Source organism: Haliotis rufescens, unplaced genomic scaffold, assembly GCF_023055435.1.
Source record: "Haliotis rufescens isolate VD_foot unplaced genomic scaffold, xgHalRufe1.0.p SCAF_9, whole genome shotgun sequence".
Classification (NCBI taxonomy): domain Eukaryota; kingdom Metazoa; phylum Mollusca; class Gastropoda; order Lepetellida; family Haliotidae; genus Haliotis; species Haliotis rufescens.
This window is the reverse complement of record NW_025964383.1, coordinates 45,436,008-45,504,011: the sequence shown is the minus strand read 5'-3', so window position 1 is coordinate 45,504,011 and position 68,004 is coordinate 45,436,008. Positions and strand designations below refer to the sequence as shown.

Here is a 68,004-nt window from a genome sequence, read left to right as displayed (position 1 = left end):
TAAAAAAAGATCCAGTTTCAAATGGGCTTTCAAGTTTCACTGACTTAACCTTAAGGGGCTAATATGGAAATTTCACATCAGTGATTATAGTGCTTAATAATATGTTAAATTTTGACCCTTTTCACAAAGTAGTAAGATCCTTTTGCTGAAAAGTGTCGCAACCGAGAGTCGGCAGAACTTGAATTAATACCTCGGTCATATGTGGACATTCTCCATATAGTGATTTGTGCACGGACATTGTCACGCTTAACATTACAGTTCACAGTCGTCAGTTTATATCGCCAGTGATACCTGTCGTTTATATCTTTATATCTTTACTGTTGCGTATAACCTAAATGGTAGATATATTTATTGCGTAATGCATATCATGTAGTTACTCGCCCTACCAGGACACACACGACTAATACAAACTGCTCTCCGTTAAGGAAATCTGTATTCATGACATTACTTATAGGAATTTTGGGTGATCACAAGTCTTTACTGTTATGTTATGATCTTTTCAACACATCTTTAAAGGTTGATGACGACACAGTTGTAAAGCTATTCAGAAACAAACAAACGGATTCAAACATAAAAGTGATAGGCAGAACTGCATGCTGTATCATACATATCTGAAACTGTGTACAGCTGAAAGAGTAGTGTTCAACACTTCAATATCAACCTCACCACATAAGTTTCACTGATTTTGATTTGTTATTCCTTTTCATTTCCCTGAAATAGAAATACACGTAAGATATTCGAAAATACATGTACATTGACTTTCAATTATAAATTGAAATGACAAATTACAGTTAAGTACTTGTACTATTTTCCATTGAATTAATCTCTGTGGGGAAGGGTGGAGCTGCCAGCAACTATTAACGTATCACAGAAAAACGTCCGCAATTTAGATTAGATGCTACCTTCCTTTGGTTACGTTACTGCACCAAAACTTCATGAAAGATTAGTTTTCATCGCTTCAATATCAGTATCACCCACATATCCTTCCTTCAGTTCAAAGAAATATAGACTATAAGCAAATTATGCAAGAAATATATCGATAGCTGTCTTCTCACCATCATTTCCTGCGCCTCGAGTTGAGGATGTTGTGCCTCACTTTTTTTGCAGTAAAATCATCTTTATTTCAACATACAGTCCAGGCAACATACATCTTTGAGTTACACACGAACACTATTGTTTTCTTATTGCATTGTATGAAAAACAAACATTACCAAATGTGGGATGTACAGAGATTTCTTGTAAAGACACATTTCACGCATACTCACTTTCTACATATCCCAAGTCGCATAGATTGTATTAATATATATTTATCATATCGACCTGTCTCTGTTTCTATGTTTCTATGTTAGATTGGTGGGAACTACATCGTAACAGGGCTGGCGCTCAAGGGTACTTATTAACTGTAATATACGCTGAATACGTATATGTACGCTCCAAATAGGGAGTAAATTTAAACATTGAATAGGACAATATCTAAACGATGGTGGATCAGATTAACTTTGAGTAGATATCTCATGTATTAATGTTGATGAGCCAAGCATCTAGATGAAGGAAGAACATAGATGCATTTGTGAACTCACTCTTTATGCAATATCCATATTTATCTTCTTTTTTCCTGAAATAACGTCGACGCATTTTTCGCATTCGAGAATAAATTGATTATAAATTAAGGCTTTGATTTAAGAAAATGTCCAATTTCATATAACTAATCTCAGCGAAGGTTAAAATGTTGATTTTGCAGCCATGAGTAGCATGGGTACATATGTTGAACATTTTTAGGATTTTTTACTCCATTCACAACATGGTGCTGAAATATGATACCACTGTGGTTTGGGATAGTCTCCATATGTGATGTGCACTGACATCGTCAATTTAATAGAGTGTACAGTCGTCAGCTCACATCTCCATGTCTTAACTGTTCGACGCCTGTGCTTGGCCTGAATACTTGGCATATTTGTTGTGCTCCACATATCACGTAGTTACTCGTCCTACCAGGACAAACATGACTAATACAAGCAGCATAATCCTTTGAGGAAGTCTGTAAGCATTGATGATAGGAATTTAATGATGATTTACTGGTCGTGTAAAAGACTGGCGTTTGGTGAAGAGAAGGGTTTGCTTTTGTGATGTGATTTTTTTACCACAGTATTTAAGTGTTGATGACGGCGCAGTTGTTAAGGCATAAAAGAAGAACAGTCTGAAAGATCTCATTGACCTGTTTGTCCCTTGTCGTAAATGCAGGATGTGTGTATTATGAAGAAATTGTTTTGCATACATGATTTTTTCTATACATTTGGTACACAAAAGTCACTGTCGATCTGCTGTGATTTTTGTTAACACCAATAATAGAAATGAATCGTATCTGTTTGTCTCGAATGCTGTGGCAAACGGGAGAATACTACTAACCATGGATATACAAACTGAACAGTCCTTTGTGTAAGAAATGTTATTCACTTTCATAATTAAAGTCATTTGCTTAAGAACTTGTGTTAAGAACACATTAGCACAAAGAGGTCCCGAGAAACACCCCCTTGTGCCGCCCGTCTGGAGTATTTTATGTCAGGGTCTGACTCAAACTCACCCATGTCACACAAATATACATCACTCGTCCTTCACTGTTGTCAGCTTGGTATTCTGTGCTGTGTTCAGGATACATTAGTGTGCAATGGAATTGCCACCTGAACCTTTAAAGATCGGCTCGACTGGTGACGCGTGTAGTTGTTAAGATAGCAAGAATCTTCTTTAACATCCTATACCCTTCAAACATAAATGTTAAACTATTATGTTGGCTTGGTTATCCTATAGTTTTACGCAAAAGAACTTTGTTTTGTAATAGAATTAGAGTTTTGTTTGGATATTGAAAATACCACATTTCAGAATTTCAGCATGTGTTGCTTACAATTAAGTCTATAATAACAGTTATAGCTCACACTGCAAGATCACATGAATTTATAACTACGTGTTGTAGAGGCCTGAGATGTACCTGACTTGCCTGACCGAACGAGATATGACAATGTCGCATTTCATCCCCGTGTGGACAATGCATTTGTTTCATGAAGCTAGCCACGTTATTGATGCTCGTAAACACAATGGACTTACATATGATATATGTTGTTTTAAAAAAGAGATTCAAAGGAATGATGTTTTATTCTACATTTGCTTCCTTTTAAAGACGGAGATTGGCAAAATACACTTAGTGAAATCAGAAGAGTTATGCTGTGAATGTACATGGAATGGTTTAGTCGGAATTTGGTCGGAATAGTCGGAATTGTACAATCGACCCTGCTTTATGCAGGTATTTCTATTGGATTTGGAAAGGGTTTTGTCGCTTTATCTATTTAGTAGAATATAATAAAACAAATGTTAAAAAATCAAGCTATTAACTATTATGTGTTGCATTTTGCATTCCAAAGGAATTGGTGTAGAAGTGAGAAAAAACCCAACTACATTATTGTTATTGATCTGTTTTAAAATGTTGTATTTATTTACATCATATTATATGTAGCATTTATGTTAATGCATGCATCAATAAATTTACTAACGACATATGGGTATATGTTTCAATGTGTCAGATAGTTTATTATTTATTTGACTTCACACATATCTCTATGCAAGGTGCAGTGGTGTAAGCCCTCTTGCCATCAAATGGTATGTGCAGATCACAATAGTTAACTCCCTTTCTGAAGTGAGTTGATACTTTTCTGAGATCATGATATCCCTCGTCTGATTGAATATTTCATTCGTTTCAAAGTCGGCTAGTGAAACATATGACATACTACTACATTGATCTATCAAAAAGAAAGATGTTGCGGGGATTGTGACAAGGAGATGACAAAGGTGAAACGCATGAATGTAATTAAGTGCAAACACATTAACGCGTTGTTCCACTTCTACCATTTATATATACCTATTCAGCCTTTAAAGGAATAAAGTACTGATTGCGATGACCGCACCTTAGTGTATTGTTATTACAATCAGCAAGCAGGTGCGGGAGATAATTTATAGATGTCAATTTCTTTGTTATGATCATGAGGACCACAACGTTTCGAGTATATGTTACTCCTTCATCAGGTCAATAAATATTACTATTAATGAACGTAAGTATGTATATTTATACATACATACATACATACATACATACATACATACATTACATACATACATACATACATACATACATACATACATACATACATACATACATACATTAATTACATACATACATACATACATACATACATACATACATACATACATACATACATTACATACATACATACATACATACATACATTACATACATACATACATACATACATACATACATTACATACATTACATACATACATACATTACATATATACATACATACATACATACATACATTACATACATACATACATACATACATACATACATACATTACATACATACATACATACATACATACATACATACATTACATACATACATACATACATACATACATACATACATACATACATACATACATTACATACATACATACATACATACATACATACATACATACATACATACATACATACGTACATGTATATACCTGTACGAAACAACAAAAGTAATACGATAACAAAGGTGGAAACATAACAAGGGACGCCAACAGATAACTGATGGGTGATTAGTGTATCACTTCAGAATGCTTTTCAAAGACATGAGCAAGCAGATGATCAGAGCTGTCCAGTGTAAAAGATTAACGGAGTCTGCTTCAAACGCATTTTCGTTGTCAAAACGAAGACATTTCGTAAACATTTTTCTTTAGTTATAATATCTTAACTCTCTAACACGGTAGACGTGATGATATGACTGATGTCTTTGAATTATAGAATTTACCGTTTACTGCCTACTCTGCTTGCAGTTGTATCAGTCCTTTACATGTGTTCATAGAGATCATATGGTCTTCAATATTTACTTCTCGGACTTATTTGAATAAAACTTGACTGTTTTCAAATATGATGTTAAAGAGAATTAACTCATTCAACGTCAAGTTTATAATGACACATAAAAAGCAAGTCAATCGCTCACGCGAAAATAGAATTTCTGCTCATATTGGCAAACAGAAACAGTGGCATTGGCCATGATGTGTAACTGCAAGTATATCTGCAGGTATATCAGCTTCATAACTAGATATTTACATACATATTCAGAGTGACAGACGCTATTTACAAGACTGCATGACAGTAAGGATGACGTCAATTTTCTAACAGTAAACTTTCCAGTTGAGGTACATTCCAGTATAGTCTTTCTAAGAGGTGGGGTGAAATGGGGTTTAACGTCGCGTCAAGGATTATTGCACTTATATAGCGACGTGCTTGTTGTAGTCCGGACTGATGCCGATTTATAGTGCTAGCCCACTGAGATACCGTACCTCAGTTTAACATGAATACCCCACTCAGACACAGTATACTGACTCGGAGCCGAACAGTCCTTGTTTTTCCCTCTTAATGCCGAGCGCTACACAGGGTAACAACAAGTACCGTCTTTTAACGTCTTTTGGTATGACGCGGCCGGGGATCGAACACCGGGCCTTCCTCTATCCAGGCTATCACTAGACCGCGGAGGCGTGTTTTTTCTACGAAGATTTCAAGAGAGTTATATAATTCTTGTTCAAAAGCTCTTTGAACGAGGTTACAACATTTAAAAGGGCACGGGTTGTTTAGTCGTCTAAGGCGCCACAATTTGCTGTGCAGAGTTAGGCCCACCCGAAGACCGTGGGTTTGAATCCAACTTCTCACCGATTATGTTTCAATGTTTGTCAGCACCATACCCGTGCTCGTTAGTTCCACCGATGTGTTTAACGTCTGAGACCTGCTTTAAGTAGGGCTTTCCTTCCACATTAAGCTGACACGCCGTGATATGACTCGAACACTGTTCAAACTTACTCACTCACGATAACTTTCAAAGCGTCAGTAAATCATTCAAGGAATTTAATGGTAGACACGTGAGGGCATTTCCAAATTGATACCCGATACTGTTCCCTATTTTCACTTGTTCCCGTATTATTTTCGGGTGAACGATTAAATTGCCTTTGCATGTGTTTGTGACGGGTGTCACCGGGTGTATAAACTACCGTTTACCATGAACGGTGTAAGGGAGACTACTCCGTCAGGCTCAGGTATACTTCACTGAACGTTAATAGTACATTGACAACACACATGCGGGATGCCGTACACGCCAGTCACTGTTAGTTCAGTCAGTCAACACTGTCACAATGTGGGAGGTGTAATGGTGCTCACTGTGGACGGTGCAAGGGAGACTACTGCTATATGCACACAACACCTCCCCTGGTCCCAAATGCAGCCTCACGTTTCAGTGACTCGAGGACAGTGTGGTCAGTGATAGTCAATACACAGATCATGTGCCGAGACTACACACGAGGAAAGTGTGGTCAGTGACACTCAGTTACAGTCAATACATAGATCATGTGCCGAAACTACACACGAGGAAAGTGTGGTCAGTGACACTCAGTGACAGTCAATACATAGATCATGTGCCGACACTAGACTCGAGGAGAGTGTGGTCAGTGACACTCAGTGACGGTCAATACACAGATCATGTGCCGACACTAGACTCGAGGACAGTGTGGTGAGTGACACTCAGTGACAGTCAATACACAGATCATGTGGCGACTCCAGATCCTAGGAGAGTGTGGTCAGTGACACTCAGTGACAGTCAATACATAGATCATGTGCCGACACTAGACTCGAGGACAGTGTGGTCAGTGACACTCAGTGACAGTCAATACATAGATCATGTGCCGACACTAGACTCGAGGAGAGTGTGGTCAGTGACATTCAGGGACAGTCAATACATAGATCATGTGCCGACACTACACACGAGGCGATGTGGTCAGTGACACTCAGTGACAGTCAATACACAGATCATGTGCTGACTCCAGACTCGAGGACAGTGTGGTCATTGACACACAATGACACACAGTGACAGTCAATACATAGATCATGTGCCGACTCCAGACTCGCGGAGGTTGTGGTCAGTGACACTCAGTGACGGTCAATACATAGATCATGAGCCGACAGTAGACTTGAGGACAGTGTGGTCAGTGATAGTGACATTCAATAATCCATAAATGATGAACAGCTACACCCAAACGTGACACCTAAAATGCAAACGTGATGTATTCACACTGTTCACATGTACAGGAAACTAATCGTTTTTAAAGGATTGATATCAGGAGGTGAGCGGTCTCCATTGTGCGCCACAATCTTTCTCTGTAACACGCTTTCAGCAGTCAAGTAATTTCAGTGTGCATTACAGTGGCATCGTGATTCAACGCTTTAGTAATCCCTGCGACCCGTGAAGATCCGGGATAGAATGTGTCTTCAGAAACCCATACTTGTCGTAAGAGGCTCGGTGACTTGGTTGAAGCATGTCATCGTATCCCAATTTCGTGGATCGATGCTTATGTTTTAAATCACTGTATTGTCTGGTCAAGATCGATTATTATCAGACCGCCGTCATATACTGGAATAACAGTGAGGTGATAAACAACAAACAAACAAACAAAAAATGTTATCCCTGCGACTCACACCATTCTTTTTGTTGCGTGGTAAACAAACATTCAGTGCATTTGTTGACAACCGAAAGCTTCTATCGGGGATAATGTGTTGAACTGTAATTGTTAGTTTATTGCACATTCACTGTTCATGAGTTAGAGCTCATCAAAATCTAAATACGTATTTATACAAAGACTTTCACTACGTTATAAACTGGAATGCCCTTTCAAGGCTGCGGACTGAATTGAGGACATTAATAAGTCATGAATCATGGAGCATACACTTCAAGTTAGGCGAAGTGTAATGATGCCACAGGGCCAGTTGTGATACGTTTAGTCCTATGTATTGATGTCGAAGTGCTTTTAACATGTATTATATATATTTCGGATCAAACTGTGCATACTATATATATTTAGTAGTCATTCGAAGCATTAGTGCTAATAATCAAAACGTATAAACTTTGGACTCATATTTTTTCGTCATATATGGTGATATATGTTTTTGACATAGCCGTCATTTGTATATCGCCACAATTTATTGTGTTGATAATCAAATTCGAAATGTGGGCCCACCTTTTCGATGGCTTAGTGATTACAACTGGAGGGCCCACATTTATGCATCACGAAGCTTCATTTGATTACTGATAACCATTTTCTAAAATATTGGTCAATTTTCTTTCGTCGAAAGAGGTCGGCCCTCACATGCAATCGCTAAGCGACAATAGTATGACGTAGTGGAGCCCACATGTGTGGTATTTTGGCATGGATCTACAGCAACATATATTATTCTAATTGTACTATATTGATAGTACAATGTGTAAACATTACTTAATATGACGTAAATGGGCACACATAACGCCTACGAAGTTTTAATAGCGTGACCATTGATTACTCAATAACAGAAATTGGTACAAAGTGAGTAACTTTATTCAAGTTCAATTTAGAAAGGCCCACACACAACTGTTTTTCTCAATATAAAACACAATTATCACTATAAAGTCGTGGGCCAAATAAGTGAGTGAGTGAGTGAGTCTACTTTTATGCAGGTTATATTATTATTAAATCAATATCGGGGGATACCAGAAATGGTCTTTACACATGTTATTCATGTGGGGAATCGATCACGGGTTTTCAGCGTGACTGGCGAACGCTTTAACCACTAGCTACCCCACCGCCCCTTGGCCATATGAACTGGAAATTTAATTATGTGTTAACGTAAAACAAACTCGAACATGTGACAGACAAGCGTATAACCTTATTCCTTTCCAGGAAATGATTAACTCATGAATATTCATTAGACCACGACGTAATTTTGCCATGACGTTTGTTCGTTGAAGTATGTTCTGCTTTAGCTTATACACATTTGTACATTCCAATCGACATTCCAAGTTCTTTTCTCCACAACAAATACGTTTAGTTTCAAATGTTGGCCCCCTTGCAAGCAGCTTTGACCTAGCAATAATCCGGTTTCACCATACATATTCTTACACGGAAATTATTTAATTATTTCAAAAGATACCATAGTCAACCCACATTGACATATACTTCCGTAAAGTTAATCAATATCCATAACATTTCCACAACATGTACATGGGCAGGTGCGGTTGGGTCGCCAACTGCTTAATGCGTTCGTCATGCCAAAGACTCATGCCAATTTATTTCTACATGTGAGTAGAATGTGTGCTGGAATATTGCCAAAGGTATAATTAATTCACGATCATGAATAACAATATCCTCATCTGGCTAAGACACATTTCAGTGCAACATGGCCTTGTTATCAATAGTATTTCATTATGAATCATTGAGGGGGGTTGTTTTTTATGTTTATAAGTGTTTTCATAACAAAACACATTGATTGGTTTTTAGCCTAATATCACCAATCTTACCAATATGAAGCTCCCTCACTTTATCGTTCTGAAGTAATGAAATAATATCTCGTCGCAATAACCAAAATTAATTCATCAACATTTACGGCTAAGATAAGGGTATTTGTTCCCGAGAAGGACATGTGCAGGTTAAATAGCCTAAGTAAAGACCACAGCACAGCGCTAAAATTAATAGCTACATGTATGCTGACAGTATGCTCGCGTGTGTGTGTGTCACATGGATCTTTGTTGAATGGAAATTTAACACGATGTCATGTTCACACTACATTTAGCTTCTAGATGAATGCGTATACGCTATAAATAAACATCACTCGTCCTTCACTGTTATACTTGAACAAAACACTTTAGTTGCGGACTAAATGTTAGCTGTCTTACGTCAATAACTGTACAGCAGGGAAATGTAAACCTTTCTGACTAGTCTGATAAATTTCTTTTATAAAAATTGGCTGTCTGATGTTTTAATGGTTACGTGTATGTGGCATGGGTGCAAAATACAAAATCGCCCCCATTCACATTAAATTCAACATGGAAGGAAAAGGTCGAGAAGCGCGGTGACCACTTTACTAATCTCATCATATTTCGCAATCCGTAGCACTGTATAAAATATGAGTTAAACGATGCTAAATCTGAGATGATTAAGGTGATGTTGGTAATAATTTTGATTTTACACACACATTGTTTGACATCTCAATTCACAGTTTAAAGGGGACATTTTCAAGGGACCATATATGGTCCCGTGGCACCGAAAGGTTTTAAGTGTCACCAAATGACACTGACCCCACTGTTTTCGAGTCTGAGGTCAGCACATGATCTATGCATTGACTGTCACTGTGTGTCACTGACCACACTCTCCTCGAGTCTAGTGACTCGTGACTACAGTGACTACAAACGTACACTAATTTCTGAACCCCATTTTATTCGAAATGCAACCTTCGTTTCACCACACTGCCTATTCAATCGAGCACGCCCTAACACTGCGGCATCAAGTGTCTGATGCATTATCTAGTTATTACGCCGCATACACAGCCAGCCCAAACAGTTTCACACTGGTGACTTACAACCCCCTTATATCAGACACACGCTGCATCTCATCACTAAACACACCTGTCACATACACCTGTAATTTTTCAAGTTGCATGCCGATACTTGTATTAATATTCGGTATTATCACAAACTTTAGTACGACATAATAATATGCCCTCCTCCACCCCCACCCCCATCCCTCACCCCTCCGTCCCCAATATAAAATGCTAGTTATAATATAGGCTTCCACTCATATACACAAAACTATAAGTAAGCGTCACATCATTCACCATACCCAACACAATTCACACCGCAGCTAAACAGCATTTGAATGTCCATTGTAATACTTATCAAGTACCATCGTCCATCTGTATATAAAGTGATTCTGACCTTTGAATGTTCAAGGAGTACTATAATTACCTGTGTGACTTCCTATGATATGTCTCCTGTCTACAGGGTTTAAATCATATCTTATGTTAGTAGTGTGTTGAATAAATACCAAGCGTCGTACATGTTGGCTGCTTTCATTAATAATGTTCTAAGCATATCTGTGGATGTTCGTGTTACAAATCTTCTTATTTTGGCAAGTGGAATTTGCCAGTTTGCGTCTATGAAAGAAGCATAAAACATAGCGTTCCATCAATAACGTCCTCGCTTGATCAGCAGTAAGATGTATTTACCACACAGTTGTAATGGGACGTTGTTATATACTAGTCTGTCAGGCACGTCAACAGAGACAACCAGACAAATCGATTCATCACAACAGCTCGACTGTGACTTGAAGATGTTTGTGTGTTTCAAAGCCACATAATAATGCAAAGAACATTCTCTATATCCTGACATATACTCTCCTTACCAACCACACCACATTGATATGTTCAGGGGGACCGTAGCTGAGTACCCAACACCTGCCCTTATGACAAGGAATAAACAGATCCAAAGACATGAGATATTTATACATTAGATCTTTCAGTTTGTTGTATCACCATAACTGACAGATCAATGTTAAGTATTAGTAACAAATTCTGTATTGTGACAGTTTCAATAGTGAGGGACAGACCCAGTGGTGGGACGTGGTCCTGTGCACATTGCGCAGGTCACAAAACAGTCGAAGTTAAAGAACGAGATCACAGCAAGTAGTTACATGGGTGATAGGCTTTTTTGGTAGCTTGACTACTGAGGGCTTCTAGGGCTTCGGTCCTGCTCCACACTGAAGCACATGTAGCAAATATGGTGTCTCCATCGAAATGTACCTCAACAGTGAGTGGGTACCTTTGAGGATGAGAAGTTTGTGTTAAACTTCTATCGCCCCACAGCTTAGGTTTTATACTTCCTTGGGAGCTGAGAAAGATAATCGAGAGAAAAACTAATTCTTTGACTGGGATAATAACGGTGTTAGTGCTTTGATCATACGTTAACGTATGGCCTATAGCGCATTACAAATATCCAATCATCTATTATATTTGTAAGAGTATATTTTACATTACATGTTGGTGTAAACAGAACAGCCTTAAAGAATGTGGTGATAAGATCATATCATAAAAGTAAAGACTTGTGATCACCCAACGCCAGTCCATCTTCTGCTCAACCAGTAAATCATCATTAAGTTACCATCAGCAATGTCATGAATACAGACTTTCTCAAAGGATTATGTCTCATTCCTATATGCCGTGGTAGGACGAATAACTAGATGATGGGCACAGCACAATACATATGCTTAGCATTTCAGCCACACACAGCTGTCGAGCAGTTAAGATACAAAACAGGGACATTTTCCTGGCGAAATGAGCTGACGGCCGTGCGCTACATTAAGATGCTGCTTTACACTTGACAATATCAGTGACTTTCCACATCGTATCATGGCTTTAAATCAAGTTCTTCATATGCAATTGTTGTTACTGTACATCCTCCACCTACCATACATATGCTGTACCACGTTCATTTTCAGTCTTGCTTGACGACAATATAGGGTTCTATACCGATACGTCGCTCTTTAAGTAAAATAAATAAGTTGTTAACGTTATCTATAAATTGTGTCTGCTTTGTCATCCATCAGCTTCTAGATCTAAGAAATATCTAACAAATAATTGATTAACTGTCGTCCATATTGTGTTTATGGCAAAATAAGCGAGTGATACTGATACAGAGCCGTTGAAAACTACTGTTTCCATTATACAAAGTCCAACTTTTGATTTAGTCAAAAAGTAGGAAGTATCTAATGTAAATTACAGACATTTTTCTCCTTTTGAACACACAGCACGGACACTATACACTGTTCATGCGTTTCCTTATTCAGACATAATGCTGCAGATCAACATGACATCACCCTATGTCAATCACCTACATACATGCTGAACATTAAGACAAAAGTCGAAGTGACTTGTGCTAAAACATACAGAACAAAACGAAATAGAAGCCAATTAACATTCAAATGGACATACACATTAAAGACAAGAAGCAAACCTAGCGAGTTACATATGCATTGAACTATTTGTTAGGTAGTAAAACCTCACGCAAGTGTCCTTCATATCATATAAAACTGAGTGGCAAAAGAAGATATGTCGAGTTTGTTTAAATGCAATTGAAAACTTAAAAATATATTTCTAAATTTGATGATGTCTTGTTAACCATCATTCATTCCTGCAACAGGTTGAAATATGGAACATCCTCCACGGGGCAACTATAAAACCTTTTGATAGCTTTACTCAGGCCTTGAGCGTTGTAACCTTGATCAATAGCTTTTGAGAAATGGTCGTTTGATACTTTGTGAAATCTTCATAGAAAGGATTTGCTCGATTGTACCTCAAAAGTACCTCCCATAGTAGTTCAGCATTGCTAAAATGTCTTTGTAAAGTCTTTTATGTGTTACGAGTTATAGCTTTGAAATGTGTTAACGCAGCCTTGTGTGTGCCCTTTCGCTGTTAATGACAAATAAATGGTCGTGTTTTCAAATGCAGTATTGAAATGAAGTCATTGGGTTCACCAGACACGACTGCTTTCTTGGTTGCATGAATATTCGGTGTAAATAACTAACACGACAGCTTGACTGCAACTTGTAAACATTTTAGAACCATACGTGATTTACATGATTGTGTAATAAGACACTTGTACATGACTGGAATTGCGCCTGCCACCAGACCACGCTACAATGTCTTATAAACACAAAACGTCAACGCCAACGAACCAGTCTCGATCACCCGCGGAAACAATCCCCACTGGGCGTAAAACGGCGGAGGTGAAACAAACACTGAAACCCATCATAAACACGTCCCCAATTGCTGTTGAAATGTCCGACTTGATGTTCCTGCCTCTAGCGTATGCACATATCACGGTTGTTCATAAGAACGCTCCTGCCTGCAGCTGCTTCAAGGCAACTTGTCAGACTGATTTTCACAGCTATTTTGTCTTTCATGCCAGAAGGAATGTTTTCGTCGGCTAATTAAGACTGGTTCCTCTATTACCCTGCATTGACGTTTTTATTGTACCACCGCAACATTCTGGCCAGACGCCGATTGGTGTTTATAGATGATAAAAACAGGAGTCATCGCCGGTGTTGCAGATGAATTCATATTTTCACTCCGGAATTTTTTGGATAGACGTGGACGTGTATGGAGGCGTCCTAACGAACGTCATGCAAACATCAACTTTAGGCAACATGACAGATTTTGGGGTGGGTTTGTAATGATATGGGGCAGGATCACCGTGACTGCTAGAACGTCACTGCATAGTTTCCTGGAAGGGTCACTGAATAGTAATACCGAGACCACATACTGAGGCCAATAGTTGTGCTGTTTGCCGCCATGCTGGTCCTTGTTTTGCCTTTCAAGACGATAACGCTTGTGCCCATTGTGCTCGTATCGTATCTAGTTACCCCAACAACAAAACATCCCCTGAATGAGTGCTGACCTTTGCACCACAGAGCACGCTTGGAACATGATCGGCAGACGTGTACGCCGACACCAAAGACCACCCACTACATTACTAGAACTGTGACACGCGCTGCAAGAGGTATGGACAAGTCTCCATCAACTTGAAATTGGGAGATGGATTCGAACCATGCCACACCGTACGAACGAATGTTAGACCAATCGTTGGAGCAAGACCCGTTCTTGATCTGCTCTTCTCATACGTCCACTTTTTGAATATACACCCCTATAGTCTTTCTTGGTTGTTTGCGCGCTTACAGTACCTGTTGTGTTGATTGACATGTTACACCAAGTCCTTCCCGTTTCTTTTCCGCACACAACCATCACGCCATACCTCTTTGTATTTCTGTACTCACTATTATTGAATACGCCCTTCTTTTTTTGAGAGTATATGTATGGTATTTTGTCACATCTTTCTCACAGCCGGAGTATGACACGGTAACTTTAAAACAATATGTCTGTAGTGATGGAAGTGGTAAGCGTCTAAGACATGTACATCTGACCATATTGCCATCAAATATGTGTGACGAGAGAACAGCGACAATATACAAGGGAACACTTGTCCATGTCCATGTCACTTTCCTATAATTGGAGTAAATGATAACAGTCATGACGCAAGAAGACTTAATCCTCGATACGGTCCATTGACCGTTGAAGAAATGCGAGGTATAGCGAGGCTGGCAACTATCAATCCATTGTATAGATGTCACTAATGCGCCATTATTTAGTCTATATACGGTATGTTTGTTTGTTGTTTAATTCCGCACTCAGCAATATTCTATAACAAATGCATGATAATAAGTAATTAAAACAGACAGACAGACATTTTATTTACGTCTCACCTCAAATATTACATAAAATATATATATATATATATATATATATATATATGTTGTATATATATATTGTCAGTTACACTGAAGAGCTGTCATGAGACAGCAAAAGTACTATGTATGAAACTGATATAAAGAAGATGATGGACTAACGTGGACTTTATTATTTTATTATATATATATAGAGAGGTTATCACGCGAGTGTGTTTGGGGATGGTAAATATCCTTCATTAGGAATAAACATTGTATTTAGCGAGCCTTGGTGAGCTAAATACATAGTGTTTATTCCTAATACAGGATATTTACCATCCCCAAACACACAAGCGTGATAACCTCTTTATCATATAATGTCATGCTTTAATTCTGTGCTTTAAAATCGCTATCCCTCTCTCACAAACATTACCGAAACATTGCGAGTTTTCCTGGAATGCGCGCATTAATATTTATTACGTCACAGGGTAAGTGATGTGTCAGTCGGACAGTGACAGTAGCCAATATAGTTCCAACTGAAATCTCTTTCTTATACAGTGGCGAAGCAACATATACGCAAAACAACAGTTGTTTTTAATTGCCTTTCGCGGCAATCCATCGGTCTGTCCGCTAGAGTAACTGCCCTTTGTCAAAGGGAAGCTACTCTAACCCTAGTCTATGAGACGTCACGGGCACGGTCAGACGTTGTTGACAGTCGGTCTGTCCTGTCATAAGGTTAAGAAGTGTAGTCAAATGTACACACAGCGACAAAACCAAACAAGGTAACAATTCAAACATATTTCGGCCAAATCCAACTTTTTTAATTTGTGGAGAAGGTTTCAAGTCGCAGAGGTCTACAAGCACAGATATTGCTACTGATCCCGCTTGGCTAGGCCTCGCGCCCTCGCAAAACTGTTTCGAAATTTATACCTCCAAAGTAGCCAAAACTTATAAAATGCCTTAGCTACGTCACAGTTAGAGACTGATTTTCAGTATATTAGACTGTTCTTTTGATAATGGTAGCAATTATCCCTGTTGTTTATCCAGATTCCCGATGGTTAATTTTGACTCGATCGCCGAATGACGAGGACGACGCCATGTTTGTTTATAAACAGTGAAAGTAGTCCTACTTGACCTTTGATATTTGCATCTCTATCCGCATATGACCCCAACGGATATCGTTTTTATCCGTTGGCTTTATCCTGCCGAGAAACCTGCCCATTATATGATAAATATATATATAATATTTAAATAAGCCACTCCTATTGGAGTTATGAGAGACGAAAACGTTAACATATACAAATAAAGATTACTAAAATACAAATAAATAAAAGGTTAATGTACACACAAAAGTTAAACACACTATACGGTATATCAAATATCAAATATCAGTTAGGTGATAGATTGATGTCAACAGGAACCCAAATAACCAAATCAAATAAACAATATAAATGGAGCAAACGTGTCAAACATAGACGTTGAAATGTCACATTATGATAATGTCCCAAACACGTTCACATGTCAGCTATAATAATACTACACATATGTAATGAAATAAAAACAATACAAAACATCAGAACAGTCACGAATCAATTCTGAATAGTGTCATTACTTGTAATGAGAGCGTAGCCAGAAGATGGGCATATGGTACCACAGTAAACAGTAACCATAAAAACCATTTACAGGTAGACATCTCATGTAGACACAGTCCACGTTGAAATGTCAATGACACAAGTACAAGCTAGTAAGTCAAAACTCAGGTGACGCGTGACAAACAAGCACGCTTGAGGACTGGCTCAAAGACACGATGACGCTAATGCGGGTTCATAGTATGTTCAGCTACTCTGACGTAGATTTCGTGAGCGGTGAAGGACAGTATTGCACATACGGATCACATTCAGCTCATTCTTGATCATGAACATGATTTAAACCATACAAAACATTTACCTGAATGTCGCCTCTCCGTTTGAGGAAGAAAGAATATTTACATTTGAAAAGGATTTTAATGTGATGTTAATACAACAAATATATCGTTAGATATCATTTGCTCGAAACATGAGAACAGTCAATGTAGCTCACCTGGGACGATTTAAAGTGTGCACATAACTTAGAAATGGTAGTCATAAACATTACGTTCAATGCAAAACTGTCAGTTCTGGCAAATTAAGTTGTACTTGCAAAACCCGTCTCCCGGGCCAAGTGCTAGAGTTATGTGTATTATTATGATAGTTGAGTTCATGCGAATATTTTATAATCATTAAAAGACAGAAGATACAACTTAAAACTGGTAATGTTTTACAAAATATTTTTTTTTATTTGAAGTTTACACGATATACGGCTTTTCCATTGGACGAGAGGTCGGTCACATGACGCAATTTGACGTTCATACGTTTTTCACGAGACCGTGTTCTTGAAATGACGTAAAGTTATGCATCCATACGCCCATGTCACCTCTCTTTTTTTTAGGAACTATTTGACCCCGCAATACAGCTGGTTGTTGTATGGCTGTCAGTGTAAACATGAAGTCACACATACTAAATAAAATTGTGTTTAGATCTTGGCCTACATCCTTTGAGGTAAGAAATTGTAATAAACAAATCATAATAATTGACTTCCACTTTGTGTGAATTCATTGGAGTATGAACCTTCATAGAGTGAGGGCCAAACATTGTATGAACGTCGGAGCAAGCTTACACAATTTAAGAATTTGCTTCACGTAAAGGGAGATAATGGTATACACTGGGATTTAAATTATGGAAGCATATTATGCCAAATTATTCACAGTCGCCTCAGGCTTGGCTGCAGCGATCTTAACGCAGATCAGTATAATAGACATATCTTTGATACAAAAACTTGTTCCTGTGGATATCATACCGAAGATGCTCTACACTTCTTTTTTTGTGTACAAATTACTATGCTCTTACTATTTTTACAAACACGGTTATTCTTTACAAACAGTGCTATGCGGAAATTCGGATTTGAGTAAGGAAGAGCAAATGCTAACATTAGATTCTATTCAACACTTTATATTAAAAACTGGCAGATTTTCAGTTAAATGATTGTTTAAAATAAACTGCAAATAGATTTATTATATGTACATATGTACACAGCTTGGCATGTACAATTTATTTGTTACATCTAACCTTCATTTATGTATTTATTGTCATATGTCCTATGTGCAATGGAGCGGTACTAACATAAGTGCTTCGCTTGTTTACCTATCCATTTTCACACTTTTGTGAAAATAAATATGTTTAAACCATCCCTTAGCGTCATATCACCTCCTTTTCTTTGGATATATTCAAAGACATCGTAGCGTCCGTTCTGTGCTGCCAACATCAGCGGTGTCAATCCATACAAACCATCATTCACGATCTCTTTCGCGTGGTCCAGATTCCCGTCAGCATTGGCCTAAATTAGAGTTGGGTGTCAGTTAGCGGCCGTTTGAGTGACCCTGTGTTGAAATAAGGATAGGATAAGGTATAATATTGTTCATGCGTACAGAGTGTTGTTGATAAAGTCTTTCAAACAGCTCATGGGATATCAAAATGAGTCAGAAAGAGTCATAAAGTAATTCGATTGTGCAAGTGATTATGAGTGGATTCTCCTTTGGCAAGAATTTCAAGGTCATCCATTCAAATGAGGTGAGTATGGGATGTTAGTTTTCTGTGCTGAGGAGGTCCAGGGTGATAACCTTCTTCTTTGCCAAGAAAATAGCATATTTATTGACAAACGCAAAGGACTGAAAGAATCATCCTGAAATATCCTTCTTCTGATAGAAATGGGTTCAGAAATCACCATCTTACCCTCGGAATACATGTTAAGTTGATTTGAGCACAAATTCACCATGACTTCAGTTAAACGAGTAGCTGCTACAGTGACTTCCAAACCCATCTACGCATTCTCACAGAGCATGTATTTGCCTGTATATGTTAACCTAACATTAAACTATGTATAATGGCAGAGGCACAAGCAGTGTCAGTCCCAACCCCCGAAGATGTATATACCAGACCCCCTGCAACTGGCAACAAAGAAAACTGCAAAAAACATTGACATCAGGAGACACCAGCCAGCCATGAACCGTGACCAGGGAACATATGTGCCTAGTGCTTGGGACTTATTGCTTGGATCTTTGTCAGTGCCTATTATCTAGCTGGCTTCCATTTGCGTATTGCTTTTACTATTTCCTTTACCTGTCAGTGCTAATTACCCCCGGCCTCCCGTTACTATTGTCCATTGCTCTTTACCTATCAGTGTTAATTTAGTCCTTGCTTCCAGCTGTCCATTACTATCAGCGCAAATTACTGTTGTTACTTATATTTATATGCTCTCTGCCTCATTGCATCCGTTCACCTGATGCAGGAGTAAGCATATACTACAAAACGTTGTGTTCCTCTACCCCACTGCCAACACCACAGACCCACTCCTACCAAACAAACGCCAGCCCACCCCACCCACCGACCCACACACACACTAAACATTGCTTTACCCGAACCAACCATTCCAACCCAACCCAACCCCCCCCCCCCCCCCCCCCTCCACCGCAGTACCTCCACCCAAGACCCAACCCAAGCCGAAAAAAACCCTGCTACCTAGGTACAGTGGAATTGCAACGGTCTCACCACCAATGGGCATGAACTTAAGGCTCTCATCGCCCTAAACAAAATTGTCCCTTATGTACCGGTAACTGCTGTACAAGAAACCAAAATATCTCCCCAAAAAGCCTTCAAATTGCCAGGCTATACTTTCCTTCGGCAACATAGAGCCAGACCTCCAAATAAACCAGGACCCCCCCCCCCCCCCCCATGGTGGCCTGGGCCTTTTCACTATTATAAACTATTACCACACTAAGACCAAGCCATTTACCCCTGAGGATTTAGAAATACTATCAAAATTCATAGGCCCAAACACCCTCATTCTAGGTGATTCTATGCACACCACCCACTGTGGGGCACAAAAAACTACTTAGACAAATTTGGAAAAGTCCTACTAGAATGGTTAGACACCACAAATCGTATCTGCCTTAATGACAACCGAGCTACTAGATTTCCCACCAGCCACCTCCAATCTCCCACAGCAGTAGACCTCTCCATTTCAACCCCTCATCTATTCCAAAAGCTCACCTGTGAACCCCATTGTGACACCTGGGGTAGCGATCACTACCCCTTAAAAATCTCTCTTAATATTTCACCCATCCACCCCGCCTCTGACCCTAACCCTCCAACTGACTACACCCAACAAACCAAATTTAACTTCACTAAAGCTGACTGGCAGGAATTCACCACACTTTGCAACAAAATAGACACCCATAACATACACAATACTGACACCGACATATTCAACACAAACCTCAGTAATACACTATACAACATAGCCAGGAAATGCATACCCACCACCAAAACAAACCATACACACAACACAGGACCATGGTGGAGCCCAGAAATCATAGAATCCAGAAAACTCAGAAAAAAGCATTAAATAAGGCAAAACATGATATTACTAAACTTCATTTGGCACACAAATAAAGAAATCTAACTAAGGAACTAATTAAGGCGGCCAAAATACTGGCAAACATTTACATCAACCTTGAGGCTGGGCAAACAAAATTCAAAAATATTATGGAAAAAACTTAAAGCAATTAAAGGCAATGCCAAGACTTTTAATACGCCCAAATTTCCTTCGCTAAAAACAGATTAAGAAAAGGCTAACGCCATGGCTGCCCACCTTTCGGCCGCTAGCAGCTCCACCAACCATTCAAAACACATACAAGATACCATAAAAACTCAACCTACATACCAAAACAGAACCCCACATTCACACCTACCAATAAACAAACTCATTAATATACATGAACTACAAACTGCAATAAAAAACAAAAACACATCCCCAGCCACTGGATTAGACAACATCAGCTACAAAATGCTCAATCATATCCCCATCAAAATTCAAAGATTACTTCTACAACTATACAACCAAATTTGGACTTCTGGCTACCTCCCCAAAACATGGAAAAATGCACTGGTGGTGCCAGTTCTGAAACCAGGGAAACCCCCAAATGACCCAGACTCTTATCGCCCCATCTCACTCACATCACATTTATGTAAAATTATGGAATCAATAATCAATAACAGACTAAAGCATAAAATCCAAAACAATAGCCTTATTAAGGAGGACCAGAGCGGCTTCACCGCCAATAGACAGACTTTAGACCATATTTTAAATCTGGAACATGATGTTAAGACAGCCCAAACACAAAAACAATACACTGTGGCCATTTGTATTGATTTTTCTAAAGCATTTAACAGGGTTTGGCAACAAGGCCTAATTCAAAAATTACTAGGCAAAGCCATTGATGGAAGAATTTTAAATTTAATTCACTCTTTCCTAAGTAACAGAAACATAACAGTAAAATCAAACACACTATCTGAACCCCACCAACTAGAAAATGGCACCCCCCAGGGAAGCATCCTGTCACCCACGTTATTTAACCTTATGATTGATGACATTTTCCCAAATCTCCCTAAAAACATAACTACAGCAAAATTCGCCGACGATATCTCATTCTGGACGTCATCAACATCAATAAAACAAATCGAAAAAAGAATTAAACCAATCCTTTCTGACCTAGAACACTGGGCTTCCCAATGGGGGTTCAAAATTAATACCAAAAAAACCATCGGCTTAGTATTCAAAAAACCCTTCATGCCAAATTTATCACCCAAACTCACACTTAATGAAGAAACTATCAAATTCCAAAAAGATGCAAACATTTTAGGAGTCACATTTGACCAACACCTCACATGGGCTCCCGATATTCATAACGAGGCCAATTCCTGTCAAAAAGACATCAACCTAATGAGAGCCATCAGCGGCTCTCACTGGGGAGCTGACAAACAAACACTCATAACCAGATACAAAACACTTATCCAAGCCAAAATAGACTATGCCGCTCCGGTCTTCCGCTCCTTAACAGAAAACCTGGAAAAAAAGCTTAATTCAATCCAATATAAAGCCCTCAAGATAGCCCTGGGGACCAGAAATGGCAACCCCCTTAACACACTACAAATCCTCACAGGCATCACATCAATACAACTTAAACACTCACCGCGACTCAGCCTATACCCACCCCCGCGTAAGGCCCCTGTTTATTAGCATAGGTTACCCATCCCTATCCACTTTTGATTTTTTTTTCAACTTAAATTTTTCTTTTTCTTATTATATACTAAAACATCAGCTTAACTGATCTCTATTTTATTTCCATCTCTTCCACCTCATATCTACTCCCCTAGACCTTGGTTAACGTAGGACTTTCACAATCTCATTATGGCATCTCTCTGCCTCTTCACCCCAATCCCGTCTTCTCTCCTACTTTATCCCCCTTCATTTACAGTTTTTTGGGCTAGACGTTTATTATTATTCCCACTATTTATGGTTTCATAAGACCTGTCTGCCCAGAGTGCGAAATAGCCAGAGGTTGAAGCGCTCGTAAAATCTCCTAACTATTGCATTGATAAAGAAGTTGACATCCATAAATTCTCTTCCTTAATCTTGACACGACTAGTTGAATTGCCTTCTACTCTTGTCACTGTGAAATAGTATAACAAGACTGTGATCGTCAATACATGGATTCTACGCTTACCTGCCATATAGTCTTCCCTTTCCACACCTGTAAATAAAGAATACAAAGGTTTGCGTGAAAGGTACATAGCGTCATCTAACACGTTTACATTAACTGCTATTGAATCCACACTAATTGTGCAAGAACCGCACATTTGTCTTAGTGGATTTCTGAGCTAAATAGGCCTGAGTTATCCCCCTTAGATTATGACGTTATTGGTGCTAATTTAACTGGGCCCCTTTCTTGTCACAACGCAAAAGATATCAGTCTCCATACATAACAAGGAGAGACCACACAACAATTTGAAAACAGTTTAATACTGGCAGTCTAATCAAACTTCATTTTATACACAAACAGCAACAGCAAGTATCAATCACAATAAAATCAGGCTTTCTTTATGCTTTATTGTTCCTTCATGTCCTAACAAGATCCAGTGAATGTTTCACATAAACCATCTTGCCGACGTACTTATGGGGGTGGGGGGGGGGGGTGGGGGGGTGGGGTTGGGTCGATATTCTGTTTGATTTTCTTCCCATCCGCATACAAAATAACTCCCATATTTGATTGATAAGTAACTGGGTGTTGTATTTAACATCAGCACCAGCGTCGGCACCAGCCTAACAAAACCGTCCCCATTTGAAAAAGGAAACGATAGATCACTCCATTGATGTGTTCAATGTTTGAAACCAGTTATTGCTTTAGGCCAATATCTCTTCAATAGATAATTGGTTATTGGTTTGTTTTGACAACCATTCATAGAAAATAGCATTGCAACCTAGCAGGGAAACGTTTTATCCTCCATTATGAGGCCAGATTTAAAAAAACAAACACATGTGAAAAATATGAGCCGATTTAAGGAATAAAATAAATTACATACTTGTGATATGTGTATTGTTTTGCCTCTGAAACTAATAGGGTAATGGTATTTTGTCGATATTTGCAGGCTCTCGGTTACATACGTTTCCCAACTCATACCCAGTTAAGCAAAGAAAAACAGTTATTTTAATATATACAACATAATCTGAAAATATTTCAACATCAAAATAAACTTATTTTCTGAACAAATTGTCAAAAAATCTTTGGGATCAATCAAATCTTAAAAATAGGTAACAAGAAAGTGAACTCAAATATAAACAGGACTCGATGCATCGAGGCGAGGTCAACCTTCAAGTGCGGATTTATATATGACGTCACATGAGTTTGTGAAGGGGTGCATTTTGAGTCGAACGGGAGCATGAGGATAAATGTTTACTTTACTACTGTTGAAAGTAAAGCCTATTGACAGTTATGGAAAACATCCCGACGCATGAACCCTCCCATGGCTGTAGCAATTTGGGAATATGACGGATGTATGAATATGCTGCTTGTGTTTGGATAATCGCAAACCAATTCGACAATGTTGAATGGACTTGTGGGGATTGAAGGGAGTGCTCTGAAACTTGTGTGTTTCGTGTTAGCTTTCAACGTCAGGGTGTGTTATATTTGGAGTTTGGGATGTGTCATGTGTGGCGTAATACTTTGCTTAGCTGGTGTTTCTTGTCACCTGAGATGGACCTACAGTATGGCCTCATGCCTTCCTGTTGTGCCGCCGTTTCTTGGCCTAGAATGCACGGAGAAGGTCGGCCAGCTCAGAAACCGGAATGGTAATTCGCCTACGGGTATTTTCACGTCTCCGATGACCAGTCGGTTAATTATATTATATATAAACAGGTAGGCAAGTTGTTTGTTTTGTTTACATTTTAGGTTTCTTTCCTTAACTTTTTATGTCTTATTTTTTTTAAAAGCTAGATTAAATTTATTTGGCTTACCATTGAACAATTTCAGAGCCTATTAATACAATGTTTTTTGTTGTAGATTTGCTGTGTCTTGGTTTCTCAAAATGTTGTAGGTATTTTTTTCTGATACGATTGTGAATCGAGTTTTAGTTTGGGATTGATCAGGAGCAGTCGCTTTGATCAGTGTCGGCGGCCACATCTGAACAGGGTACAACATTGTGTTCATTCGCAATTGTCTTGGTGCTAGATTCCTCTTATTTCCGAAAACAAGGCATCAAAGTTAGTATCGCTCAAAAAACAAATTTCGTTCACCTTAGTAATTGTACAGTATTCATTTCGTTATTAGTAGTGAAAGATGGCCATTCCATATCCAATTCTAAAGAAATCATCAAATTAAACTTATTTCATGAACAAACACTAATTATATTTCAGATGCAAGAAGATGCAAGCATGTTGCAGTTGTATCTCTATGTATTGTTACTACCGCATAGTTACCACGACTTCAGTTACATTGATGAATTGCAAGTGCAATCAATTACATACAATCAAAAACTAAACATGTTGCTGGGATAATTAGTTCTTGTTTATTGGATATGCTTTGGGATATATTTAGCTTGTAACAGGTTCAGCTGCGACCGACATACATAAGCCCACTGAAAGCATTTATATACATTGAGAGATGCCAATGCTTACCGTAAGATACCGATTAGAACCATGAAGACTAGCAACAGAAAAATGAAGCCAATAACCGGAACGAGTATCTCCCACAGAGGTGTTGTGCTGTCATTCCCCTTGGTTTCATGTTCTCCCCCTGAAACTATACACATATAATCAGTTTATAATTCTATAAGATCTCACTGCTTTTGGTGGTTATTACAAGATCGAATTTCTCAACTGCATTTCCTTGTGCCCCTGGTTAATTCAAGAGTAACCATGGATACTGATGCAATCATACTGTATAAAAACTTAAGTCCGATGTGTTTTAAATAGAAATCTGCAAAATGTATTGTATATGGGGAGACTATACTTGGATCGTTACACAACCAGCTGACAATTTTTATAGTAATGCTCGTTCGCACATAGACGGAGCCAAGTCGCAAAAATGGCCACAAGACGGGCTGAGTCGGTATTCGGCTTTTCCCGGAATAACACGAGTTGGTCTTGCATGACAACATTCATACAGATGCACATCTAGGAACATGAATACTGTATTTTATACAGTCCCATATGACGAGCGTCTGTCATTGCCCCGCGTACATCACTATTTCTTAACGCAAATCCCTGTCAACGCATGGAAAGAAACCTTGACATGTATATGGTTTTCTACAACGTCAACATTTGTACGTAAGGGGATATACTAAAAACATTAAGAAAAATATGTTAACTGGATGTTTTATCAACAGACATCTGTTGATAATATACTATAGAAATATACGGCTTCTGCTGATTTGACCTCATTTTGGATCCTGGCCCTGTGTAAAATTATTCATTCGAGTTTTAACACAAGGGCCAATAGCTTTTTTAGCCACATATGCCACTGTAAACTTTATTCACTTACTCAATTTTGATTTAGTGTAGAAGTGTCTTTGCAAAACATTTTTTTTTAAATAAGGGGATTCGTCATCTGTCAACTTATAATTTAGTACTTTTACCTGCGCATTGCCATGTAATTAACCTATGGCCAGCGCGGAATTAACTACACTCCTAACGATCAGGGAAGATAACTCTTAAAATATCTAACAAATTCTTGCAAATAATGGCTGTAAAATTACGGCTAGTTACTGGGGACTCTTCTTCAATACCCTGAGAAACAAATTCATATTATTCAATGATATTCTTTTGTAACTTGAATTCAAAATGGCGGATTTGGAGGACACGTACACATATTTTGTGTGATCAGTTTAGTTATATTTGCTAATTCATACTTTCACAAAAGTTCCCCTTTTCGCCATCTTTACAGCCTCTTGTACACGCTCCATCTCCGTGATTGCAGGTGTTGTTGATACATTTCGTGTTGCATTCTTTATTGCATGTATCATCATACCAGCCTGGAATACATCCTTCCGAACAACGTCCACTGCCCCTGTCACAGTGTATAATGTCCAGGCTAGGTGATATACTACAGTGTTTAGAACAGTTTTTGTCACATGTATCTCCATATCTGCCACGTGGACATATTGGGTCACCTCTGACATCCAGCACTGCAACATAGCATAAACAAATATTGTGCAAATAATGTAAATGTGTTCTTATCGACTACATTTCTAAGTCTATAGTTCGAATGATTAAATATACGCAACAACTAAAGTTCCCTTGACACCAATATTTGAGTGTATTTTTCAAACATGTAAAGTTTGGTTTTCAGTATTGTACGTCGCCGCCTCAGATGTGCAGGGATTGTCGCCAGAAGACCCGCCAGACGTCCCATTTTGACAGGAAACCACCGTCAAGCACGTCTACAGGGGTGCAGACAGCGTCTACGCTGGACAGCCATGCAGTGGGGACAAGTTCTATTCACTGACGTGTCTCGTTTTCACCTCAGCCACAGCGTTGGACGGATTCGAGTGTACCGACGACGAGGTTAACGTTACGTCAATTGTTGTGTCATGGAAGAAGATCGGTTCGGGGGCGGCAGCGTTATGGTATGGGATGGGATTATAGCAACACAGAGGACCCGTTTGATAGTGGTAGAGGGAAATCGCAATGGACAGCGCTACCGCGACGAGATCATCGACCCTGTTTTTCTACCGTTTTGGCGTCCTCATGGCCCAGGCATTACCTTTCAACATGGCAACGCCCGACCTCATATTGCTCGACTTGTTCAGGATTCTCTTCAACAAAACAACGTGAATGTCATCCCCTGGCCGGCTCGCTCCCCTGATCTCTCACCAATCGAGCACATGTGGGATGCGATGGATCGGCGCCTTCGACGTCAACCACGTGTTCCACAGACACTTCGAAACATGCTCCAGCAGATATGGACAGATATCCCACAGGACATTGTGCACGCCTGGTCCATTCAATGAGATGAAGATGTGTTGCTTGCATCGCAACCAGAGGTGGACACACACGCTATTGATTTGTAAATTGATATTTTGGCATGATCATGCTTTTTATGAAATCACGTATTTTCTGAAGTCAGTATGGCAAATTAAACCATTTGAACACTTACAGGAGTCTTTTATCTGTTGCAAACCGAAATTGTTTCAGAAATGGTAAAAAACATAACTTTACATCAAATCTTATTCAACTTTTGTTGTTCAGTATATATTATAATTTCCATTCATTGGATCCAAGAATACGTGTAGCTTACTTTCAAAACAAGAACATAAAAAAATAAATATTTTATGCAAATATTAAGTCATGTTATGTCACATTTTGAAATGAAGCTATTTGTAAATAGACACACTCACCGAGTATGATATATAGTAAGATAAACATCAGTACATCTGCTCTTTTCGCTGTAGCCTGCAATGACACATTGGACATCCAACAGAGGACTACACACTTCATAGGCATTACTTGTACGTAAAAAGTGATTTGTAAACAAACATTGATAAACATGGGAAATGATTAGGAATTTGAAGTGTTACGACCGATTATGGAAGATTGACACAATGTCAGGGCATTGTTTTCAATGTTTAACATTAACATTTTCTGTTTGTGATTTTCATCAAAGAGATACTATTTGAATGGTAGTGGATAACAGTGGATTTCAGACTTAACCTTCAATCAGTCATTCCTTGAATGGGCTCATGTTATACAGATATAGACATGTAATTTGTATGAAAATCGAAATTCACTTGCGTTTTCTTGTCCCTCGAGCCCGACACCCCAATACATGGATCCAACATTCTGGTATCGATACTGGGTGCCAAGACTTACGAAGAATCAGTGAAACCAGGCTTTAGGACGACTATAGCTGTTGGTGACCTGGCATCGTTGCTGCAATCTGTTTCTCACGTCGGCATTAAAAGCATTGGTAACCATTCGTGCGGTCTGGCCAGCAGGCATTCGTCCTAGCCTAAGCCTGGTTCTGGTTCTCAGATCCTTCGTAATTCTTGGCATGATACTTATATCGGTACTCGAATGTTGGATCCACGTATTGGGGTGGGGTGGGGGGTGAGGGTATGTGTGTGTGTGTGTGTGTGTGGGGGGGGGGGGGTGTTCAGGGTAGTCAGGCACCATAAATATTTGTCGTTATAAACTGCCCTTTGCCGTTTGGCAATGGTCATAAGCCAAAGCTTTTGATATCGGTATGAATATCATTTTAAGCAAAATCAAAAGAAATGACCCCCCAACTGAGTTTTTTAATGCAACATGACTTGCATGTATAAGGGGCATTGATACGTGTTGAATTGAATAAAAGCGACAAAACATTTTCCATACTCATTAACAAATCTCTGCTAAACGGTAAATTCGAAGAATTTGCATTTTTATCGTTATTGAACAATATCAGATCATCTATCCACCTAAGAACTGAGAGGTGAAAAGGTCAAAATTTAAGAAAAAACATGTGTTTTGTCTTAATACAAACTTCTAAACGTACAACAGTATAATTACATTTGAAACAATCACGCCTGAGAAGTGGGTACTAATAAGTTTTCAATATGGCCACCGTGGCGAGTGGATTGAAATTCGGATTAAAACCAGGGCCAATCAAAGCAATCTTAATTAACGCTAAGATGATGGGAAATCCCATACTTTAACATTCCTGTAGGCTTACGGTCACCGTTGCGCTACGATCGTTTCACGGAACGGGGCCCTGTAACTTAAGTTGACCTTCTTGGCCAAATTGCCTTGTTTTACCAATCCGATCTGAAATTCCGATAGGGAATGTTACAGGGACCGACAATAAATCAGTCAGACGACATCTTATGTCGACGTATACGCAGAAGCAGTCGTACAATATCCCACTGACATTGTGACGTAAAGGTAAGCCATAAAAAGACATACGCTGTTCTTTTGTTCGTCGAAACAGTTATTTTACACGCGGGACCAGTGAAGGATAACATATGGGGTACTTTTCGTACAATACATAAATACATCGTGCAATTTAATATGATGTGTGATATGTCATGGGTGTTGATCGCATTATTAGAGACGCGTACTGAAATGCAGTTAAAAGCAATGCGTCAGTCCAACATAAATTTATTTTCAATTACAGTAAATATCTTTAGACAAAGCAAAACTGTTTGGTCACATTCTTAGAAAGAAAATACTTAACTTGCTGCTTACGTTTTGAAGGACTCCCTGATATCCTGCTCCTCGTGCAATCACTGCAAGGTATGTTTGTACACTAAATGTACATGCGTTAAAGCCAGCATATGTATTGAAATGTTAGCCTGTGAGAGTTTGACAATAGGACAATAGGGCTTTCCGAAGAAATCAAGTCACCTATAACACACCATTGTGACAGTCATGAAGCACGTGACATCGGATAGCACGTGCGACGTTTGCTACGTGCTGAATGTTCACGTGTCATTGGCATATTACAGATGGGCACACATATTGTTGCCCAAACGCTGCAAGTTTCTCAATCGGTTATCATAAGATTGTGGGCCTGATTCCAACAATCACATAACGTCGATGCTCGACACCGACGCCGAGGGTAGCGACTCCAGCCTAGGGCCGACTAGTAGTCAAAACTGCCACTCAGACAAGTGACCGGTTGCAACAGGCAGTTGGTGTAAGAGTACATGCCCAGACGGTGTGCAATCGTCTGCACAGAAGGCATTTGCGTGCACGTCCATGTCCACATGTCAGTGTCATCCCACAACGTACTGCACGTCATTTGAATAAGATGCGTCAGTGGTGTACGGAACGTCAGCACTGAGACAAACGACTTGGACTGATGTCATGTTTTCTTCCACAACTGAAGGAATCGAGCTTTGAGACGTCCTAATGAGCGTTTTATGGGCGTTACCGTCAGCATTGCTCAGTAAACGTCAGTGTTGCTATCACAACCTGAGTCAGGCTGACATTAGTCGGCTCATAAGAAGCATGCATCGATGAATTCGTGCATGTCCGGTCATCAGAGGTGGTTTTACCTCATATTAGTTGGCTAAAAAATGCAAATTACGAATTTGACACCTGTTTAATGAAATATGCCACCATCTCATCACACTAGCCATGAGAACGAAGTCGTTCTGATCACCTACTCCCCAGGGTCATATCATTTCCATCTACCAATGTCTTGATGATGTCCTGGCGGCGGTCGGGTAGACTAATGGTTAAAGCGTTCGCGTTGCTAAAAGCGGAGTAAAACTATACTCACTCACTCACTGACTTGATGATTTCCACAATCCCCTGCTTTTTGGCACGTAAAGCAAACTTACAGCAAACACAACCAACACAGAAACAACAACTATCCTACAGCAAAGAAAATTAATCGCATATAAACCAAATAACCAACATACACTTCGGTTCTAAATGGAGGTGATCTAGGACATTTTGATAATAATCTAGGGATCTGTGTATTACGTTTCGTCAAATTTAAATGATACTGCTGCAGTAAGTTTCATGAGTGAATGACCTTCAAAGTGATCTTGACATTTGAATGTATTTGGTTATTCCGAATGTTCCGAATATATATTATAGTGAAGGGGATGGAGGCTGATCCTTTTCCTCAGCTGGTGTTATATATTTGATATCAGCTCTTTGATCATCGATGCAGATGTCATGCACTAGGTGAGTGTATGGCGGGTTGTCTTCAGGAGCGTCATCGGACGAAAGGTCATCGTGTGTCTCACTGGTGTGTACTTCCTGAAGCTGTTCTGCCAAAACACTATTTTGAGTGGAGTCACTTTCTTGGTTCACATCTGCATCTCTGATTTCCCAATATCTGTTTGATCCAGGCTGGTACTCGACTATGAAGTTGTCTGCTTCATCCTGTCTGTGTATACATTAAAAAGGTTAAGTCTTAAACGGTTAACTAGTCAACAGAATTTTTTTTATTTTGGTTATCTGTAATGATGTTACAGCTCTGGGTAAACCACCGACCATGCGTATAATGGTGACAGAAAACGATCCTTTTTTTCGCCTACACTTTGACACGAACCCACGATATCCTGTGAGGTAGGAGATGTACGTCTTCAAAGCGAGTTATGGCATCTTAGACCATATGAGGAACCGTCCCCATGTGTGTACATTGCCATGTAAATAGTCAACTGTCGCTTCTGGTACTGACGGTTCATCAGAATAACCTAGGAAGTGTAAAACCGAGGAGGTGAGGTGAGGTGAAATGGGATGTAACGTCGTGTTCAGGATTGTTGCACTTATGCAGCCACGTGTGTGCGTGCGTGCGTGCATGCGGGCGGGCGTGCGTGCGTGGTGCGTGTGTGCGTGCGTGCGTGAGTGTGTGTGGCTGTTTGTACTGGTCCGGACTAATGCCGAATTTTAGTGCTAGCCCACTGAGATACCATGCCAGTTTAACATGAATACCCCACTCAGAAACAGTGTACCAGTCCTTGCTTTAACTCCTTAATGCCGAGCGCCAGACAACAATAAGTACCATCTTTTAACATATTTTGGTATGACGCGGTCGGGGATCGAACCCAGGACCTTCAGTTCTCCGGGCGGACGCACTACCATTAAACCACTTGTGCAAGTGGACTCACCTTCTTTTCGACCAGCATTTTCGAATACAAAATGTACACAGGATGCCAGTAAGAACAAGCAATGCTGACAGTCCTGTTACGATAAACTTGATATCCATCCTCGGCTGACCACCTGCTGATTTAAAAAAAACTGTCAATGCTCAGAAGTGAGAAGGGAAGAAGTTCCAAAAGGAAGATTTATACGTATACATAACGTTTCATGGGAATAAAGGACATCTGAGGGTTAATTTCTCTCATATTCTACAAACGGCTGAGGCATTGTATAATGTATCCTTGACGGAACATAACCTCATTACAGCAATTACGTCTCTGACCTTGCAACATCTCTTGTGCTTCCTGTCTTATCGCCTTTGCCCTCAGTTTGAGTCAATCACATGCCCTCGATGATCTATGTTTGCATTTCCATCACATGAGTTCCTTATGTAGAGGCCGAACTATTCTACACATACAATTCCAGTGACCTGCTCTTTTGATTAAGGTTGCTTAAGACCACATCAATACCCTATCTTAAGGATGTGTTTTTCTGTTTAAATGAACATATCATGTTTGTGTAACTGACCTTGAGGGTTAGTTAGACTTTCAATAGCAGGTAACTATGTTTTAAGAACAATCTATCAAAGGGACAAATAGTAGGTACAAAATTGTAACAACCATGACATGGCATATGCTATTCATGGAAATGACCAACTACTGCTTTCAAAAGATTGTGAACGGATCTCTTGCCATATACTCTAATTCTTCCGACAGATCATAACTAATCACATTGTACTCCACAATATCTTCATAAGACATATTTACGGTAAAATAAGTCATACTGTGACAAAGTCCTTATATGGTCTCTAATTTGCGGCACCACCATAAAGTGATTAAGTTACTGTAAATACTTATCTGGGTTGTTTCAAACAAACCTGTTGTCCTTGATTAGTGACATGAATAGCCCAAAAATCACCTAGGACTATGACGCATAAAACACGGAGGTGTTCAAATATTATATTTATGCTTCAGTATGAAAGACGGAGTTTTTGGAAGTTGAGAAAAGTATTTTTTTTATATCAGTGAACATAACACTTGACATTTCACCTCAGTGAACAAAACACTTTGACGGAATTATTGTCATACAAGAGTTTCCTTCCCTTTAATTGTCTCCCTTCACCGTAGTGTCTAGACGTACACAAACTGTTGACGTCCTTTGTATTTTACGTTAGTTCCACATGAACAAGGCAAAATAATAACAGATGGTCAGGTATGGAGTTCATATCACTTCTTGGCGGTTGATATTCTCTCGAAATTGTTATGTTATAAACTGTAAATTTCTCATTTAACTTGTCAATCGAGACTTTCATTTCGCAAAGCGCCATTTTTGCTGCTTGACCAGCGTGTATTCTTTCGCTTCCAACAGCGGTCTCCTAGTCTTCAAGAATATTTTTTTTTTAAGTTGATTTTGTATATAATCATATTATCTAAATGTGTGATAAAGAATTTTCGTGACCCTTAATAGTTTTTTGATACTTTTGTTTATATTGTTTAAGATTTTGCAAACATAAAACTACTTTTTAAGTCGCAAAACACAAGGGTCCATGTTTGTTAGGTAGGGAGAATTTACGTTTCAAGGTTTTACGTTTTTACTGAAATAATCTACACAAAATGTATACAATAAAACGGATATTTAATATGTCTCGTGAAATATCATGTTCTCTCAACTCGTGGCGCCACTCGTGAAAGTGGCGCCATTTCGTTTCGCCCCATCACTCGATGAGAGAAACATGATATTTCACTCGACAAATGAAATATTTTTAATATCTTACAGTTTTACAATCATTACACGACTGAGGGCTGTCCAATTCTAGCTGAAAGTCCTACATTAAATCTCTGAATTTTATTTTACTTACATTACATGAAAGGACGTAACCAGTTGTTTACCCAGTGCCCGTGCCATACATCAAAAGTACTAGTCCATGTGTGTATCATGTGGTTCATTCCAGATGCGACTTGCACTTTTGGAATTTGGTATTGAGACGTTTATCTCATATCATATGCCTGACCCCTCAATAATATTTAAAAAACTGTTTCCCAACCCATCCAGACCAATTTATACTCTTTAAAAAAGGAAACGCAAAAGTGATATTTGGACTAAGAGTAACCAAACGCGCCGAAGATCGCTACATCCGAATGCGCCACCTACATGAAAGGACGACCACAGCCACCTCAAACGCATCCCAAACACCCGGACTTCTCAGCATCTCCGACCAAACCGTACGGACCCGTTTAAGAGCAGCGGGTCTACGAGCAAGACGTCCTGTTCGACGCGTCATATTAAGTCGACAACATCGTCAACGGCGACTGCATTGGTGTCGTCAACACGGGGTATGGCGATGGAGAGATGTCTGGGGCAGCGACGAATCAGGATTTCTCTTCCGTCAAGGGGATGGAAGAGCACTGGTATGCAGACGTCGGGGAGAACAGAAACTGCATACAGGAAGTGGACAGGTTTGTAGGGGATAGCGTTATGATGTGCGCATCTATCTATCATCATGGCAGGACAGGTTTGGTCCATATCCAGGGCAATCAACGATACATCAATGAAATTCTACTACCACACGTCCTCCCAATTGCAGCCAACGGCAACGGTGTATTCCAACAGGACAACGCTCGACCGCATACAGCAAGGATCACAAGAGCCTGTCTGCACAACAACAATGATATTCTCCCCTTGCCCTCCAGATCCCCGGACGTGAACCCGAGAGAGCACCTGGATAGACGGCCACGCCGACGTCAACCACAACCCAAGACATAGCAGCAGTTGGCTGTTATCTTGCATGCCGAGTGGGCTACCATTTCCCAGGATGTTATTCGCATACTTCCATGGGCAGGACATGTCAGGCCGCTATCGATTCCAACGGAGGACATACGCGTTATGGATGGCAGCTGTCCTTGACCTTGGACTTTTCCTATGCACCGATAACTGAGATGACTACAATCACCACGTGTTCTCTCCACAACATTTTGGCTCAATACCTTGTACGGTTCCATGAATAAATGTATTTTTCTACCTCACTCAAATCTGGCTTTGTGTTTCTTTTTTGAGGAATATATATTCTTACACGTGCAAAATTATGTTAATATTTAAGTACATACCTTCACAAGAATTACCTGCAAGACAAACACCTATGGTACAGTCATGTGTACAGGTAGATTTACATGTACTGTCAGTAAAATTACATACTCTGGTGCAGGTTCCAAATTTCCGATCACAAATGCCGTCAAGACAGATCTCACAGGTGTTGTTACAGAATGCACCATAATAACCGTTGATACATCCTTTTGCACAGGTGCCACTGTCAGCGTAACAAACATGATCAATGCAGTTCTCATAGCAGGAGCAGTCAGTCCCAGCATACTCTGGTGCACATCCATCTACACACGCTCCTGACTCAGTGCAGGACAAATTTGCACACTTTGAATTACAGCGAGATGAGCAGTTAGTACCATACCATCCGACATTACAACCGTGGATACAATCTCCTGTGTTGTTGTCACATTTGGGGATGCAATTGAAGGAGGTATTTGTGTCACATGCCAAGATAGAAACTGCATCTGAATCGGGACCAGAGCGGCAGTTTTCACTGCACACCTTATCACACCAAGGTCCATAGAAGCCAGGTTTACAGCCTCCTTCACATCCAGACTCACAAGATCCTGCACAGTTCTCACATGACATCTCACAGTTCAGACCTCTGTATGGATCACGACAACGATCACACATTCCTGTAGACCTGTTACATGATTTACATCTCTCAGAGAAGCTCTTACAGTCAAGGCCATAGTAGGAGTCAACACATCCAGAAACGCAGGATGTAGGACTCAGCATGCAGTATTCTTCATCACATCCCCCGTCACACACTGCACATTGAGTCCCAGGGTTGCCACATGGTATGATGCAAGTTGTACCCTGGAATCCTGGAACACAACCCTCCGTGCACTTCTTGATGCCTCTGGCTGTGATTTCACACGACTGATTTGTGCATCTGCTGCTGCACTCTTACCTGCATTTCCTGCCAAAGAATCCGCGATCACACTGTGTTGAGCAGTCTCCGTCCTTGTCACAGCCTCGACAGTGCTGACCATTTTTACATGGCATTGCTGAAAACATAGAATCAGTATTGCATAGAGAAGGGTGCATAATTATCACATGATCAATGTATGAATGTTAAGTTTGTTTCAAATGCATTTATCTATGTTTATGCATTTTGCCACATTCCTATAAGAACTAGTTATTCCTACACTTCAAGTGTTTTGTTAAAAGTCAATGAAAGTCAGTTGTGTTGTTTAATCAAGGATGAATTAGAGTCGAAATCCGTTGTCTCGATATCCGGGGGACTAGAGAACTTAGCTAGTGTTTGATACATCCGACTAGCCGTTAATACGGTTTGATCCAGCCATCAGACACGACAATATGTCATGTATGTTTCGTAAATGAAGACCACCCACCACCCTTTCTCCTTTATTGAATGCCTAGATCATGTCTCTACTCATACCTACGAGTAAACTACCTATGATATCACCCAGCATAGATAGAACAACAAGTGCCAAAACTATGATGTGATATTTCTGAGATATTTAATTACAACTGCGTCACATTCTAGAAGTAAAGAATAACCAACATAATCCTGGTTCGTCTCTCATATGTACCATAAATCACGCATATGAATGACGATCACGTGACTTCTTATTGTCGGTAGTTATACAGTCATCACTGCTTCCCAGTTGTTGCTAATTACCAGCTACAGACTTATCTTATATTAAGAACATATCAAGTAACTTGATCATGTCAACCTTAAATCAAGGCAATCAATGGTTTCGCGTCTTTCATGTTTCACACCCTACCGTATTGATAAAAAAACACGCACTATGCTGTTTTAAAAAAATGAGTACGATTTATCATGCTAAAAATTTACATATTCTCTTTAGACTATGACTTAAGTTCGAGAAAACTGGGTGTTCAATACATCCACTTCGACACATCGGGCTTAAAAAAAGTGATAAACCTAGTGACAATATATTGGATGAGATGTCTTCGGGAGTGATAGTACATTTCCTCACAGAATTTAAATGGCAGAGTATGTGATTAGACAATTGCGGTTTTATAAACTTATCTCGTGGAGAGTGTGGTCAGTGACACATTGACAGTCAATACATAGATCATGTGCCGACGCTAGACTCGAGGACAGTGTGGTCAGTGACACATTGACAGTCAATACATAGATCATGTGCCGACGCTAGACTCGAGGACAGTGTGGTCAGTGACACATTGACAGTCAATACATAGATCATGTGCCGACGCTAGGCTCGAGGAGATCGGGTCAGTGACACATTGACAGTCAGTACATAGATCATGTGCCGACGCTAGACTCGAGGAGAGTGTGGTCAGTGACACATTGACAGTCAATATATAGATCATGTGCCGACGCTAGACTCGAGGACAGTGTGGTCAGTGACACATTGACAGTCAATACATAGATCATGTGCTGACGCTAGACTCGAGGACAGTGTGGTCAGTGACACATTGACAGTCAATACATAGATCATGTGCCGACGCTAGACTCGAGGATAGTGTGGTCAGTGACACATTGACAGTCAGTACATAGAGCACGTGCCGACGCTAGACTCGAGGAGAGTGTGGTCAGTGACACATTGACAGTCAATACAGAGATCATGTGCCAACAGTAGACTCGAGGACAGTGTGGTCAGTGACACACAGTGAGAGTCACTGTCCGTCAATACATAGATCATGTTGCGACAGTAGACTCGAGGACAGTGTGGTCAGTGACACAATGACAGTCAATACATAGAGCACGTGCCGACGCTAGACTCGAGGAGAGTGTGGTCAGTGACACATTGACAGTCAATACATAGATCATGTGCCAACAGTAGACTCGAGGACAGTGTGGTCAGTGACACAATGACAGTCAATACATAGAGCACGTGCCGACGCTAGACTCGAGGACAGTGTGGTCAGTGACACATTGACAGTCAATACAGAGATCATGTGCCAACAGTAGACTCGAGGACAGTGTGGTCAGTGACACACAGTGAGAGTCACTGTCCGTCAATACATAGATCATGTTGCGACAGTAGACTCGAGGACAGTGTGGTCAGTGACACAATGACAGTCAATACATAGAGCACGTGCCGACGCTAGACTCGAGGAGAGTGTGGTCAGTGACACATTGACAGTCAATACAGAGATCATGTGCCAACAGTAGACTCGAGGACAGTGTGGTCAGTGACACAATGACAGTCAATACATAGAGCACGTGCCGACGCTAGACTCGAGGACAGTGTGGTCAGTGACACCTTGACAGTCAATACAGAGATCATGTGCCAACAGTAGACTCGAGGACAGTGTGGTCAGTGACACACAGTGAGAGTCACTGTCCGTCAATACATAGATCATGTTGCGACAGTAGACTCGAGGACAGTGTGGTCAGTGACACAATGACAGTCAATACATAGAGCACGTGCCGACGCTAGACTCGAGGAGAGTGTGGTCAGTGACACATTGACAGTCAGTACAGAGATCATGTGCCAACAGTAGACTCGAGGACAGTGTGGTCAGTGACACACAGTGACAGACACTGTCCGTCAATACATAGATCATGTTGCGACAGTAGACTCGAGGACAGTGTGGTCAGTGACAGTCAATAATCCATAAATGATGAACAGCTACACCCAAACGTGACACCTAAAATGCAAACGTGAAGTATTCACACTCTTCACATGTACAGAAAACTATTCGTTTTTAAAGGATTGATATCATGAGGTGAGCGGTCTCCATTGTGCGCCACAATCTTTTCTCTGTAACACGCTTTCAGCTGTCAATTAATTCCAGTGTACATTACTATGGCATCGTTATTCAACGCTTTAGTAATCCCTGCGACCCGTGAAGAGCCGGGATATAATGTGTCTTCAGAAACCCACGCTTGTCGTAAGAGGCTCGGTGACTTGGTTGAAGCATGTCATTGTATCCCAATTTCGTGGATCGATGCTTATGTTATAAATCACTGTATTGTCTGGTCCAAATCGATTATTATCAGACCGCCGTCATATACTGGAATAGTGCTGAATGAGGCGATAAACAACAAACAAACAAACAAAAAATGTAATCCCTGCAACTCACACCATTCTTCTTGTTGCGTGATAAACAAATCTCAATATTCAGTGCATTTGTTGACAACCGAAAGCTTCTATCTGGGATAAATGTGTTGAACTGTAACTGTAGCTTTGTTGCACATTCACTGTTCATGAGTAAGAGCTCATCAAAACCTAAAATTTAATACGTTTATATACGAACACTTTCAATACGTTATAAACTTGAATACCCTTTCAATGTTCAAGGCTGCGGGCTGAATTGGGGACATTAATAAGTCATGAGTCATGGAACACACACTTCAAGACATTGTTAGGCGAAATATAATGATGCCACGCGCCTTGTGTTCGGGAAAATGTTCTCTCATTAAATGATAGAAGAAAAGACGTTCAGAGTCAAAAGTGTACAAGAAACAATGTATGTGTCTGCCTTATCTTGTCAACGTACAGTCCTATGTATTGATGTCGAAGTGCTTTTAACATGTATTATATATATTTCGGATCAAACTGTGCATACTATCTATATTTAGTTGTCATTCGAAGCATTAGTGCTAATAATCAAAACTTATAAACTTTGGACTCACATTTTTTCGTCATATATGGTGATATATGTTTTTGACATGGCCGTCATTAGTATATCGCCACACTTTATTGTGTTGATAATCAAATTCTAAATGTGGGCCCACCTTTTCGATGACTTAGTGTTTGCAACTGGAGGGTCCACATTTATGCATCACGAAGCTTCATTGGATTACTGAAAACCATTTTCTAAAATATTGGTCATTTTTCTTTCGTCATATATAGTGACTGAAACATTGACGGCCCTCACTTGCAATCGCTAAGCGACAATAGTATGACGTGGTGGAGCCCACATGTGTGGTATTTTTGCATGGATCTATGGCAACAAAAATTATTCTAATTGTACTATATTGATAGGAAATGTGTAAACATTACTTAATATGACGTAAATGGGCACACATAACGCCTACGAAGTTTTAATAGCGTCACCATTGATCACTCAATAACAGAAATTGGTACAAAGTGAGTAACTTAATTCAATATCAATTTAGAAAGGCACACACACAACTGTTTTCTCAATATAAAACACAATTATCACTATAAAGTCGTGTGCCATATAAGTGAGTGAGTGAGTCTACTTTTATGCAGGTTATATTATTATTAAATCAATATCGGGGGATACCAGAAATGGTCTTTACACATGTTATTCATGTGGGGAATCGAACACGGGCCTTCAGCGTGACGGGCGAACGCTTTAACCACTAGCTACCCCACCGCCCCTTGGCCATATGAACAGGAAACAAACTCGAACATGTGACAGACAAGCGTATAACCTTATTCCTTTCGAGGAAATGATTAACTCATGAATATTCATTAGACCACGACGTAATTTTGCCATGACGTTTGTTCGTATGTTCTGCTTTAGCTTATACACATTTGTACATTCCAATCGACATTCCAGGTTCTTTTTTCCACAACAAACACGTTTAGTTTCAAATGTTGGCCGCTTACACGTTCAATTAGGCAATCAGCTTTGACCTAGCAATAATCCGGTTTCACCATAAATATTCTTACACGGACATTAATTAATTATTTCAAAAGATACCATAGTCAACCCACATTGACATATACTTCCGTAAAGCCAAAAGATGTCCACAACATGTACGTGGGCAGGTGCGGTGGGTTCACCTACTACTTAATGCGTTCGTCATGCCAAAGACTCATGTCGATTTATTTCTACATGCGAGTAGAATTTGTGCTGGAATATTGCCAAAGGTATAATTAATTCACGATCATGAATAACAATATCATCATCTGGCTAAGACACATTTTAGTGCAACATGGCCTTGTTATCAATAGTGTTTCATTATGAATCATTGAGGATGTTGTTTTTTATGTTTATAAGTGTTTTCATAACAAAACACATTGATTGGTTTTTAGCCTAATATCACCAATCTTACCAATATGAATCTCCCTCACTTAATCGTTCTGAAGTAATGAAATAATATCTCGTCGCAATAAACAAAATCAATTCATCAACATTTCCGGCTAAGATAAGGGTATTTGTTCCCGAGAAGGACATGTACAGGTAAAATAGCCTTAGTAAAGACCACAGCACAGCTGATGGTATGCTAGCGTGTGTGTGTCACATGGATTTTTCTTGAATGGAAATTTAACACCTTAGCTTCTAGATGTATGCGTAAACACTATATATAAACATCACTCGTCCTTCACTGTTATACTTGAACAAAACGCTTGTTAGTTGTTTTACGTCAATAACTGTCCAGCTGGGACAAGTAAACCTTTCTGATAAATTTCTTTTTCAAATTGGCTGTCTGATGTTTTAATGGTTACGTGTATTTGACATGGGTGCAAAATACAAAATCGCCCTCATTCGCATGAAATTCAGCATTGAAGGAAAAGGTCGAGAAGCGCGGTAACCACTTCACGAATCCCACCATATTTCGTAATCCGTAGCACTGTTACACGATGCTAAATCTGAGATGATTTTGGTGATGTTGGTTATGATTTTGATTTTACACCCTCAGTGTTTGACATCTCAATTAACAGTTTAAAGGGGACATTTTCAAGGGACCATATATGGTCCCGTGGCACCAAAAGGTTTTAAGTGTCACCAAATGACACTGACCCCACTGTTCTCGAGTCTAGTGTCGACACGTGATCTGTGTATTGACTGTCACTGTCACTGACCACACACTCTTCGAGTCTAGTGTCAGCACATGATCTATGTATTGACTGTCACTGAGTGTCACTGACCACACTCTCCTCGAGTCTAGTGTTGGCACATGCTCTTTTTATTGACTGTCACTGAGTGTCACTGACCAGACTCTCCTCGAGTCTAGTGTCGGCACATGATCTGTGTATTGACTGTCACTGAGCGTCACTGACCAAACTCTCCTCGAGTCTAGTGTTGGCACGTGATCTTTGTATTGACTGTCACTGAGTGTCACTGACCACACTCTCCTCGAGTCTAGTGTCGGCACATGATCCGTGTATTGACTGTCACTGAGTGTCACTGACCAAACTCTCCTCGAGTCTAGTGTCGGCACGTGATCTTTGTATTGACTGTCACTGAGTGTCACTGACCACACTCTCCTCGAGTCTAGTGTCGGCACATGATCTGTGTATTGACTGTCACTGAGTGTCACTGACCAAACTGTCCTCGAGTCTGGTGTCGGCCCGTGATCTTTGTATTGACTGTCACTGAGTGTCACTGACCACACTCTCCTCGAGTCTAGTGTCGGCACATGATCTATGTATTGCCTGTCACTGAGTGTCACTGACCACACTGTCCTCGAGTCTAGTGTCGGCACATGATCTGTGTATTGACTGTCACTGAGTGTCACTGACCACACTCTCCTCGAGTCTAGTGTCGGCACATGATCTATGTATTGACTGTCACTGAGTGTCACTGACCACACTGTCCTCGACTCTAGTGTCGGCACATGATCTATGTATTGACTGTCACTGAGCGTCACTGACCACACTGTCCTCGAGTCGGGAATAAGTACATGAACATTGTATTGACTGTCAATAAGTGTCACTTAGCACACTGTCGGCACATGAACGAATGTATTTACAACGAGGCTGAATACAATGCACAGCATTCCCTTCTTGTGACATTTGACGCTCGGTAGTCGTTTGAAATAAATTGTTCAATATTATCACCAACTCTATTTAATCTTCCTTGCTAGTCGCATTCAAGCAATGACCGTAACGAAATTGTCATGAACGTGAACCATGGGTGAGGCAGCATTTGGAACAGTAGGGGAGGTGTAGTGTGCGTGAAGAAGTAGTCTCCCTTGCACCGTCCTAACTAAGCACTTTTGCACCCATAACACTGTGACAGTGACTGGCGTTACCTGAATCTCGCATGTGAGCTGTTAATGTACAGTGAGCGGCCTGTGTTGGGTACTCGAACCTGACGGAGTAGTCTCAATTCCACCACTCTTGGCGAGCAGTGTCTAAGAGAAACTGTTCCCGGCTTGCCTTACAATATGTGATTTAGAAATGGATAATATAGATTTGACAGTACTTCAGTTATATCAGGGCATATCAACCTAATGTGAGAGGAAGTGCAACGTCTATTTAAGAAACTAACCGCAGTGTTTTATTATGCGACAAACAACGACCACGAGATTTGCTCCTGTAACAAGAACGGACTGACTTAAGGATTGGGGGACCACAATGATAGTATGGCCGCATCATGTTTGACGTGAACAGGATGTGACTCGCAGGGTGTATTACGACCTCGGCCTTCGGTTCTACAACCTTTACATCGACAATTGTTGATTGTTGTGCTCTGTTTGTTTGTTCTTTAACGCCGCACTCAGATATATACCAGCTCTTTGACGTCGGCTTGTACATAATCGAGTGGGACCGGACGTTCCAGTGCTTGACATCATGAGCATCAATCTACGGTAGTAGGATACGATGACATGCATCAACCAAGTCAGTGATCCCGTTAGTCACCTTGACATAGATAAGAATGTTTCATAAACAATAAAAGCACAAGTCGTTTACTAGTTACTGACTAAAACCCCGAGGGAGGTTAACATATAATGTACATAAGCAAAAATATACAAGGGGGCAGCAGGACCATGATCTCTTCAGGATAACACAGTAGCTTAAAAGCCATTTGCTTGGTGACATTCACATGATGCCATTGCATATGCGTGACGAGAGAATAGCGGCAACAAACAAGGCAATCGCATAAGAATAAATACAAAATAGATTGTTCCACACAGGTTCTAAGACAATCCTCCATGGTTAGTGATATAAGTCCCTCGGTGATCCGGTATCTCTCCGCGATCTTGGTATTATGTTACTCCTCTACTCTCAACGCGGGTCTTACAACCCCACAACTTCGCTGTCCTTTATGTCGAAGCAGGGACTTACGTGCAGCCCGTCAGTGTGTGGTTCGTCGAGCTGTATTTTGGCGCTTTGACCTGTTATCTGATCACCACAATACTGAATACTGAGAAACCAAAAGTGGTTTGGTGAAATTGTGTATACCGTTGCGTTTAATAATATTTCATTTATATAACGACGTACATGCACGTTTGCTTATGCGTATGTGTGGGTGTACATGTGTGCGTGCGTGCCTGCGTGCGTGCGTGCGTGCGTGCGTGCGTGCGTGTGTGTGTGTGCAGCTGCTTGTACTAGTCCGGACTTATGCGTTTTTACAGTATAAACCCACTGAGATACCATGCAGCAGTTTAACATGGATACCCAACACAGACACAGTATACGGATTCCGAGCCGACCGGTCCCTGCTTCATCCCTTAATGCCGATCGATCGCCAGACAGGGAGACAGCAAGTAGAATGTTTGGGTATGATGAAGCCGGGATCGAAACCACAACCTTCCGCTCTTCTGGAAGACGATCTAACCACTAGACCACGGAGGTGGTCTTGGAGAAACAAAACCTGTGAATAATCTGAGTTCCTCTATTAAGTATATATACAGCAAGGCTCATCAGAAGAAATGGTTCGAATTTCCTCATGGGTAGACCGTGTGAAGCTTATTTCATATAAAGAAATGTATTAAAGTACTGAAGTAGAAAAAGACTCATAACACTGCTGTAATGTCTTGTTTTATTCAAAGTTCTAAGTAACGAGAAGCAAGTTATAAATAAGTTACAACTGTGTAGTAAGTTGCATGAAAGAATCTACAATTACAAGGCAAATATGTCCTTTCTCATAATTCTTAAAAAAACGCAATACCTTTGAAGCAAACTGTGTAACCTAACACATATGAACAATCGTGATAACAAAATATAAATATTAGATATAATCAATATTTTATACGATCTCTGTTGGTGTGCTCAAAACTGAAATCAAAGATAATTCCAAATTTCAACACATCTATAATCAAACATTACACAACACACAGTTGACAAACATGTAAAGATGTAAATGCGACTCAGCGTTCATGTATTGCAGTAAACGATGCCCACACAAGTCCTAATAACAATAGACACTACATACTGTAACAAAGGACTGTTTAGCAAGACAGGTACCTCAGGCGATATTATTATAATGTTGACACAAACCAAAATAACTATAAAAAGGTATAAATACGAACTAACTAAAGAAACAACATCCACTTTCGCCCCTTTCGGAAACACATTAAATGGCCTGGCCGGGCCCGTGTGCGAAATACGCATCAGTCGGAAAGCGCACGTTAAATCTCAAAAGTAAGTAAAGTAAGTAAGTAAGAAACAACAACACTGAAGAGTCACCCTGTGAGATTGTCACAGACACGTGCACATGTAAGCGATATTATTACATACACGAAATAGAAGTAGAAGGATATGAAAAATAAGATCAGACATGTATTAAGCCTGCGTGTTGTCAGTGCTTGGTATGAGAAAATTGCATGCGAGATCGACACTGAGAAACAGTTGTTTCCAACGAGTGTCAGCACCAGACAGTAAACATAAAATTCCAAAAATGTGCTTATTTACAGATGGACACCTTACACAATCGTACCTCAAGTTGGAGTATTAGTGAAACATGTACAAGCAAAGATGTCAAACTTCCGATGACGTTTCACACGCAATTTGGATCGATTACATGCATCAACCAACCAAGTCAGCGAGCCTGATCACCCGATCCCGTTAGTCGGCTTTTACGACAAGCACAGTCGCCTTTTATTGCAAGCATGGTTTGCTGAAGACCCATTCTACCCTGCATCTTTTTCACAAGTGTTGAAAAAGTTTTAAACATTGGTTTCTATTAAAGCTCAGGGAAATATTTCGATGTGTTTACATATTATTACATGAATTTGAACTAATTAGAATTAAATTGAGAAAAACGGTGTCCAAAAGTTAGGTTGACGGACTATACAGGGTAATGTAATGAACCTTTGGAATTGATTGTTCATTTCAGACAAAGGTTGTCCCAAATCGGTCGCTATGACACATGTCTCAGGTGAAATCCTCGAGCACAAGAATGTGCTGACCAACCTAGGAATAGAACTGGAGCGAACGGGGATTCGGACACACGATCAAATGTTTCTGGCGTACCCAAAATCAAAAAGATTCTTCATTGTCATAATGAGGAGCTAATCTTTTCGCTGTGTTGTCTTTACTGTTTTGAATAACACATCAAGTTTCATCCATATTTATTCATACCCACATCACTAATAACATGTTCTGGACTTTCGTGGGCGTGTTATGTAATTCGCCATACTTAACCTTCTTTTGACACGAGGAAGTTATACAAATCCATGTGGTGCTTGCGTTTTGCCACCATGGAAGCTGTTTCACCTTGTATGTTTCTTGCTTTAATGTCAAGACTCTTCTGTGACATAACATACTTCACAATCTCCATGCTTCCTATTTCGCAGGCCAGATGAAGGATGTTGTTTCCGTTATAATCCACTTGTAATAGATCAGCTTTTCTGCTCACAAGTAAGTTAAACACTGCTCCTTGTTCCCAATGTACTGCCAACAACAGCGGTGTCTTCCCTTCCTGTCCTTGGCTGTTGATGTCCACCAGGCCCTGTGACAGGATGTGCTTCACCATCTCCACATGTCCTCCACGGCATGCTGCATGGAGTATATTGTTTCCTTCCTTATCTTTGTGTGATATGTCGTCACTGTCTTTCCCAACAAGTAAGTCAAACACTTCTTTATGTCCGTACGTAGCTGCTATCATTAATGCTGTTCTTCCAAGTAAGTCGCTAGTGTTGATATTAAGTGTTGTCTGATCGATGACACATTTCACAATGTCAATGTGTCCTCCATAACAGGCATAATGAAGGATATTGTTTCCATCATTATCATCTAATGAAGGAGTTGCTTTTCTATCCAACAGATACTCAAACACGGTTGTGTTCCCACGCGATGCAGCCCACATCAACGCAGTTCTTCCGTCGCTTCTCTGTCTGTTTATAAGGGTAGGTTCGCGTAAGAATACATACTTTACTATGTCCATATTTCCCCCCACACAGGCCATGCTAAGAATGCTATCGCCGTCACTATCCTTTAGTGTCATATCACCTCCTTCTTGTTTGAGATATTCAAAGACATAGTAGTGCCCATTCAATGCAGCCCACATCAATGGTGTCAATCCATACGACCCTCGGGTGTTGACATTTAATAAACCACCATTCAGGATCTCTTTCGCGAGGTCCAGATTCCCTTCACCACTGGCCTTATGGAGTAGTGTGCTAGCAATTGGCCGTTTGAGTAACCCTGTGTTGAAATAAGGATAAGATAAGATATAATATTGTCCATGCGTCATGTGATATCAAACTATGTTACAAAGAAGGAGTCAACAAGGAATTCGCGATTTCATAGTGACTATGCATGTTTTTTTTTAATGCTTCTTGGAGCATTATTTCAGTTACATCGTGGCGTTTGAACTCAATGTGGGAGCAAGCCCATGCAGATCCTGGTTGTTTACCAAAGCAATGTGATCAGGCAAATATGTGATGCGACCTGTCACTGTCACGAAGAATAGACGCCTTTGGATAGTCATTTGTGTCTGTCGTGTTAAACGACTGGGACACCCATGTCCCCGTATGGTCATATAACGTCATTAAAATGTTTTACCCTTAACAAACAACACCTACCCCAATCTCCCTTTGAGGCTTAATATAATATCCATCATAAAGCTGTGTTTGTATTGTTTATCTCACCTCTGACATCTCGGGACACGTGCAATATTCCTTCGTTGCTCACTGAGGAGACAAGTATGATTTTTAGATATGAAATCATCATTTCTTCATATACCTTCGACTTCTGCATCATCACTCAAAAGATGGCGATGGGCAGACGAATGCATTGAGGTTTATCATCTATTGTTCCATTCATTTAGGCATTGCGTTAACATTAGATTGAAAAATATATGACACTTATGTGTACAGAATATAGGCATATCCTTATGGACTTGACCAAGTATGTCAACACATCAGTCAAATTGTTTAAAGAAAGGTAATGATATACATTTGAATACCTGTATGTACTCACACACCATCTATACATGTCGCTTTGTCTTTATTGCAAGTGATTAAGAGCGGATTCTCCTTTGGCAGGAATTTCAAGGCCATCCATTGAAATGAGGTAAGTAGGGGGTGTTAGGGGTCTGTGCAAAGGAGGCAAAATTCCTCTTGGCTAAGCAAAAAGCTTATTTTGTGACAAACGCAAAGGACTGAAAGAATCGCACTGAAATATACCTCTTCTAATAAAAATGGGTTCCGAAGTCACTATCGTCCCGTGGGAATACATGTTAAGTTGATTTGAGCACAAATTCATCAACGACTTTAGTTAAACAAGTAGCCGCTAGGGGATAACAATACATTTCAGTGACTTCCAAACCCATCTACGCATTCTCACTGAGCATATCTATGCCTGTATGTGTTAACTTAACATTTAGCTATGCATAATGGCAGAGGCACAAGCAGTGTCAGTCCCAACCCCCGAAGATGTATACACCAGACCCCCTGCAACTGTGGCCACCAGTACATTGGAAAAACCCTCAGACCCCTCAACTAGACCTGAAATCCGCTATTTCCGAACACATCCTCAGAACCAGAACCGTAACATCATGTTGGAAGCCACCAAAGTCCTGTGTACCACTAACAACAACTGGCGACAGAGAAAAATGAATAAAAACATTGACATCATGAACCGTGACCAGGGATCATATGTGCCTAGTGCTTGGGACTGATTGCTTGGATTTTTGTCAGTGCCTATTATCTAGCTGGCTTCCATTGCTTATTCCATTTCCTTTACCTATCAGTGCTAATTACCCCCGGCCTCCCGTTTCCCCATTGTCCATTGCCATTTACCTATCAGTGTTAATTTAGTCCTGGCTTCCAGCTGTCCATAAACTATCAGCGCTAATTACTTTTAAGTGTTGGCTTTCATTGTTTATTTCTAATCGCCTTCAGCTCCAATTATCATTTGATTTCCCTTGTTAAGTTTCCACCTTTTGTTGTCTTTTTACTTGAGTTGTTCTTACATGTACACACACACACACACACACACACACACACACACACACACACATATATATATATGCACTCTGCCTCATACCGGGAGCACGGGTGGCCCAGTCGTCTAAGGCGCCGCGATTCGCTATCCAGAGTTGCGTCCCTTGAACACGCCAGAAACCTATGATTGTAGGTTCGAATCCCGGTTCGCCCCAAATATGTTTCTAGGTTAGTCAGCACCATACCCGTGCTCGTGGGTTTCAGCGAAGTGGTAAACGACCTGCATCACCTCGGGCTTTCCTCCCACATTAAGCTCACACGCCGTGATAAACTGGAATAATGTTAAAAGCGGCGTTAAACCCAACTCACTCACTGCCTCATACCATTCATTCACCTGATGAAGGAGTAAACATTACCAAACGCTGTGTTCCTCATGATTCCTCCATAAATTCTCTTCCTTAATCTTGACTTGACTAGTTGAATTGCCTTCTACTCTTGTCAATGTGAAATAGTATAACAAGACTGTGATCGTCAATACATGGATTCTACGCTTACCTGGCATATAGTCGTTCCTTTCCACATCTGTAAATATAGAATACAAAGGTTTGTGTGAAAGGTTTGTGTACATAGCGTCATCTAAACCGTTTAAATTAACTGCTATTGAATCCACACTTATTGTGCACGAACCGCACATTTGTCTTAGCGGATTTCTGAGCTAAATAGACCTGAGTTATCTCCCTTAGATTATGACATAATTGGTGATAATTTAACTGGGCCCCTGTCTTGTCACAACGCAAAAGATATCGTTACGAGTGGATCCACTGTACAGTCTCACATCACAGGGAGAGACCAAACCACAATTTGAAAACAATTTAATACTGGCAGTCTAATCAAACTTCATCTTATACACAAACAGCAATAGGAAGTATCAATCACAATAAAATCAGGCTTTCTTTATGCTTTATTGTTCCTTCATTTCCCAACAAGATCCAGTGAATGTTTCACATAATCCATCTTGCCGACGTACTTATGGGGGGTTGGGGGATATTCTCTTTGATTTTCTTCCCATCCGCATACAAAATTTTCACATAATCCATTATTTTCCATACTTTACACATTGCCGACTTGGCGTATACAATTAAAGTTTCAAATCTCGCCGACATGGCACGTCAGTTTACACCTAATCCTGAACTTGGAACTGACCACTTTGTCTTCATCTGGCTTTAAGAGAAATAGCCAAGCTGCAATTGCGTAACATCAGGCTTTACTTGGTTGTGAGTACACCCGGGCTTACATATAGACAATGTGAAGGTGTGTTATTGGTCAGTGTTCATCACTGGAAAAAGTCTACACAAGCAACATAATATACTCAACAACAAAAGTTCCTGTGACACCAATATTTTAGTGTATTTTTCAAACAAGTAAAGCTTGGTTTTCAATAGTGTAGTACATGTATGGAATCAAGTCCCAAAAACGCAACTGCTACAGAAAAGCATGCATTCCATGCATGGATTACTGCAAGACAGGGTACCCGTTTGATAGAGGTAGAGGGAAATCTCAATGGACAGCGCTACCGCGACGAGATCATCGGCCCACTTGTTCTACCGTTTTTGTGTCGTCATGGCCCAGGGATTACCTTTCAACATGACAACGCCCGGCCTCATATTGCTCGACTTGTTCAGGATTCTCGTCAACAAAACAACGTGAATGTCATCCTCTGGCCGGCTCGCTCCCCTGATCTCCCACCAATCGAGCACATGTGGCATGAGATGGTTCGGCGCCTTCGACGTAAACCACGTGTTCCTCAGACATTCCAGGAACTTCGAAATAAGCTCAAGCAGATATGGACAGATATCCCACAGGACATTGTGCACGCCTGGTCCATTCCATGAGACGAAGATGTGTTGCTTGCATCGCAACAACAGGCGGACACACACGCTATTGATTTGTAAATTGACATTTTGGCATGTTCATGGTTTGTTTTTTTATGAAATCACGCATTTTCTGAAGTCAGTATGGCAAATTAAACCATTTGAACATTTACAAGAGTCGTTTATCTGTTGCAAACAGAAATTGTTTCAGATTTGGTAAAAAACATAATTTTGCATTAAATCTTATTCAATGTCACAGGAACTTTTGTTCTTCAGTATATATAAAAAAAGTATGGATATACATTTTATAAAAGCTAACAAAACTATATTTAATATATCATTCATGAAAAGTAAATATATATATATAATGTATTCTCATTACAATATCAAGTACCAGTTTATGATCAGACAAGTCAGAAGTTCCCTTCACCCATCAAGAAATCGCAAAATCATACACTTATGAACGAACACAAGCATGGAAACGATGAAAATCAAGTGTAAACCTCGAGAAAATACACATCACCTGATGTGTCACCCGACCTAGACTAGACATCTCCACAACCACCAATAACACTTTGATGTGTGTATACCTAACTTACCTTCATGCTCATTATTACATTTTCAAAAGCGGATACGTAATACTAAGAAAATTTACCACGCCTTGAGAGTAACACAACGGTGGGGTACGTCCCTGTAGTTTCTCAAGTCGGTTGCCGAGTTGAAACGTACTGGGGGTAAAATATTCTCTTTGGTTTTCTTCCCATCCTAATACAAAATAACTGCCATATTTTATTGATGAGTAACTGGATGTTGTATTTCACACAAGCACCAGTACCCGCCGAACAAAACCGTCTCCATTTGAAAATGAAACGATAGATCACTCTAATTGATGTGTTCAATGTTTGAAAACAATTATTGCTTTAGGCCTATATCTATTCAATAGATAATTGGTTATTGGTTTGTTTTGACAACCATTCAAAGAAAATATCATTGCAAACTTGCAGGGAAACTGTTTATCCTCCATTATGAAGCCATAATTTAAAAATAACAAATGTAGAAAATATGAGCCGATTTAAGGAATGAAATAAATTAGATACTTGTGATATGTGTATTGTTTTGCCTCTGAAACTAATAGGCTGTTGGTTACATACGTTTCCCAAGTCGTACCCAGTTAAGCTGAGAAATAACGTTTCTTTAAATAAACTAGTGTCCAAAAGAAACGATACCACCTGTTTGCAACGACTTAAAAGAAAAACTAAACAATGCAGAAGTTTAGGATTGGTGTTATGCTTTTGAGAAATCCTTTCACAACATCTGTACAAAAATTTCATTTCAATAAAATCTGTACAACCAATATGACAAGTCTTTAAAGAGGGGTGGGGTCGAAAAATGAACATTTCGTTAGAGCACTGATCACAGAAACAACGGGAAATGTCACACCACACGTCTCAAAGTCAAGTCAGTAGCGGGTATGTCCACCGTGAGCATCAATACATGCCAGAACACGCCTACGGACTGATGACGTCAAACGTCTGATGACGTTGGGAGTGATGCGTTGCCATTCCTCGAGGAGACATCGTTCCAAGTCCTGGACGTTGACTGGAGGCACACGGCGACGTCGGATTTGCCGATCGAGGTGGTCCCATAAGTGCTCGATGGGATTCATGTCCGGTGAACATGCGGGCCATGGCAAAACCTGTACGTTGGCGTTGGCAAGGAAGTTCTGTGTCAATCTTGCTGTGTGTGGCCTTGCATTGTCATGTTGGAAAAGGAGTCCACGAGGCTGTTGCTGAATAAAGGGCACAACAACAGGCCGTAGGATGTCATCAAGATAACGCTGTGCATTCAGGTTTCCACGAATTACGACAAGCATCGTTTTGACGTCACCACATATGCCACCCCAAACCATTAACCCTCCACCTCCAAACGGCCGGACCTGTTGGATACAGTTAGGCGCCAAACGTTCACCAAATCGTCGGTATACAAGCTGCCGTCCATCGTTTCTGAAGATGAGGAATCTGCTCTCATCAGAGAACATAACACGTGCCCAGTCCCGCCGTTGCCAACGTCGAACTCGCCTGGCCCAGATCAGTCTGTTGTTCCGGTGTCGAGGCGTCAGGAGCGGTCCGCGGTAGGGATGACGTGGCCGGATACCATACTGCCGTAGTCTCCTGTAGACGGCCTGTCGACTGATCCTGTGGCCCAGTGCTGTAGCCGCCGTGGACGTCGCTGTTACGGTGCGGTTCCTCAGGTGTAATACCCGGATGTAACGATCTTCACGGGGCGTGGTTACTCGTGGTCTTCCACTCCTGGGCTTGTCTGACCTGTCTGACGTAACCGCTGCATCAACCTGGTGATAGTGATGCGTGCGCAGCCCAACTTTCTGGCGACGTCGACGTGTGACGCTCCTTGTTGGACCATTCCAACGGCCCTCTCTCTCTCGATGGTTGTCAAACGTGGCATATCTTGTGTTCTTTTTGTTGCTGTGATATCAACGTGTCTGATCAGCCGTTTTATACCGTCTTTCTGCACGTGCAGAACATGCTAGAGAGGGAAATGTCACTTTCACGAAATTTACGTTTTTTCTGATACGATTGTGAATCGAGTTTTAGTTTGGGATTGATCAGGAGCAGTCGCTTTGATCAGTGTCGGCGGCCACATCTGAACAGGGTACAACATTGTGTTCATTCGCAATTGTCTTGGTGCTAGATTCCTCTTATTTCCGAAAACAAGGCATCAAAGTTAGTATCGCTCAAAAACAAATTTCGTTCACCTTAGTAATTGTACAGTATTCATTTCGTTATTAGTAGTGAAAGATGGCCATTCCATATCCAATTCAAGTTACCATAAGGACAATCCATTTTGTTTCATGTGGCAGCTAGATGACATCAAACATAGATGAAATCAAATATCAGATGAAATGTTACAAGACCAGGCAAAAATATTAAATTAATTATCTTGCTGATAAATGTAGGGATTAAAAAGAAAATAGAAAAACGAGTTGATTGTAAGCACCGATCGATAATTCGGAGAAAACCAGAAAGTAGTTCCAGCAAAAGTTTACACGATCAATTTCATACAAAATGTTCCAATCGTGTGAACTTGTCTGTCCGTTCACAGGTGTGGCAACTCCAAATCACGTGACTACCCATTCAGCCAATCAGCATGAAACAGTGTAAACTAAAAAGTATGAAAGTATTTTCGCGTGAACGTGCCCTTTAAGAGCCAGGCCACATTCAGCGAATCAAATTATATCATTCTTTCGATACAAAAGAGCACATTTGAAAACGTTTTGTAACATTGTCGCGCTTGTAGTATTTTTTATTTTCAATATTTTGATAAAGCGCTACAACGCGACAATGCGACTTTTAATCAAAATTATCACGTCACATTGTCGGGCTATCATTAGTTACAATAACTGCGTATTTTCATAATTTTTATACAAAACATGATCTTTCATCAATGAGGACTTCGCCCAGGGATCGAACTCAATCACAACAATAACGCAAGCATTTGTCCGTACAGAGGGAGCTTAGCTAAAGTTTGATGTATTACGAATAGGATTCAAATAAATTAAAGCAACCTCATTATTGTAAAATACGCTCTTAATTTAGAGGAGGCTCTGTAATCGGTCTGTAAATAATCGAATCTGGATCCAATGATTAATTTCATGAGCATCGATCCATGCAATTGGGATCGATGACATGCATCAACCAAGTCAGCGAGCCTGACCACCCGATCCCGTTAGTCGCCTCTTACGACAACGTCAAAAAGGGATATCCTAAGTGAGTGAGTGAATATTTTGTATAGCCGCTTTGAACAGTATTTACGTAATGTCACGGCGTGTAGGCTTGATGTGGGAGTAAAGCAGGAAGTGATTTAGGTCCAAAATAAAAACATTAACAGGATGAACCGGAAATTCGAACCCACGATCATAGGTTTCTGGCACGGCCAGACGCCACTATGCACAGCGAATTCATCGGTTGAGCGAGTAGGTGAGTTTGATGTACCGCCGATTTGAACAATATTTCAGTTAATTCACAGAGTATCGGCTTCCCTAAGTGATGTGTGTGCTGGGATTTGGACCCAAGATCATAGTTTTTATGATGCGTCCAGAAGACGCAACTCTGAACAGTGACTTGCGGCGTCTAAATGACAGGGCGAAATCTGATGAGTTCAATAAAAAAGAGATGCAAAGAGTTTATAAAAAAAGCTACAGACAATTACGACAGATTGAATAGTTTCTAAAGCAACGATGGAATGTTGAGAAAAACAACCCACATTGCCATTGGTACTTTTGTTTTAGAAACCATTGGCGTATAACCATTTATTCGCTTGCAGTAAACTACATATGCACACCATTAATAAACAAGCGCGACAATGCAACAATGCGACATAAAACAGAATAAAAACAAGTTTTTTTATGTTTATTGAGTTTGTGTACTGTGCTAAAAAGATAGGGGATATTATGCTTTGTGGTGGAACTACTGGAAAACACATGTCTGACTATATGATTTGGTTGATTATTTTGTTTGTTTGTTGTTTAACGCCGCACTCAGTAATATTACAGATCTAGATATATGACGGCGGTCTGTAAAAAATTGAGTCTGGACCAGACAATCCAGTGCTTAATAGCATGAGCATCGATCCACGCAATTGGGATCGATGACATACATCAACCAAGTCAGCGAGCCGACCATCCGATCCCGTTAGTGGCCTCTTACGACAAGCATAGTCTCCTTTTACGGCAAGCATGGGTTGACAATATGAAAGTGATCAATGTCGCAAGAACATTTCCGACACTATATTAAACACATTTAATCAAGAAGGAAGCAACATGACTGATCATGCGACGTTTCCAATGCGCTGAACGTTTACGTGCCACATGTATGTTGCAGCTGGCCACACGTTATAAGAGTGTTGCCCAAACGCTGCATATTTCTCAATCTAACATCAACACATTGTGGACCCGATTACACCAAATTCATAACGTTGATGATCGACGCCGCTCTTGATTATCAATTGCAACTTCAGCCTGGGACAGATTAATAGTATAAACGATGACAATAAGAAATCGGTTGCAAATTGCCACACACTTAAGGGACCGGTTGCAACAGGCAACTGGTGTAATAGCACATACCCTGACGGTGCGAAATCGACTGCACAGATAGCATTTGCAAGAACGTCCACGTGTCAGTGTCATCCCACAATTTACTGCACGTCACTTGAATGAGAGACGTCAGTGGTGTAGGGAACGCCAGCACTGGGATAATCGACTTTATGCTTATGTCATGTATTCTGAGGAATCGAGGTTCACTTTTGACATCAACAACAGAAGGAATCGAGTTTGAAGACGTCCTAATGAGCGTTTTATGGGGTGGTATCACAATGACTGGCCTAACCGAACTCCATCACATCAGGATTATGCCACATTCATCCAGCAGCAAAACATCCATGTCATGTCATGGCCCCCCTTCCCGAGGCAAGAGAGTTAACTGACTTTAAAAGTCCAGTTTCCACCCTTGCCGAACTAGGCTGGTATTATGGAGTTACATTTTGGCTGGGCTAACGAGTCTATGCATAGTCCAATCAAAATCGCGCACCGAAATCGAAATCCGGGTCGACAACTGTCGTGCAGATTTCGATCGATTGCAGGATTTGCAAAGCATGTGCACCGCCAACGTGATTTGATGCATTCCGCGATGTAAGACCTGTTTTATCACAATATTGATCTTGATTATCGATCAGATCGCCCTGACTGGGCGCCACCATTTTATGTGAAGCAAACACAAGTGATACGAGAAGTGGAATCTGATTGGTCCATAGGACAGGCTTAGAAGGGACATAACTGGTAATAGCCACTGGTGGCGCTACGATCGAGCCAAGTAATTCAAGCCAAGTTCGGCAAGGGTGGAAACTGGACTTTTAAAGTCAGTAAACTCTTTTGCCTCGGGAAGATGGCCACGGCCCCAACTCAGTCCTAACCTTTACCTCATGGCAGACGTGTACGTCAAGGTCAAAATTAATTCCCCTCTCCCAACGAAATCACAGTTGCTTCTAGAGATGAGACGAACAACACGAACAACACGAGCCAAACTGACATCAGAAGCATGCTTCGAAGCATTCGTGCATGTCTGGTCAACAGTGGTGGTTTTATACGATATTAGCGACGCTGTCTGCAATATGCAAAATTTGACCTATTTAACGACGTGTTGTGCCACCATCTCATCACATAATCTATTCGAAGCCAACTCGATCTAATCCTCCTCAGATGTGATCACATGATGTCCATTTTCCAGTGCCATGTTGATCAGAATATATATCTAGATGATTCCGAATATCCTCTACATTTTTGCCATAGTTTTTGTTATATTATATTATTACATTGAACTCAAATTGATCACTTAGTTGGTTGTAGATCTATGAATGAATGGAACGTAATGTATATCTACTCTCACAATAAATAGTGTTATTGAGCTACTCACATTAATGGAAGACGACTATGTAACCTCACTCCAGTTTGAGCAATAACGTATGTTCACTCATAAATCTTTAGAAAATGAAATGAAAAGTGTTATACTTACTATTTTCGCATCGACTGAAAAGGAAAGAAATCATCAAATTAAACTTATTACATTAACAAACAATAATTATATTTCAGATGCAAGAAGATGCAAGCATGTTGCAGTTGTATCTCTATGTATTGTTACTACCGCATAGTTTACACGACTTCAGTTACATTGATGAATTGCAAGTGCAATCAATCACATACAAACAAAAACTAAACATGTTGCTGGGATAATTAGTTCTTGTTTATTGGATATGCTTTGGGATATGTAAAGCTTGTAACAGGTTCAGGTGCGACCGACATACATAAGCCCACTGAAAGCATTTATATACATTGAGAGATGCCAATGCTTACCGTACGATACCGATTTGAACCATGGCGACTAGCAACAGAAAAATGATGCAAATAACAGGGACGAGTATCTTCCACAGATATGTTGTGCTGTCATTCCCCTTGGTTTCATGTTTTTCCCCTGAAACTATACACATATAATCAGTTTATAATTCTATAAGACCTCACTGCTTTTGGTGGTTATTACAAGATCGAAAATAGCATTTGTGTCATTTAATTGATAAATTATAAAGACATATGTTTCTTTCATCTCTTCTCAACTGCATTTCCTTGTGCCCCTGGTTAATTCAAGAGTAACCATGGATACTGATGCAATCATACTGTATAAAAACTTAAGTCCGATGTGTTTTAAAAAGAAATCTGCAAAATGTATTGTATATGGGGAGACTATACTTGGATCGTTCCACAACCAGTTGACAATTTTTATAGTAATGCCCGTTCGCACATAGACGGAGCCAAGTCGCAAAAATGGCCACAAGACGGGCTGAGTCGGTATTCGTCTTTTCCCGGAATAACACGAGTTGGTCTTGCATGACAACATTCATACAGATGCACATCTAGGAACATGAATACTGTATTTTAAACAGTCCCATATGACGAGCGTCTGTCATTGCCCCGCGCGTAGTGTTAATTTTCACTTTACCTTAAGCTGCATGCATGGACTGTTAAGGTACACGCATGTCAAAACGCTTATAAATATGACCAAAGAAATGTTTGATTCGCTACTTGTGACAACAGATACAGGAAGACTGAATTTAAGTTGTATGTACAGTACATCACTATTTCTTAACGCAAATCCCTGTCAACGCATGGAAAGAAACCTTGACATGTATATGGTTTTCTACAACGTCAACATTTGTACGTAAGGGGATATACTAAAAACATTAAGAAAAATATGTTAACTGGATGTTTTATCAACAGACATCTGTTGATAATATACTATAGAAATATACGGCTTCTGCTGATTTGACCTCATTTTGTATCCTCGCCCTGTGTAAAACAAAAATTATTCATTCGAGTTTTAACACAAGGGCCAATAGCTTTTTTAGCCACATATGCCACTGTAAACTTTATTCACTTACTCAATTTTGATTTAGTGTAGAAGTGTCTTTGCAAAACTTTTTTTTTTAAATAAGGGGATTCGTCATCTGTCAACTTATAATTTAGTACTTTTACCTGCGCATTGCCATGTATTTAACCTATGGCCAGCGCGGAATTAACTACACTCCTAACGATCAGGGAAGATATCTAACAAATTCTTGCAAATAATGGCTGCAAAATTACGGCTAGTTACTGGGGACTCTTCTTCAATACCCTGAGAAACAAATTCATATTATTCAATGATATTCTTTTGTAACTTGAATTCAAAATGGCGGATTTGGAGGACACGTACACATATTTTGTGTGATCAGTTTAGTTATATTTTCTAATTCATACTTTCACAAAAGTTCCCCTTTTCGCCATCTTTACAGCCTCTTGTACACGCTCCATCTCCGTGATTGCAGGTGTTGTTGATACATTTCGTGTTGCATTCTTTATTGCATGTATCATCATACCAGCCTGGAATACATCCTTCCGAACAACGTCCACTGCCCCTGTCACAGTGTATAATGTCCAGGCTAGGTGATATACTACAGCGTTTAGAACAGTTTTTGTCACATGTATCTCCATATCTGCCCCATGGACATATTGGGTCACCACTGACATCCAGCACTGCAACATAGCATAAACAAATATTGTACAAATAATGTAAATGTTTTCTTATCGACTACATTTCTAAGTCTATAGTTCGAATGATTAAATATACTCAACAACTAAAGTTCCTGTGACACCAATATTTTAGTGTATTTTTCAAACATATAAAGTTTGGTTTTCAGTATTGTAGTACATCTATGGAATCAAGTCACAAAAACGCAACTGCAACAGAAAAGCATGCATTCCATGCAAAAGTAAACTTTTATGCAAGCCCCATGCATTTCAGTACCCAAGAATGGGTATAAAAACATGTGCATTAACGGGATTCCATATGCATTGTTTAGCATCTTGCTGACAACAACCACTCAGAAAAACAACAAAATTACGCAATTATTCAACATTACGTAATGCCACGCCTGTCCGAAAATAAGCGTCTGCGAGCCATTGGTATGCTTGAAGCAGGATCGAGTCAACTTGATGTTGCAAGACAATTTAACGTCCACAGAAACACCATTTGGTGTTTATGGCAACGTTGGCAACAGACAAATGCAGTCAGAGACCATCCTTGGAGTGGCAGGCAACGCGTAACAAATAATCGACAAGACAACTGGATGCAAACAACACACCTACGAAACCGATTCCAACCAGCAACAGTGACTGAAACAAGAAACATCCCTGGCCTTCGACGAATATCTTCACAAACCGTACGTCGCCGCCTCAGATGTGCAGGGATTGTCGCCAGAAGACCCGCCAGACGTCCCATTTTGACAGGAAACCACCGTCAAGCAAGTCTACAGGGGTGCAGACAGCGTCTACGCTGGACGGCCATGCAGTGGGGACAAGTTCTATTCATTGACGTGTCTCGTTTTCACCTCAGCCACAGCGATGGACAGATTCGAGTGTACCGACGTCGAGGTTAACGTTACGTCAATCGTTGTGTCATGGAAGAGGATCGGTTCGGTGGCGGCAGCGTTATGGTATGGGATGGGATTATAGCAAGACAGAGGACCCATTTCATAGTGGTAGAGGGACAGCGCTACCGCGACGAGATCATCGACCCTGTTGTTCTACCGTTTTGGCGTCGTCATGGCCCAGGCATTACCTTTCAACATGGCAACGCCCGACCTCATATTGCTCGACTTGTTCAGGATTCTCTTCAACAAAACAACGTGAATGTCATCCCCTGGCCGGCTCGTTCCCATCACTCACCAATCGAGCACATGTGGGATGCGATGGATCGGCGCCTTCGACGTCAACCACGTGTTCCACAAACACTCCAGGAACTTCGAAACATGCTCCAGCAGAAATGCACAGATATCCCACTGGACATTGTGCACGCCTGGTCAATTCCATGAGATGAACATGTGTTGCTTGCATCGCAACCAGAGGTGGACACACACGCTATTGATTTGTAAATTGATATTTTGGCATGATCATGCTTTTTATGAAATCACGTATTTTCTGAAGTCAGTATGGCAAATTAAACCATTTGAACACTTACAGGAGTCTTTTATCTGTTGCAAACCGAAATTGTTTCAGAAATGGTAAAAACATAACTTTACATCAAACCTTATTCAACTTTTGTTGTTCAGTATATATTATAATTTCCATTCATTGGATCCAAGAATACGTGTAGCTTACTTTCAAAACAAGAACATAAAAAAATAAATATTTTATGCAAATATTAAGTCATGTTATGTCACATTTTGAAATGAAGCTATTTGTAAATAGATACACTCACCGAGTATGATATATAGTAAGATAAACATCAGTACATCTGCTCTTTTCGCTGTAGCCTGCAATGACACATTGGACATCCAACAGAGGACTACACACTTTATAGGCATTACTTGTATGTAAAAAGTGATTTGTAAACAAACATTGATAAACATGCGAAATGATTAGGAATTTGAAGTGTTACGACCGATTATGGAAGATTGACACAATGTCAGGGCATTGTTTTCATTGTTTAACATTAACATTTTCTGTTTGTGATTTTCATCAAAGAGATACTATTTGAATGGTAGTGGATAACAGTGGATTTCAGACTTAACCTTCAATCAGTCATTCCTTGAATGGGCTCATGTCATACAGATATAGACATGTAATTTGTATGAAAACCGAAATTCACTTGCGTTTTCTTGTCCCTCGAGCCCGACACCCCAATACATGGATCCAACATTCTGGTATCGATACTGGGTGCCAAGAATTACTAAGAATCAGTGAAACCAGGCTTTAGGACGACTATAGGTGTTGGTGACCTGGCATCGTTGCTGCAATCTGTTTCTCACATCGGCATTAAAAGCATGGGTAACCATTCGTGCAGTCTGGCCAGCAGGCATTCGTCCTAGCCTAAGCCTGGCATGATACTTATATCGGTACTCGAATGTTGGATCCACGTATTGGGGTGGGGTGGGGGTGAGGGTGTGTGTGTGTGTGTGGGGGGGGGGGGGGGGGGGGGGGGTGTTCAGGGTACAGTCAGGCACTATAAACTGCCCTTTGCCGTTTGGCAATGGTCATAAGCCAAAGCTTTTGATATCGGTATGAATATCATTTTAAGCAAAATCAAAAGAAATGACCCCCCAGCTGAGTTTTTTAATGCAACATGACTTGCATGTATAAGGGACATTGATACGTGTTGAATTGAATATAAGCGACAAAACACTTTCCATACTCATTAACAAATCTCTGCTAAACGGTGAATTCGAAGAATTGGCATTTTTATCGTTATTGAACAATATCAGATCATCTATCCGCCTAAGAATTGAGAGGTGAAAAGGTCAACATTTAAGAAAAAACCTGTGTTTTGTCTTAATACAAACTTCTAAAAAAATTACAATTGAAACAATCACGCCTGAGAAGTGGGTACTAATAAGTTTTCAATATGGCCACCGTGGCAAGTGGATTGAAATTCGGATTAAAACCAGGGCCAATTAAAGCAATCTTAATGAACGCTAAGATGATGATAAATCCCATACTTTAACATTCCCTTAGGCTTACGGTCACCGTTGCGCTACGATCTTTTCACAGAACGAGGCCCTGTAACTTAAGTTGACCTTCTTGGCCAAATTGCCTTGTTTTAACAATCCGATCTGAAATTCCGATAGGGAATGTTACAGGGACCGACAATAAATCAGTCAGACGACATCTTATGTCGACTTATATACGCAGAAGCAGTCGTACAATATCCCATTGACATTGTGCCGTAAAGGTAAGCCATAAAAAGACATACGCTGTTCTTTTGTTTGTCGAAACAGTTATTTTACACGCGGGACCAGTGAAGGATAACATATAGGCTAGGGTACTTTTCGTACAATACATAAATACATCGTGCAATTTAATATGATGTGTGATATGTCATGGGTGTTGATCGCATTATTAGAGACGCGTACTGAAATGCAGTTAAAAACAATGCGTCAGTCCAACATAAATTTATTTTCAATTACAGTGAATATCTTAGACAAAGCAAAACTGTTTGGTCACATTCTTAGAAAGAAAATACTTAACTTGCTGCTTACGTTTTGAAGGACGATACTCCCTTATATCCTGCTCCTCGTGCAATCACTGCAAGGTATGTTTGTACACTAAATATACATGCGTTAAAGCCAGCATATGTATTGAAATGTTAGCCTGTGAGAGTTTGACAATAGGACAATAGGGCTCACTCGGACACATTATTCTGGCTCCGTGCCAACCAATCCCTGTTTCATGCCTGTAATAACCAAGTTTCTTGTGCTCTTTATTCTTCATTCTTATCTATTTTCTTTTTGATCGTTTTCACAGTGCCGATTGATTGAATTGAAACAGACGAGAAGCTGTCTCAATGTTTAACAAAGCAAACAATTAAATATTAAATATCTAGTCATGTTAACTGATGATTAACTTAAATGATAATGATAACTCCAAATCAAACATTTGAACTAACACACGCTCGGGAGAAACAATTAGCTGTTTCTTCTAAACCTGAGAATAACTCAAATGTACCATAATGAATATATGATATGTAATATTGCATTTACAATAATTGCTTGAGGCTTGTCTAGTCCATTTTATGACTTGGCGACATGTGCATCCAAAGAACATATGGCTTAAAATACATGACCTCAGAGCATTTACCTCCTTGCATTTCCTTGTCACAGGTATGGAAGGGTAACAGTAGGCCATTTAATCATAAACTTTAAACGATATGGAAATGTTACAATCACATGTGAAACATGATCAAGTATGCACGTGTGACCACTACAATGGTTCAAACCGAGCAGCAGCCAGAGTAACAATAAGTACCTAAGTTAAACGTCTTTTTGTGTGACGCGGGATCGAACCACCGATCTCTAGCTCTCTGGGCAAACGCTCAAGCACAGAGAAAATAGGTAAAACTACGACACTACAAAGGCAGAGGTTTTATTGAAGCAACAAATCTGCTGTATGTACAATTGTACAATAATAAAACATTATATAGTTTCCATTCCCAGTAGTTAACAAGATCATCAACTATGTACTTGTACTTGCAATGCTTGAGCTGATGGAGGCTTCGGAACGAAAACGGAATGATTTATAGCCCAACAGGTGGTGATGGGTTTGGCTTGCGATGATGTCCAATTTACCCACAAAATGCCATGTCTACTGGTAGTTTTTCTCAGGCTAGCCTGCCAGACATATTGATATTCATTGAAACTTTGAAGACGTTATATACAACTGGGAAACACTCATGACTTGCCACGGGCCGGTCGTCCAGGTGTGACATCATGTCAACAAGACAACAACATTCGATTAGTTTATCTAAGAAATCCATACACAACTGCCACATTAATAATTCGAACAATTCCTTGGTTAAAACCAGTAAATGGCAGAACCCTTCACAACTGGTTGAGGGAGCACAATATCCGACCCCAACTTCCAGTGATAAGCCCACATTTGCTTCCACGTCAGCGTCAGGCTCGACTAGCTCGGTGTAGACAACATAAGAGGTTCACAAGACAAGAATGTGAATAGTATACTGTACACAGAAACATGTAAATATAAATTGTCAATGCAATAGAATAACCAGCTTAGATTTTCTGCTGAAAAGTTTACATTTCTAAAGTCTCGGCCGAACTATTTTCTTTTGTAGTTGACTCAGCATAGATAAATGCTACTTTGCTTATGATGAAACCCCGGGACTTCAATTAAATTTAAGTTGTCAATGCAAAAGAATAAACAGCATGGAGTTTCTGTTGAAACAGATTTCATTTTGCGTAATAATTGGCAAAATTGCAAAATAAGTCTACTTCAATTGAAGCAGAGTTGCTTTTTTCCAGCAGTAAATTAAGTATTTTCATGTCTGTAAAAAACGAAGCCACTTAATCTGATTGATCTGTACTATGCAAAAAAGTAGGGGATATATATTTTTTTTTAGCTGAAACTACAGGAATATACACCAATGACGGGCAATGAAAGTAAGTGATTTCTGTATCAAGAACATTTCCGAAGAAATCAAGTCACCTATAACACACCATTGTGACAGTCATGAAGCACGTGACATCGGATAGCACGTGCGACATTTGCTACGTGCTGAATGTTCACGTGTCATTAGCATGTTGCAGGTGGGCACACATATTGTTGCCCAAACGCTGCAAGTTTCGCAATCGGTTATCATAAGAGTGTGGGCCTGATTCCAACAATCACATAACGTCGATGCTCGACGCCGACGCCGAGGGTAACGACTCCAGCCTAGGGCCGACTAGTAGTCAGAACTGCCACTCAGACAAGTGACCGGTTGCAACAGGCAGTTGATGTAAGAGTTCATGCCCAGACGGTGTGCAATCGTCTGCACAGAAGGCATTTGCGTGCACGTCCATGTCCACGTGCCAGTGTCATCCCACAACGTACTGCACGTCATTTGAATCAGAGGCGTCAGTGGTGTACGGAACGTCAGCACTGAGACAAACGACTTGGACTGATGTCATGTTTTCTTCCACAACTGAAGGAATCGAGCTTAGAGAGGTCCTAATGAGCGTTTTATGGGCGTTAACGTCAGCGTTGCTCAGTAAACGTCAGTGTTGCTATCACAACCTGAGTCAGGCTGACATTAGTCGTCTCATAAGAAGCATGCATCGATGAATTCGTGCATGTCCGGTCAACAGAGGTGGTTTTACCTCATATTAGTTGGCTAAAAAATGCAAATTACGAATTTGACACCTGTTTAATGAAATATGCCACCATCTCATCACACTAGCCATGAGAACGAAGTCGTTCTGATCACCAACTCCCCAGGGCCATATCATTTCCATCTACCAATGTCTTGATGATGTCCTGGCGGCGGTCGGGTAGACTAATGGTTAAAGCGTTAAAGCGCACGAAAAGCGGCGTAAAACTATACTCACTCACTCACTGACTTGATGATTTCCACAATCCCCTGCTTTTTGGCACGTAAAGCAAACTTACAGCAAACACAACCAACACAGAAACAAAAACTATCCTACAGCAAAGAAAATTAATCGCTTATAAATGAAAAATCATATATATAACGTATATATCTCTTAAACCAAATAACCAACATACACTTCGGTTCTAAATGGAGGTGATCTAGGACATTCTGATAATAATCTAGGGATCAGTGTATTACGTTTCGTCAAATTTAAATGATACTGCTACAGTAAGTTACATGAGTGAATGACCTTCAAAGTGATCTTGACATTTGATTTTATTTGGTTATTCAGAATGTTCCGAATATATATTAAAGTGAAGGGGATGGAGGCTGATCCTTTTCCTCAGCTGGTGTTATATATTTGGTATAAGCTCTTTGGTCATCGATGCAGATGCCATGCACTAGGTGAGTGTATGGCGGGTTGTCTTCAGGAGCGTCATCGGACGAAAGGTCACCGTGTGTCTCACTGACGTGTGCTTCCTGAAGCTGTTCTGCCAAAACACTATTTTGAGGGGAGTCACTTTCTTGGTTCATATCTGCATCTCTGATTTCCCAATATCTGTCTGATCCAGGCTGGTACTCGACAATGAAGTTGTCTGCTTCATCCTGTCTGTGTATACATTGAAAAGGTTAAGTCTTAAACGGTAAACTAGTCAACAGAATTTTTTTTATTTTGGTTATCTGTAATGATGGACAGCTCTTGGTAAACCACCGACCATGCGTATAATGGTGACAGAAAACGATCCTTTTTTTCGCCTACACTTGGACACGAACCCACGATATCCTGTGAGGTAGGAGATGTACGTCTTCAAAGCGAGTTATGGCATCTTAGACCATATGAGGAACCGTCCCCATGTGTGTACATTGCCATGTAAATAGTCAACTGTCGCTTCTGGTACTGACGGTTCATCAGAATAACCAAGGAAGTGTAAAACCGAGGAGGTGGGGTGAGGTGAAATGGGATGTAACGTCGTGTTCAGGATTATTGCACTTATGCAGCGACGTGTGTGCGTGCGTGCGTGCGTGCGTACGTGCGTGCGGGCTTGCGGGCGGGCGTGCGTGGTGCGTGCGTTCGTGCGTGCGTGAGTGTGTGTGGCTGTTTGTACTGGTCCGGACTAATGCCGAATTTTAGTGCTAGCCAACTGAGATACCATGCCACAGTTTAACATGAATACCCCACTCAGAAACAGTGTACCAGTCCTTGCTTTAACTCCTTAATGCCGAGCGCCAGACAACAATAAGTACCATCTTTTAACATATTTTGGCATGACGCGGTCGGGCATCGAACCCAGGACCTTCAGTTCTCCGGGCGGACGCTCTACCATTAAACCACTTCTGCAAGTGGACTCACCTTCTTTTCGACCAGCATTTTCGAATACAAAATGCACAAAGGATGGCAGTAAGAACAAGCAATGCTGAGACTCCTGTTACGATATACTTGATATCCATCTTCGGCTGACCACCTGCTGATTTAAAAAAAAACTGTCAATGTTTAGAAGTGAGAAGGGAAGAAGTTCCAAAAGGAAGATTTATACGTATACATAACGTTTCATGGGAATAAAGGACACCTGAGGGGTAATTTCTCTTATATTCTACAAACGGCTGAGGCATTGTATAATGTATCCTTGACGGAACATAACCTCATTTACAGCAATTACGTCTGTGACCTTGCAGCATCTCTTGTGCTTCCTGTCTTATCGCCTTTGCCCTCAGTTTGAGTCAATCACATGCCCTCGATGATCTATGTTTGCATTTCCATCACATGGGTTCCTTATGTAGAGG

General features: G+C 40.3%; 2 protein-coding genes and 1 long non-coding RNA gene across 3 annotated transcripts; all 3 read right to left on the bottom strand.

The window, feature by feature from the left end:
• Positions 1 to 16,358: 16,358 nt before the first annotated feature.
• Positions 16,359 to 31,483, bottom strand: LOC125377525. The gene is made up of 6 exons (XR_007219678.1): positions 29,822 to 31,483; positions 27,997 to 28,051; positions 26,509 to 26,784; positions 25,277 to 25,400; positions 22,830 to 22,856; positions 16,359 to 18,644 (listed from the first exon to the last, which is right to left on the bottom strand). It is a non-coding gene; the product is annotated as an uncharacterized LOC125377525 (long non-coding RNA).
• Positions 31,484 to 32,198: 715 nt separating this feature from the next.
• On the bottom strand, positions 32,199 to 36,327 carry LOC125377378 (scavenger receptor class F member 1-like). Its single transcript, XM_048390440.1, has 3 exons — positions 36,246 to 36,327; positions 35,338 to 36,159; positions 32,199 to 32,317 (listed from the first exon to the last, which is right to left on the bottom strand). Exons 1-3 carry the CDS (start codon positions 36,325 to 36,327, stop codon positions 32,199 to 32,201), a joined length of 1,023 nt encoding a protein of 340 aa, XP_048246397.1.
• Positions 36,328 to 44,971: 8,644 nt separating this feature from the next.
• On the bottom strand, positions 44,972 to 63,373 carry LOC124149950 (ankyrin repeat domain-containing protein 50-like). The gene is made up of 7 exons (XM_048391201.1): positions 63,335 to 63,373; positions 59,559 to 59,834; positions 58,125 to 58,248; positions 57,787 to 57,800; positions 49,887 to 49,913; positions 48,036 to 48,077; positions 44,972 to 47,589 (listed from the first exon to the last, which is right to left on the bottom strand). Exons 3-7 carry the CDS (start codon positions 58,145 to 58,147, stop codon positions 46,583 to 46,585), a joined length of 1,113 nt encoding a protein of 370 aa, XP_048247158.1. The 5' UTR covers positions 58,148 to 58,248; positions 59,559 to 59,834; positions 63,335 to 63,373; the 3' UTR covers positions 44,972 to 46,582.
• Positions 63,374 to 68,004: the final 4,631 nt, after the last annotated feature.

What these genes read in the sequence shown, in the direction of transcription:
- LOC125377378 (XM_048390440.1), bottom strand. Translation starts at nt 36,327, where the DNA reads ATGGTCAGCACTGTCGAGGCTGTGACAAGGACGGAGACTGCTCAACAC. An exon ending in TTCTTTGGCAGGAAATGCAG is followed by an intron (nt 36,160 to 36,245) that starts GTAAGAGTGCAG and finishes GTTGTGTTCCAG; the next exon opens with GATTCCAGGGTACAACTTGC. An exon ending in TGCAGGTAATTCTTGTGAAG is followed by an intron (nt 32,318 to 35,337) that starts GTATGTACTTAA and finishes TTTTTAAATCAG; the next exon opens with CAGGTGGTCAGCCGAGGATG.
- LOC124149950 (XM_048391201.1), bottom strand. Translation starts at nt 58,147, where the DNA reads ATGGTTCAAATCGGTATCGTACG. An exon ending in AAGGAACGACTATATGCCAG is followed by an intron (nt 48,078 to 49,886) that starts GTAAGCGTAGAA and finishes TTGTCTCCTCAG; the next exon opens with TGAGCAACGAAGGAATATTG. An exon ending in CGTGTCCCGAGATGTCAGAG is followed by an intron (nt 47,590 to 48,035) that starts GTGAGATAAACA and finishes ATTTCAACACAG; the next exon opens with GGTTACTCAAACGGCCAATT.